This window comes from Bombina bombina, chromosome 6 (assembly GCF_027579735.1).
Source record: "Bombina bombina isolate aBomBom1 chromosome 6, aBomBom1.pri, whole genome shotgun sequence".
Lineage (NCBI taxonomy): Eukaryota > Metazoa > Chordata > Amphibia > Anura > Bombinatoridae > Bombina > Bombina bombina.
The window spans coordinates 845,513,488-845,585,576 of NC_069504.1; the positions used below are offsets into that span (position 1 = coordinate 845,513,488).

Below are 72,089 nucleotides of genomic sequence, written 5' to 3' on the forward strand. Positions count from 1 at the left end.
ATGGTAGGCTGAGCTGGAACTCAGGTGAAGCACATGCCTGGAGTATGGTAGGCTGAGCTGGAACTCAGGTGTAGCACATGCCTGGAGTATGGTAGGCTGAGCTGGAACTCAGGTGTAGCACATGCCTGGAGTATGGTAGGCTGAGCTGGAACTCAGGTGTAGCACATGCCTGGAGTATGGTAGGCTGAGCTGGAACTCAGGTTTAGCACATGCCTGGAGTATGGTAGGCTGAGCTGGAACTCAGGTGTAGCACATGCCTGGAGTATGGTAGGCTGAGCTGGAACTCAGGTGTAGCACATGCCTGGAGTATGGTAGGCTGAGCTGGAACTCAGGTGTAGCACATGCCTGGAGTATGGTAGGCTGAGCTGGAACTCAGGTGTAGCACATGCCTGGAGTATGGTAGGCTGAGCTGGAACTCAGGTGTAGCACATTCCTGGAGTATGTTAGGCTGAGCTGGAACTCAGGTGTAGCACATGCCTGGAGTATGGTAGGCTGAGCTGGAACTCAGGCGTAGCACATGCCTGGAGTATGGTAGGCTGAGCTGGAACTCAGGTGTAGCACATGCCTGGAGTATGGTAGGCTGAGCTGGAACTCAGGTGTAGCACATGCCTGGAGTATGGTAGGCTGAGCTGGAACTCATGTGTAGCACATGCCTGGAGTATGGTAGGCTGAGCTGGAACTCATGTGTAGCACATGCCTGGAGTATGGTAGGCTGAGCTGGAACTCAGGTGTAGCACATGCCTGGAGTATGGTAGGCTGAGCTGGAACTCAGGTGTAGCACATGCCTGGAGTATGGTAGGCTGAGCTGGAACTCAGGTGTAGCACATGCCTGGAGTATGGTAGGCTGAGCTGGAACTCATGTGTAGCACATGCCTGGAGTATGGTAGGCTGAGCTAGGATTCGGGTGTAGCACATGACTGGAGTATGGTAGGCTGAGCTGGAACTCAGGTGTAGCACATGCCTGGAGTATGGCAGGCTGAGCTGGAACTCAGGTGTAGCACATGCCTGGAGTATGGAAGGCTGAGCTGGAACTCATGTGTAGCACATGCCTGGAGTATGGTAGGCTGAGCTGGAACTCATGTGTAGCACATGCCTGGAGTATGGTAGGCTGAGCTGGAACTCAGGTGTAGCACATGCCTGGAGTATGGTAGGCTGAGCTGGAACTCAGGTGTAGCACATGCCTGGAGTATGGTAGGCTGAGCTGGAACTCAGGTGTAGCACATGCCTGGAGTATGGTAGGCTGAGCTGGAACTCATGTGTAGCACATGCCTGGAGTATGGTAGGCTGAGCTAGGATTCGGGTGTAGCACATGCCTGGAGTATGGTAGGCTGAGCTGGAACTCAGGTGTAGCACATGCCTGGAGTATGGTAGGCTGAGCTGGAACTCAGGTGTAGCACATGCCTGGAGTATGGTAGGCTGAGCTGGAACTCATGTGTATCACATGCCTGGAGTATGGTAGGCTGAGCTAGGATTCGGGTGTAGCACATGCCTGGAGTATGGCAGGCTGAGCTGGAACTCAGGTGTAGCACATGCCTGGAGTATGGCAGGCTGAGCTGGAACTCAGGTGTAGCACATGCCTGGAGTATGGCAGGCTGAGCTGGAACTCAGGTGTAGCACATGCCTGGAGTATGGTAGGCTGAGCTGGAACTCAGGTGTAGCACATGCCTGGAGTATAGGCTGAGCTGGAACTTATGTGTAGCACATGTGCTTATTATTTTGCATATAAGCAGGAAGAAATTTTGACTATTCACAGATTACACAAATTGATGTTGCTTCCCCATTAAATATGTACTACATCCCATCTGGCATAATGTATTTATAGCAGTTTTATTCTGTGCTGTACACTTATTTATTTTAATATATTGGTTCCTAAGGCCATCTGGAAGTTGTTGGTGGCGCTTGCGATGTTATCAACAAAGTACCTCTTTGGTGACCGTTATTTGCCTTTATATTAGCTACAGCATTTCATTTATAGATGAACTCCATTTTTCAAGTAGTTGTACCTTCTTTGTTCCCTGTTGCTGTAACAGATCAATCCTTTGGTTAGGGGAAGATTGTTAATTGCCCTTGAATATGTCTCAAGACGCACTTTGCCTCCTACCCCTATAGATTATGTTAAAGTTAAATGAAATTTGGTAAACAATATAGTAGTACAGAAAGTTAGGTCATGAGAATGCTTGGTCTCAAGGCTCTGCCTAAATTTACAGGGGCCATGTCCCACTTATAGGATCTCCCACCTGGAGGACTCATGTGAAGGAGTTCCTATAAAAACTGCCCCAGCCAATTACTCTGGGCTGATTTATTGCCCTCTTACCTTGATCACCCTGCTCCTGAAAACTAAAGCATACTTACCTGATACCTGTGTATGCTCACCTTCCTCCTGAGACCAAGCATACTTACTTTGCAACCACGTATGCTCACCTGAATGTTAGCAGTGTACCAGTGTATGCTCAACTTGTTCCCAAAGCCGTGCCTGCTGCACCTATCTGGTATCTGTAACAGTCTCACCAAATGTACCCACTGGGTATTCAGTGCCTGCTGAGAAACCAGTGTCTACCATACAAGTAATGGCCTTCCTTAAACCAACTGTGCCTGCTGCACCTATCTGGTATCTTGTGACAGTCTCACCAACAGTACCCGCTGGGTATTCAGTGCCTACCATACCAGTGACAGCTTTCTTCAAACCATTTGTGCCTGCTGTACCTATCAGCTATTCTGTGTCATCTCACCTTTTGCTGCTCAACTTAAACACCATTGTCTATTGGACTTTGTTACTGCTAACAGACTTTAGTGATTTGCATAAGGCATTATCTGTGATCTTCTTCAATCTGAACTACCAACTGTTCTTTTACTTATCAATCAGTAAAGCTTTCAAAAAGACTTTCATTTGTTCTGTGTATCTGTTCCTGCATTCAGAGTTCTATACACCCTAACTTCCTCACATCAATTGGGATCTATTCAATAGGCTACTAAAATGGTGCATGGTCTAAAACCTAAAAAAAACCAAGAAAGGCTCAATGACCTACATATGTATAACTTAGAGGACGTTTTAAGTATATTTGGGGGCTAAAGGGATATTTTCTTTCAGGATTTACTTTCAATTATCAAATTTTATTCATTTTCTTTGCATCCTTGTTGATAGAGCAGCGATGCAGTACAGGAAACTACCTGCACATATTGTGTGAGCCAATGGCAAGAGACATGTTAAAGTGAAGGTAAATTTTGATGAAGGAAAGCCCGTTTTTTAAAAATACTATTAAAAACAGGGGCACTTTATTCATCAAAGTTTACAAAGAAGCCGTTTTGATTAAAAACTTACCTTTGTTCTTTGCACAGCCAGAGCAGCTTCCCCCACCCGGGGATGCTCTCTTCACACGTCATCAATGACTAATCCAGCTTCCTCAAATCACGGCTTTCCCCCCAGGGTAGTCATGGCCTGAGGCCATGCCGTGATTGGAGGAAGCTGGATTAGTCATTGATGTGTGAAGAGAGGATCTCCGGGTGCGGGAAGCTGCTCTGACTGTGGAAAAAACAAAGGTAAGCTTTTAATCAAAATGGCTGCCTTCTAAACTTTGATGAATGAAAGTGCCCCTGTTTTTAATAGTATTTTAAAAAAACGGGCTTTCATTCATCAAAGTTTACCTTCACTTTAAATAATAGAGTTAAACTGGAAAAACAATTGTATGCTCAATCTGAATTTTGACACTTTAATTTTTATTTTATTGTCCCTTTAATAAAGATGAGGCTATGAGCATTTTTCCACAATAAGAGAAATTACAGAACAAGGGGTCATAATCTCAAGTTAAAGGGGTAGTAGATTCAGGAGTAATTTACAGGAGCACTTCACAGAAAAGGTGGTTGATTCATAGAATAAACTTCCATTAGAGGTGGTGAGGACAAACACTGTGGGTGACTTCATAGTGCCTGGAAAAGCATAAGGCTATCATTCAAACTAAATAGCTTTACACTATTAGGACATTTGAGCAGACTGTAAATGTTTGTTTGTAGAAGTAAAACAATCAAGATTTGTCAGGGCTTTTATTTCCTTGCCATGTGTGTCTGAGCTTTTTTAAAATCATGCAGACAGTAAACACTTTGTAATTACAAGACATTTCTGTTGTGTTTCCAAAGAATAACATATCAGTCAAGTCTAAATATTTTTAAAACAAATTATCACCCAAAGTCATAATGTCAGTATAAAGTACTTTGTTTTGCAGATGTTATCAGCTAAAGCCAATTAGGGGAAGATATGTAGCAGAGTTAGCTTTGAGAAGTCAGCAGGGTGCAGAGGTAGGGGAAGTTTAAAGAATTGAGAGTAATGAAAAAGTGGGGAAAATTCAAATAAGTAAATTAACTGACAACAGTCAAATGTAGATACAATTCTTTGTTTACTCATTGAATTCATGAATACGTAATTTTATCTCTTTGCAAAAAAAAAAGTATGAAATTGCTGCATCCTCATTTAGCTTGTGAATGCCCATATTGTGTCGTTATCTAACTAAAGTGGTTCAATATGTGTGAGACACACACTGTATATGTAAAGTCACACCTGCTTTTCATTTTTCTTCCTTTTAGGTCGGGGAGATTTTCTCTGCAGCTGGGGCTGCGTTTACAAAGCTGGGAGAACTGACTATGCAACTACATCCAGTTACAGACTCCTCCCCTGCGGGGTAATTAGTTCCCTGAGACCACTTTCTTACCTACCATATTTACTTTTCCTGCTCTATGTATTCTCTTTCTTTTTGTCTCTCTCACTGTGGGTGTGATTCTCTAAAGCTCCCCACTATGGGGATATTATCTAAGACAGGGTTTTTTAAACATTTTTTTCCCAAGACCCAGTGCCATGACACCACATACCTTCGTAACCCTATTTTTATGCTTGGTCTGAAAATTTTCGAAGTAATATACAAAAGATAGCTGCAATTTTGTAGTCAAACTTGAAAGTCTTGTAAAAGGCAATAACAAACACACACAAACACACACACTCATATACAACACACAACATACACACACTCTCCTACAACACACACACACAAGCTTTGACCCAGTAAACATGGTGATGTGATGTGTCCCAACCTGTGGTTTGAATCCTGATCTAAGACATCTTATCAGTATTGCCAGGTCCCTCGAACAATTTTAGAAGAACAAATTTTAGCTTGAGAGCTGTTTAACTGAGCAGGTTCTGTGTAGGAGAGACACATATATGATTTTTCTCCATATCTCTGAGTTTTTGATCATCGGAGACTGTGTGCATTTGTCTCTTTTTTCGCTTTGTTTTTGCTTATCTCTTGTTCCTTTTATGTTTTGTTTTTTCCAGCCCCTGATTTTGCACTTTCACTCACCCTAGTCCTTTCTCTCTTTTCTTCTTTGTCCACTCTACTTCTCCTCCTCCTCCTCCCCCTCCTCCTCTCAACACTTCTCCACTACTTCTACTCTTCTCAACACTTCTTCACTACTTCTCCTCCTCTCAAAACTTCTTTACTACTTCTCCTCCTCCTCTCAACACTTCTTCACTACTTCTCCTCCTCCTCTTCCTCCTCCTCCTCCTCTCAACACTTCTTTACTACTTCTCCTCCTCCTCCTCTCAACACTTCTTCACTACTTCTCCTCCTCCTCCCCCTCCTCTTCTCAACACTTCTTCACTACTTCTACTCTTCTCAACACTTCTTCACTACTACTCCTCCTCCTCCTCTCAACACTTCTTTACTACTTCTCCTCCTCCTCTCAACACTTCTTCACTACTTCTCCTCCTCCTCCTCTCAACACTTCACTACTTTTCTTCCTCCTCCTCTCAACACTTCTTCACTACTTCTCCTCAACACTACTTCACTACTTCTTCTCCTCAACACTTCTTCACTACTTCTCCTCAACACTACTTCACTACTTCTTCTCCTCAACACTTCTTCACTACTTCTCCTCCTCCTCCTCTCAACACTTCTTCACTACTTCTTCTCCTCCTCCTCCTCTCAACACTTCTTCACTACTTCTCCTCCTCCTCCTTCTCAACACTTCACTACTGATTCTCCTCCTCTTCTCAACACTTCTTCACTACTTCTCCTCCTTCTTTCTTCTACTCCTAACTACTCTTTCTACTCCTACCTCTCTATCTTCTTTTGTCATTAGAGAAGTGTTAGTAAATTAAAGGTATACACATCAGAGAGATAACACGTTCTGCAGGTATATTTGCAGACACGTTCCATTCATACATTTATGACATTTCATAATATGGCATTAGGTTTACTCACTACTTCACATACACCCATGGCCACTACTCCTCTCATTACATCTTTCCTGTTGTCTCTCCCCAGGGCCCGCTGGACAGACACAGAAATTCAGATGTTGCATGCGGCAGTCAAACGGTTCGGGGAGGATTTAAATCAGATCAGCTCAGTCATCAAGGAAAGGACAGTGTAAGGAGAGAGAGTATCAAAGAGGGACTGATAAGGGAGAGGGGATAAGTAATGATAGTTGTCACTATACAGATACATCTCTACTATCACCAATAAAGATTAATACAGGCTCAGTACCCATATCTATTCTATTTTTGTTTATTCCTATAATTATTTCCTTCATTATTTTTTTCTTATAGGGACACACAACCCAATTTTTTTTTCTTTCATAGTTCAGATAGAGCATGTGCTTTTAAATAACTTTCCAATTTACTTATATTTTAAAATCTGCTTTATTCTATTGGTATCCTTAGTTAAATGCACATCAGTGCTTTACTGGGAGTTAACTAAACATATCTGGTGAACCAGTGAATAGGCATTTATGAGCAGCCACCAATCAGCAGCTAGCTCTCAGTTATGCATTGCTGCTCCTCAACCTACCTAGGTATGCTTCTTCACAAAGGAAACTAACGGCTAGATTACGAGTTGTGCGTTAGGTTTAAAAAGCAGCGTTAAGAGGTCCTAACGCTGCTTTTTAACGCCCGCTGGTATTACGAGTCTTGTAGGTACAGGTGTACCGCTCACTTTTTTGGCCAGACTTGGAAATACCGTAAATCCACTTACGTAAATTGCGTATCCTCTTTTTTTCAATGGGACTTGCATAGCGCCAGTATTACGAGTCTGACTAAAAGTGAGCGGTAGACCCTCTCCTGTCAAGACTGGTACCGCATTTTAAAGTCAGTAGTTAAGAGTTTTACACTACAACGCCGTAGCATAAAACTCTTAACTAAAGTGCTAAAAAGTACACTAAAACCCATAAACTACCTATTAACCCCTAAACCGAGGCCCTCCCGCATCGCAAACACTAAAATAAAAATTTTAACCCCTAATCTGCCGAACCGGACATCGCCGCCACTATAATAAACATATTAACCCCTAAACCGCCGCACTCCCGCCTCGCAAACATTAGTTAAATATTAACCCCTAATCTGCCGTCCCTAACATCGCCGACACTATACTAAAGTTATTAACCCCTAAATCTAAGTCTAACCCTAACACCCCCTAACTTAAATATAATTAAAATAGATCTAAATACAAATTCCTATCATTAACTAAATAATTCCTATTTAAAACTAAATACTTACCTATAAAATAAACCCTAAAATAGCTACAATATAACTAATAGTTACATTGTAGCTAGCTTAGGATTTATTTTTATTTTACAGGCAAGTTTGTATTTATTTTAACTAGGTAGAATAGTTATTAAATAGTTATTAACTATTTAATAACTACCTAGCTAAAATAAATACAAAGTTACCTGTAAAATAAAACCTAACCTAAGTTACAATTACACCTGACACTAACACTATAATTTTATTTAATTGTATTTAATTTAGGGAAATAATTTAATTATAGTGTAACTATTCTACCTAGTTAAAATACATACAAACTTGCCTGTAAAATAAAAATAAACCCTAAGCTAGCTACAATGTAACTATTAGTTATATTGTAGCTATCTTAGGGTTTATTTTATAGGTAAGTATTTAGTTTTAAATAGGAATTATTTAGTTAATGATAGGAATTTTTATTTAGATTTCTTTTAATTATATTTAAGTTAGGGGGTGTTAGGGTTAGGGTAAGACTTAGGTTTAGGGGTTAATACATTTAGTATAGTGGCAGCGACGTTGGGGGCGGCAGATTAGGGGTTAATAAATGTAGGTAGGTGGCAGCGATGTTAGGGCTGGCAGATTAGGGGTTAATATTTAACTAATGTTTGCGAGGCGGGAGTGCGGCTTTTTAGGGGTTAATATGTTTATTATAGTGGCGGCGACGTTGGGAGGGCGACAGATTAGGGGTTAATAAGTGTAGGTAGGTGGCGGCGGCAGAGTAGGAGTTAATAAATATAATGTAGGGTTCGGCAATGTTGGGGGCAGCAGATTAGGGGTTCATAAGTATAATGTAGGTGGCGGCGGTGTCCGGAGCGGCAGATTAGGGGTTAATAATTATAATGTAAGTGTCTGCGATGTTGGGGGCGGCAGATTAGGGGTTAATAAGTGTAAGATTAGGGGTTTTTAGACTCAGGGTTCATGTTAGGGTGTTAGGTGTAGACATAAAATGTATTTCCCCATAGGAATCAATGGGGCTGCATTAAGGAGCTTTACACTGCTTTTTTGCAGGTGTTAGACTTTTTTTCAGCCGGCTCTCTCCGTTGATTCCTATGGGGAAATCGTGCACGAGCACGTTACACCAGCTCACTGCTAACGTAAGCAGCGCTGGTATTGGAGTGCGGTAAGGAGCAAAATTTGGCTCAACGCTCACTTCTTGTCTGGTTTGTAAAAACCCGTAATACCACCACTGTCTGTAAGTGAGCGGTGAGCATAAACTGCTCGTTAGCACCGCATAGCCTCTAACGCAAAACTCGTAATCTAGGTGTATGAGAATGAAGCGAATTAGATAATAGAAGTAAACTGGAAAGTTCTTTAAAATCACATGTTGTGCCTGAATCATGAAAGTAATTGTACTCTAAGTCTCTCCTTTTCTTCTATTTTTCATTGGTCTCTTGTACATCTTATATCTATCATTCCCTTTTTCCTATGTCTCATGCACTTGCCTCTCTTCCTTTTGCATCACTTACTCTTTACCCAACTTTCCTTCTCACCATCATCTTTTTCCCTTGCTAGGGCTCAGCTAAAGTTTGCAGTAAAACGCAAAATCTACGATGACAGCGGTGTTCCCCTCCCCTCTGATTCTCCCCGGAAAGCACTGAAGAAGGTTGTGCCTGTCTCGTCTTCGGTTCCTGCTGTCATTGCTGTGTCTGCACCTCAGGCTGTCAGTGGTGCAACTCTTCCTGAGGGATCACAAGGGGCAATGAAAAAGCGAAAATCATCAGGTGAGGTGGAGGCAAAAGGAATAAGTGGGAAGCAAATGGGATATCGGGGCTTTGCTCTAATTATTTAAATGTTTTTTTTTCTTCCTTTCCTTTTTTTTAAACCTTCCCCAACACTTGACATCTTCCCGCTTCAGCAGATGTAACCCTTAGTGCTCTTAATGATTCGGATGCGAACAGTGACCTTGTGGATATTGAGGGTTTGGGAGACAGAAGCACTGTGAAAAAACTCAATTTTGATCAGGGTAAGAAATTCGTCCAATTTACTTTTCTCTTGTACATCTAATTACTTTTTTTTTTTTTACCCTTTTTGTCTGCTCTCTCCCTTCTTTTATGTCTATTGTCTCATTTTTCTTTCTTTCCAGTTCTTTTTCCTACTTTTTTTTTTTTTATCTTTTTTTTTCCTTCTGCTTTTCCTTTTATTATTATGTTTTTATTTTTATACATATTTTCTCCTATTTTTTTTTCTTTCTTTACTTCACTCACACATCTCAGTTTTTAGTACCTCCCTCAATCTCACTTTCTTTTTTTTTTTTTTCCCCTTTCTCACCCTGTTTTTTTATTCTTATTTTTTCTCAATTTCAGACAGTTTAAACTTGGATTCCAGTTTCATTATGAGTTCTGGCGATCTCCCCCTGCTATCTCGCTGACTACAATGACCTGTTTTTTTGGATATAATCAACACATGTCAAAATCTACACAACCTTTCGGACCATCCATTGAGATTTATTCTTTGAGTCTCTCTGTATTTCAGGACTGTGACGTATTGTTACTTTGTGAACTTTGACTCAGCATAATAGTTCTATTCCAGGTTCCCCTCCTTTTTGTTTTTAATATAAATAATTAAATTTGAAAATAAAATCTAATTCTGTATCGTTCAGTTCTTTATATGACTCCATCTTTAATCTGTTGCATCCATATTTGTTTGTGGTTGTCTGTAATTCTGTCCATGGTTTTTTTCTGTAGTTCATTCTTTACTTTCTTGTGTCTCCGTCGATACTTTTCCCAACACCCTGAAGCAGCACAATCAGAACTGGCAGCTGTTACCAGACTGCTTCTGCCAATATCTGTGTGCTGCTACGGAGAGAGGGGAACTGCCAAATTATTCTGTGATCTGCTGTCAACATCCATTTTTTAAATTCTGTGGAGTAGATTGGATTGACACCATTTTGCTTGGAGATCGATAGAGAAGCTAAGTTTCATGTATCATTCATTGCGGTGCTCTAGAGAGATAAAAACTATTAGTATCAATTTAGTGTTATAGAAAGGTAGTCCTCAAATGCTATATTAGATGACCACTGTCAGTGTTAAAGATACATGGAGGTTAAAATGAAATGTTCATGATTCAGATAGAGCCTTTAATTTAAACCAAAAAAATATTCAGTTTCCCTCAAATTCCCAAATTGTCCTTTTTCTTTAGGTAGCTCCTATCCATAAGAGCATATCTAGTTAGGTTCAATGGTGTGCTTGCGACTTGTGCACTATGGGCCTTATATTCAAAAGCTCTCCACTCAGGTGAGATGATCTAAGACCTCTCGTCACTATGGAGAGGTCCTTAAATTGTTTTTAGAAACACAAATTTTAATTTGAAAGATATTTATCTTATGTGAGGAAGTGACACCTTTTACACTCTATGGTCTAAAAAAAATAATATCCCAAAGATTTTGTATGATTTCTGTCCATGCCGATGAGCTTTTGAATATTAGGCTTTGGATAGATTTACCAATGTCTGTCCGACATGATACGCTGTAGCGTATCATGTCCGAGAGACTTCGCGGAATGCCGACAGCATACACTGTTAGCATTTTACATTGCACAAGCAGTTCACCAGAACTAGAACACTAGCAGGGGGTGTCAATCAGCCCGATCGTATAGGATTGGGCAGATTGAAGACCGCAGCCTCAGAGGCAACGGACAAGTTATGGAGCAGCGGTCTTTAGACCACTGGTTCATAACTGCTGTTTCCGGCAAGCCTAAAGGCTCGCGCAGAAACAAGGGTAATTTGGCGCCCTTGTTAAATCTACCCCATAATGTCAGCAGTGCTTGCAGCAATATTTGTAACAATGTTATGCATACATTGCTCAAGACATGTGTATGCCTATCTCAATATGCTCCTATAGAAAGTAGCTAAGCTTTAAAGGGACACTAAACCCAACATTTTTCTATAATCTAATTTGCTTCATTCTTTAGATATTCTTTGTTGAAGAAATAGCAATGCACTTGGGTGAGCCAATCACACAATGCATCTATGTGCAGGCACCAACCAGCAGCTACTGATCCTATCTAGATATGCTTTTCAACAAATGATATCAAGAGAACGAAGCAAATTAGATAATAGAAGTAAATTAGAAAGTTTAAAATTGCATGATCTATCTGAATCGCAAAAGAAAAAATCGGGGTTTCATGTCCCTTTAACAAAGGAAGGTGAATTTGATATCATAAGTGATATCATAAGTGTTTCATTTTGATATTCATCTCCCTTTAATGTAGTGTTTAAGAAAAGCACTAAATATCAGTGGTGTTATATAGTGATATATCAATACCAGTGTTATATATAATTATGTGTTACTGTGAACTAGCTGCTGATTGGTAGCTACACTCTTATGTCTCTTTTCACTGGCTCACCAGATGTGTTCAGCTAGGTCCCAGAAGTGCATTACTGCTAAGCTAACATCCGGGACTGCAGCATTCACTACAAGGTTGGACGTAGGTACTACATAAACAGGGTACCCTGGCAAATTACTCTGTGATATCGCGCAAGGGGTTAAAGGGACAAAAAAAATCAAAATTAAACTTGCATGAGTCAGTGCATGTAGCTTTAAACAATTTTCTAATTTACTTCCATTGTCTTATTTGTTTCATTCTCTTGATATCCTTTGTTAAAGAGTATACATATGTTTGCTCAGAAGCAGCAATGCAATACTGGGAGCTAGCTAATCATTGGTGGCTACACTTATATGCATTTTGTCATTGGCTAACCTTAATGTGCTCAGCTAGATCCCAGTAGTGCATTGTTGCTCTAGATCTGCCTTTTTCACAAATGATACCAAAAGAACAAAGCACATTTGATAATAGAAGTATATTGGATGGATGTTTTAAATTGCATGATTTATCTGAACTGGGCAAGATTAGTTTTGACTCTACTTTCCCTTTCATGTCCCATTAATATGTTTGCTAGCTTAAAAAAGGTGAGACCTTTAAAAACCATAATACTCTAATAGCCTACAAACCTCACTAATTCCGGTGCTACTGTGTGATTTAGTTATATAGAATAAAATGTATTTGTGAGGCCAAAGAACCTACCTAAATACACACTGGATCCTGCAAGGGAGGAAGGAATGAGGCAAAAGCAAACAACTAGGCACAAACACTGTTCCTTATATAGGATGTCAAGTGTCTTTAGTGAGTGAAGTAAGTGTGCATTATGTATGTTGTAAAGTGGAGAGATCAGATTTAACTACTTTGCTATAGCATTCGGGTGTATGGATTCTTAATTGAAATACTACAACATATCCAATTTGTTCAGCCACAAACATATGATCAAGTGCTACATAATAAAAACTGGGGGTCCATAGGTTTGACAATCTTAATATAGCAATATATATTTTTGTGTTGTAACGTATAAAAATTGTTCTCGGCCCTCTGAGTAAAAACAAATTTCCAGAGCGGTCCTTCACTTTAAAGAAAAATGCTGTAAATTGTTCTCACCTTTAACGTTTTCTCAGTGATCTATTTTATTCACTGGAATATATTATTTATTTTGACAAAACGCTCCTTTATCTTTTGTTTTGTCATTTGAAAGAGCTGCATTTGCCTTTTGAAATTGCCACTTATACTGAAAATTAACTTCTACTGTATTCGCTGTAGAAAAGCTGTGTAAAAGACACATAGGGGTCAATTTATTAAATGTCGAGAGGACATGATTCGCTGTAGCGAATCATGTCTTCCCGACATCGCTAAATGCTGACAGCATATGCTTTTGGCATTTAACATTGCACAAGCATTTCTTGTGAAATACTTGTGCAATGCAACCCCTTCACATTCGCGGCCAATTGGCCGCTAGCATTGGGTGTCAATCATCCCGATCAGATTGGGATGATTGCAGTCCACCACCTCTTACAACCTCTGCTTCTTAACTTATGTTTCCGGCGAGCCCGAACGTCAGGCGGAGAAATCGCCCCCCCAAGAACTCATCCTCTCAATGGGGATAGAGAGCAAGCCCAGCTCACTTGAATGGATGATCCTGTAACAGCTTTTAATATAATGTACTCATATCAGCTGCTTGCCTGAGTAAATGGTCCCTTTTATGTAGAGAGATGGCATCTAGCAGCTTTGTTATTGGTAAGTGGGCACTATCAGGATATATGTACTGCACTGTTAGAGGTGGCCACTATCTGTATATATGTGCTGCACAGCTATAGAGAAGTGGGCATTGTTGTGATATGTGTTATACAAAGAGGTATGTGTAGGGTAGACATTTAGGGCATGCATGTGCTGTAATTAAGAGATATGCGCTGTTTGTATATATGTGCTTCACTGCTCTAGAGAGATGGACACTGTTTAGGGGTATATTTTAGCCTAGGCTTTCTGGCCCAGTGCTTTGGTGCATGATTTAGGTGGGACACAAACTGGTGGTTATGTCTATGCAATGATACCTTTTCATTCATATACCAAAAGTTTTATTTTTAAATTGTATCCAATATTAATAATACCTAATTGTCTAGTGAGGTGCATAATCCCTTCATGTGTCCCTGGCCTCCGCTGTGAGACATATATTAGGCACATATGAGCTACATTTATTTTGGAGTGGAAGGGGTTTGAGGGGCAGCATATATCCCAGTGCCTAGGGCAACACAAAAACAATATAAATCACTGGCACTGTTGGTATGTCTGTACTACTACAGAGTTAGGCTCTATTAGTGTGTGTAAGTGCTGTATTAAAGAGGAAGTCACTGTGTATATACAGTATGTGCTGTAATAAGCAGGTGGGCACTGTCACTATGAATGTGCTGCTATAAAGAAAAGCACATTATGTATGTTATAGACTGTAAACATTGTGGATACTGTATATGTTTGTTGCTGCAGAGAGATGGGTTCAGTGTTGCTACAGAGCAATAGGCACTGCCATTATGTGTTCTGCTATAGAGGGATGGTCACTGCCAGTATGTGACTGCAAGCTATTAGAATGTAGGCAGATTGTCACTGTCACTTAGAGTACTGTTATAAAATCAGTATTAGGAAATGTGAGCTAGATGCTACAGAGAAATGGGCCCTGTCATTAGTTAAGTGCAACTATAAATAGATGGCCAGTATATTTGTTCTCCTATAGAGACATTGCTACTGATAGTTTGCATTTCCTGCCTTACAGAGGTGGGTACTGCATTTGTTTCCTCTTTGTACCATTTCTCTCCTTTTCTTTGTCTGTCTCAGGAGCTCACTGCTATCCTTTAACCTGGGACTGAATCATTAAAATCCTCTGAGTCTGTATTTACATGATCAGCCTCTTATATTAGTTTAGATAGCGGTAATCTTCTGAGCTGGAAATGTTCCCTCACATGCACCACAATAAATAAAAAAAAACTATCTAGACCCTTTCTTTTTATTGGTCCTGTTCTTGGGCTGGAATCACAAACAGCCTCCCCAGCCTATGTCTATCTTTTCCTTGCAATGCCTAGCTCAGTATCTTCCTACCATTTACCATATCTTTCTACTTGATTTTCTAATTTTTTCCAAACCTGTCTCTTCCCAAATAGAACTGCCTGTCTCTCCGTTTGCCATACCTATCTCATCACACCAACCACTGACTGACTAGCTTTTTGTTTTTCTATACCCATCTCTCCCCACCTTGCACTGCATATCGTCTTTCATTACCTGTTTCTTACCACCTTAATTTTTATTCAGTTAACTGGGTATTACCAAGAAAACAATTATTGTTTCCCCAACATCTTTTTTCCATATATGACTTCCCACCTTGCACAATGCTGGTCTTTCTCCCTTTTTATGTTCTCATTTCTTTCCACCCATCTCTCTCTTTTTTCATATCTGTCTCCTACCTTGTCCTTTCTCTTTCTCCATATCTATCTCTCCAAACTTTGTGCTGCCTATTTCCATTTCCACACACATCTCTTTCTACCTTGCACTGCCTTTCTCTTCTTAATAATATTGTCCCATGTTTTCCTTCTCTTTCTCTCCCTCTCCTTTTCTTAAAAACTCTCCGGCATGAAGAGAAATGCACTGTCGGTTCAGGTCCGCAAGACCTTTGATAAATAGGGGCCATTGTCTCAGTTTATCTCTGTCACTCAATAATTCTGCATGTTTCACCTTTTCACACCGCAATCTCCCTTCATCCTTCACCCACCTTATTTTTCCTTTCCCACCTACTAACCTTTTTTACTATTTTGTCATTCTCCTCTTGCTCTGTTTGTCCCTTTTATCATGTTCCTTGTTCTGGCATTTTTGTTTTCTTGTTTTACAGTGTCTTCCTCTTAAAGGGACAGTCTATACCTTGATCATCTTAAAGTCTTACCTTAGATTCAGCTGCAAATATCCTCCTGCACCGTTTCTACACCATGCAGCAGGAACAGTAAAAAAGTTATTTTAAAATGAATATTGTTCCTTGCCACTTCGAAATGGCTGCCAAGCTCAGCCCACTGATGACATCATGATGTGGGCTGCATATGGCATCCAATCACAAAAGGCTCACTAGTTGGATTCAAAAGACTGTCAATGCTATTCAGCAGAGTGCCTAGATCCAGCCCAGATCGTGATGTCATCAGTGGGCGGAGCTTGGCAGCCATTTCAAACTGGCCAGAAGCAATATTCATTTTAAAATAACTTTTTTACTGTTCCTGTTGCATGATATAGAAAATGTGCAGGAGGATATTTGCAGCTTAATCTAAGGTAAGATGACTAAGGTGTAGACTGTCCCTTTAATACCCTGTTACATGATTCTCTTTGTGCTATTCCCCTTATTTATTTCTTTATTTCTTTATTTTGCACTACCTGAATGCCTTTCAGCATGTCCAACTCTCTCCACTTTTCTATGTCTCTCTCTCTCTCTCTCTCTCTCAAATAATGGTTAAAGTACATACTCATGCGAACCATGTAGAAAATTATATTTTCTAACGAGCAAATGGACAAAACATCCTGAAATGTAATGAGTTTGAAGTGTTTAAGTTAGGGCACGTGTTCATCTACATTACAACTTTAAAAATAAAAAATAATTAGGCTTTAATATAATTTCTTAAACTGCGAGTATCATGCACACCATTTTGTTGTGATGTGTGTGTGTATATTACCCCATTATGGAAAATTATATTACACATCTTGCACAACACTGCAGAACTTGTTTTTTTTACATAATTAAATATTAATTTATCCAAATCACACACATACACACTATTGAAAAATAACAGTTAAGTAGAAAATAGAAAATTTACACCCCTCTTAGAACTAGCTATATTTTGAAAACTTTTTTTTTGCCCCATTCTTTGTTCTTTAACGATAAAAGTCACTTACCTCAGTTTAAACAGTTTTATTTTCCCCATTTCAGTCTGTGCATCCTCGGTCTCAAATACATCTGTTGGCACCAAACCTCACATCCACCAACTGTTCATGTACCCAAATATTTCATGCGTTTAATGGGGCGTTTCCCCCTTTAACTATTTTATTTAATTTGTTTTTTTACAGGTTGTGTCCCTCTAAATCTTTCAGCAAGAAAAGGCTCCAATCGTTCCCTGTCCCCCAAAGAACATCCTATTCCTAAATATCTTTAAGATGGCAGAAAAGTGCCCCCCAAAAATATCACAGGTGTTCTGTAATGATCTGCATTTTCTGTATTCCTAAGACTAAGGGGAAAAAAAAACAAAGGGCAGATCTGAGGCCTAATTTGTATTTCTGTTTCTGACTCTCTCCCACTTTCTCTACCTGTCTCTATGCATTTTGCCACGTTTTTGTCTCTTTCCCTTTTTTTTCCATTGTATTTTTTTTTTACTTTTCTTTGTTCAAACTCATACAGGCCAACCACATAGTAATTTACATTATATGTTTAAAAGTTAAGCAACCACAATAATTAAAGATCTAGAGGTTTTTTTTTTTTAAATCGAGATAATGAGTCTATACTTTTAAATTAAATATTAAAAAATATTTTAGAGTAAAAATATTTTTAAGAGCCTTGTTTATCAAACAATGTAATTGTTTTCTTACATATGTGTATTCCCCTATTATGGAAATTAATATTTTTTTTATATTAGGGTGCAAAATGTGTTTGTAATATGAAAAAAAATAATAATACTAGTTTACACAAAAGTCTAATAAATAGGCGCTCACGTTAAAATAACATTTAGCAGAATTATAAAAGGCATAAAACAAGATAAAGGAGAAAATACAGACAAAGGAAAGGAGAAAGGAGTTTGCTACCATCTCTTAACTGCCTGCACTTTTTTTCTGTGACATTCTTTTTAAACTCTCTCGCCCCATTTTCACCTTCTTTGTTCTCTTAGCCCCTCAATCACTTACCTCTGTGTACCCTGAGGGTAAATGAAAAAAGTAAAAGTCACCCTCAGCTTTATTCTCCCTCCCTCTCTCCCTCTGCGCATCTTTTCTCTAAAATATATCAGAGGACAACCAACCTCACCTCTACCCACAGTTTTTGTACCCCAATATTTTGTGGTAACCCTGCGGGGTTAATAGGGCGTCTCCCCCCTTCACTTCATCTTCAGAAGAGGAGCTGCGTCTCTCTCGATCTCTCTCTCTTTCCCAGCAAGAAAACTCTCTTCTATACCCCCACAGAACTTTCTACACTTAAATCGAATATCTTTGGGGGGACAGAAAAATCTCAAAAAAATCAGGGGTGTTATGTAAGGATAGGGGAACAACATTACCAATTTTGGGGACTCTGCGTATAACTGGGGCTGAAAAAAAAATAAGGAAAGAAAGGGCAGCTTTCAGGCCTGAAGTTAACTAATGTGATTCGTGTTTTGACTTTGTGCCAAGTTGAGAGCGTGAGGAAAGAAAAGTGGAGGGTGAAATCAACAGATACAGAGAAAAGAGACGTGAAAACAAGAAAGGAGAGGGGACAAAAAGAGCAAGATTTTAAAGGAAAGAAAAAAAGCTTTGAGGAAGAAAGTTGTTGAGACAGAAATAAGAAAAGAGAAATAGTTAATATAGATCATATAACTCTCAGAAAGTGTGACAGGCTGGAGAGTTTAAAAATGCAGGTGGCGACTGGGGCAGAATAAATATCTAGGGTTTGGTGGATGACGGAGAATGTGACAGTTACAATAATGTCATTTTTCCTCTCATTTTTCTTTAATGTCACACTACAGTGAAGGTTTAACCCATGCATAGTTGTCCTGCCTATTTTGTAGCAAGCAAACAATGTATTTTGCAGGTCCAGCAGAGTGTATAATTTGTATATTTTCAGCATTAATAATGAACACTGTAAAAATATTATTTTTGTATGAAGAGTGTAGGTAGGACCAGGTTTATTATTATACAAAGTAGGCAGTTGCCTATAGGAATTTTTACTCAAAGGGGTTTTTGTCAGACCATTCAAATTATGTAATGGTACAACCCCCTACTGCTGTGCTATAAATTTGCTTGTCAAGTATAGCTAATTAAAGGGTCTGTTGGAGCATTTACAACCTCCTTTTAATTAAAAATGGGGGCTAGATACATTCACCCCCCCTGTGGGCATCAGCAATGGCATTCAGGCCCTGGGTTTAAGGGGATGTTGTTGGATGTGTAAGCATGTTATATTTGTGTGTAAACAGGGTGTAACAGTTTGCTATAATTTATTTTTCTGTATTATTTGCAGTACAGTGCATATTTGTATATCTTTTGTATGTACGCATAGATTGTATGCACAGTGATATTTTATTCTTATTTAATAGTATGTATGTCACTTTGTGCCTTCTATAAAATGACAGGGTATTTTTGTAAATATACATAATGATTTTACTTTTATATATTCAGTTACATCTGAATATTTAGTTCTCATTTTTTATGTTAAAAAATAAATGTGTGCACATAACTTAGTTTGTGACAGTGGGTACATTCTTAAAGGGACATAAAAAAAACACCTCTACCTTTGTGTCAAAATTGTGCTTTGTCTCACACTTCCTAGAAAGGCCAAAAAGCAAAATGTGCTGCCTAGGGCCTCTATTTAACAAAGTCTGGCGGACCTGATCCGACAGTGCGGATCAGGTCCGCCAGACCTCGCTGAATACGGAGAGCAATACGCTCTCCGTATTCAGCATGAGCTGCTGGTGCAACGCTGCCCCCTGCAGACTTGCGGCCAATGGGCCACCAGCAGGGAGGTGTCAATCAACCCGATCGTACTCGATCGGGTTGAATTCCGGCAATGTTTGTCCGCCTGCTCAGAGCAGGCAGACAGGGTTATGGAGCAGCGGTCTTTGTGACCACTGCTTCATAACTGCTTTTTCTGGCGAGCCTGCAGGCTCGCCAGAAACACAGGGCTTCAAGCTCCATTCGGAGCTTGATAGATAGGCCCTAGGTTTTCAAAATGCTGCAAATACTGGTTATTTGATTTGCAGCATTTAAAGGTTACAGAATTTGCTTTTTGGCATCTCAAGGGAGAGTGGGGCAAGCACAATTTGTACACAAAAGCAAGAGGTGACCTATGTGAACTGAAGCTATGTGTGTGTCTGTGTGTGTTTTACACACACATACAAACACTGGGCAAGATACAGTTGGAGCGCAATGCTCTGTGCGCTTGCGTTGGGGCAAAAATTAGCCTTTACGGGTGCACCCTTAATTCTACTTATATTACAAGTGGGATGTAAATGTGATCGTGCCTCTGAAAAGCAGCTGTTAACCACAGCGCAAACCTAAAAAGTGTCACAAAACACATTAAAAAATAGAAAATACAATACTCATTAAGACTGTCTAATAAAAATTATTTAATAATAATATTGCACCGAGAAGTTATAAGGGGTCACAATTTATGAGATGTCAGGTCAGGTGTTAGAAAGTGCTTTTACATATGGATCAATTGGAACAACTTTATTAACATATATATCTCCTTAAATATGTATACAAATATGTATACAAATGTATACATCCATATTTATGTATTTATATGTGCATTTATGTATATTCATACAAATATACACATACACATTCGTATACATCTATTTTGCTGTGTTTTTGCAAACAGGGCTACGTGAGCTGTGGCTGTGAGGATGTCGGCATGTAAACGAGGCTCCATTCAAATCTATAAGGGAAAATGTCATCCGAGATCATGCTCGCTGTTGAGCGTAAGGATTCGCTCGCGAGGTAGCGAAATTCGAAATCAAGTAGTATAGATATTAGAAATATTGGAAAATCTTTTTTTTCCTGTTTATGTGGTTTATGAGTGTGGTCTTTTTTTTTTAAATTCAAGGCTATTCAAATCAATCAGAAATGTTTTTTTGTTTGCTTGCTTTTCTGTTTGTTTGTTTGTTTTTTGTACTCAGCACTACAAAATCCATCAAATATCTTGCATATCCGGGGTAAGATTCCAAAGAAAGAAAAAACAAGTTTATGCATAGTTTATAGACTTATTTAGAGCCTTACCATCTTGAAAAAAAAACACTTTAATCTGATTCACACATCAATTCTTGACTTTTCACATAGCTTTTTTTTTTTATTAATATTTTTGTACATCCACAGTTCACATATTGTTTATTACGTCCATCATGGTAATTAACACGTTAAGTAGATATCAATATTGGATCAATTAGTGGCCATGTTTTCCTTTTGCCTTGACCACATATAGGGGCATATTTATCAAGCTCCGTATGGAGCTTGATGCCCCGTGTTTCCTGAAGGCTCGCCGGAAACAGAAGTTATGAAGCAGTGGTCTAAAGACCGCTGCTCCATAACCTGTCCGCCTGCTCTGAGACGGCGGACAGAAATCGACAGAAGTCAACCCGATCGAATATGATCGGGTTGATTGATACCTCCCCGCGAATCTGCAGGGGGCGGTATTGCACCAGCATTTCACAAGAACTGCTGGTTCAATGATAAATGCAGAGAGCGCTATATCGGATCATGTCTGCTCGCACCATCATAAATAGGCCCCATATTTTCTGTTCATTTAGGTGTGCAAAAGCCTTAGTTCATTAATTAACTTAGGATGGATTGGAATGCCATAGAAAAGGCCAATATATATATATATATATATATATATATATATATAACTTTATTGAAAACATGATTCATTATATTCTTACTGTACACGTACACTATAGATATCTTTGATATATTAAATATTAGATAAACAGTTATTTGCATAAGGTGTATATTTGTAATATATATATATGTTACACATTTATTACTTTGTGAGCATTTAAATATCTCCCTAGCTTTGCCACATATTGCATTTATGTATGTGTATACAGAAAAGATCTGTTCTTCCCCTGTTTCACATTCTATTTGGACGTTTGTGTGCCCATATATGTATTTATATAATGAAAGAAGCCTATCCTCCCCCCATCTGTCTCTGTGGCGAATCTGCTGTGTCAGTTTACAAAATGAATTTACACAGATACAGAAAAAAGGAAGGGGGAGGAGGGAGGAGGGAATCCCCACACCCACTCAACGCATACACAGAGCCAATCTTCTAACAAACACGTAGAGACATACGAATAAACACATACTGAGACACTCAAAAATGCACATACACAGTGATTGATACATAGATAGATTAGATAGATAGATACATAGATTAGATAGTAAATCAGCTAAATAGTTACACAGCATTTTATATTTCTAAAAATATAAAGTGTAGATTCTATGAGACATTACAAGCTCACATCAGATTAAAAAATTAAAACAGATATTAATGGCAGTAGCTATTAAAATAGAAATTAAAAACTTCTTGCTGAACAGAGTAAGAACGAACATATATTCTTGTATGTGTACTGGTACATGCGAGGAAGTGCATTGACATGAACAAAGATAGATAAATAGATAAAATATAATAGACAGACACAGATGGACAGAGAGACATGGTGAAACAGCAAATAGATGAATAGACAGACCATAGACCAAAGAGAATTTTCTTCTTCAAACCTAAAAAGCAGAATAACATAAGGAACACTGGCCTTACTGAAGAAAATCTATCTGCATGTTCTTACATATATACCGTCACATTTGTAATGTAGCAGTGGATGCAAATGTTACCTTCCAAATGTAGTGTCTATTGAGGTATCCAGTGCAGCTTACAAATATATACATAGTGGTAACATTGCAGAAAAACTTATATTATTATTACCTAAGACATTGTTAAAGGGACACAAAATGCAAAATATTTCTTTCATGATTCAGATATATCATCTTATCAATTTACCTCTATTCTCAAATCAGCTTCATTTTTGGTTATCCTTTGCTGAAAGAGCAGCAATGCACTACTAGGACCTAGCTGAATACATCAGGTGACCCAATTACAAGAGAAATATATGTACAGCCACCAATCAGTAGCTAGCTTCCAGAAATGCATTGCTGCTCCTGAGCCTACTTAAGTATGCTTTTCAGCAAAGGACAATAGGATAACAAATTAAATTACATAATAGAAGTAAATTGGAAAGTTGTTTAAACTTGCATGGTCTGTCTGACTTTACTATCCCTTTAAGAAAACAAATGTTTTATATAATATTATATTTAAGATAATATGGATTATGATAGCCTTGGTGACTCTATTCACAATTTTATTAAAGACAGGAGGCGAGTATTTTGCTTTACTTCCTTGACTGAAAACTCCAGCAGTAATACATTAGAATAAAAAATAATCAATGTAACACCCCTCTAACAAATAGGGGTACAGTGACTGAGATATAGAGAGTCTCTCCCACTTCCACTTCCTCTTTCTTTACCGGATCCTAGGCAGGAACTCCGAATCTGAAACAGTACTGGTGGTTGAACTCCAACTGAAGGCCAATAGGGCAGCAAACTTCAACAGAAACCATAGGGAATGAAGGAACATCTCCTGAATGCGGGTCTGAGCAGATCCCATGAAAAAATGTCTCACTGAAAAGAGAAAAAACTGCAGGCAAGGCAGAACAAAGCAGTGCAAGTAACAACATATAAACTAATATAACAATCCTATTTTTTTTGGGAGGGCTCTACCGGGTGGTCGAAATACTTGCCTCCTGTCTTTAATAAAATTGTGACTATAGAGTCACCAAGGCTATCATAATCCATATTTTATTGCAAGACAGGAGACTCCTATTTTGCTTTTTTTTTAAAGCTAAGCATCTAAGAGATTTAAAGCTGCCTAAGATATAGGTCTAAAATAGAATTTCTGAAATACCATGTTTGAGGACCAGTCAGCAGCTGCCAGAAGGTCTTGCAGAGAACAACCTTTCCTAAATGCACAAGAAGCTGATGCACCCCTTAAGGAATGAGGCCCAAACACGGAAGGTATGCGAGCTAGAGACATAACCCACTTAACCCAATGGGCAATTGTGGGAACCGAGATTGGACGAAAGGGGTGGACATAAGAGTTTAGCAAGGGACCTGAGGAGGAAGGCCGAATGGGAATCAGTAGGAGAACAATACTCCTTAAGACAAAGGGCGACCCAAATTGAAAGACTAGAGATATGAGGCCAGGATTTAAAGAGGGAGAGGACGAGAGTAACATCTCAAAGTGATTTGTATTTTTCTGCAGGAGCAACCATAGTCTAATACCATGCAGGGGCCGGCAAATAAGCGGGTCCTTACCAAGTGGCAAACTATTCACCGGGAAGTGAGCAGCCGAAATGGCAGAACTAAAGATATTGATGGTGCGATAGGCTTTACCTTGCTCATAAAGATGGACTAGAAAGTTAGCCACCTTCACAGGAGGAGCTAAATAGGGATCAGCATGTTCCGCCAGGTATCAGCGTACCCAGACAGACCAGACTGCAATGTAAGACTTGCGAATTCCTGGGGCCCAAGAGTCCCGCAGGACTCTGCAAGCCATGACCGAATGGCGGAGAGGTCCTAGGCATCCCCTCAATCATCCAGGCCCGGAGATGAAGGGTGTTGTCCAACACTAGGGGATAGGGTTCTATGTTGGTATTCTGGAGAAGCATGAGGAATGATAGAATCAGAAGAAGAGGCTGAATAGACATCACTAACAGGGCTGGAAACCAGATTTGCCCTGATCAGAACGGGGTGATTATCACTAGTCAGACTTGAAGCCCGTGTACTTGTACCAGGACCCTGGAGATCATGGAAAATTGAGGGAAAGCATAAGCCTCCGATATGGGCCAAGTTTGGAGAAAGGCATCTGTGGCTAGCACTCCCAGGTCTGAAAGCCAACTGAAATAGTTAGGTATTTGTCCTGGAGGTGAAAAGGTCCACCGAGAACGGGCCTCAGAGAGACTGGATTTGTAAGAAGGTCTGTTTGTGTAATTTCTAGTTGCTTGCATCTCTCCAGTATCTGGAAAACCAGTCCGCTACGACATTGGATTTTCCCAGTTGATATTCCGCCACCACTGTTATATTGTTGTTGAAGCAAAACCGATAGAACTGTCGAGTTAAATTCGACAGGGTCTGGGACCTGGTACCCTCTAGTCTGTGGACTGCTGAAATACTGTCCATATGTAGAAGGATGCAGCAGTTTATTAAGGAGTCCACGAAGGACCGGATAGCAAAGGAAACCACTATGAGTTCCAGACAGTTGATGTATAGGGATGATTCCTCTGGATTCCATCTGCCGCCTGTAAACTAGAATTCGCAAGATGCACCCTAGCCGAGGAGGCTGGCATCGGAAGCCGAAAACATAGTCTGGAAGAATCGCAAAAATTGCTCTACCATTCCAGGCTTCCATATTGTGAAGCCACCAAGAAATTTCCTGTCTGACCTCTGGGGGAAAGGATGATTGGTTGTGAAAAGGAGGGATTGCAATGCAGATGTGCATGTTTGAGCCTCTGCATGGCTCTGTAATAGAGAGAGGACCAGGGAAGATGGCCTGGGTCAACAAAGACAAGAGACTAATGATCCTGGCTAGCTGTCAAAAGTTTTATCTGAGGCTTTGTGAGTGCAGATCTCTCTAAATATGTAATGAGGCAAATTCCTCTGGCTCTGAGGAAAGCCATGATAGGTCTCATCAGTTTTGTAAAACACCAGGGTGTTGAGCTGAGGCCAAAAGGGAGAAAGGTGAACTGCCAGCATTCTCCGTTCCAGAGGAACTGAAGGTAGTGCCTGAAGGCCGGGTGCATTGATATTGTTACGTATGCGTCTTTGAGGTCTAGATGCGCCAACCAATCCTCTACTTGAAGGGTGACCCTGATGAGGTGAATTCCCTCCATTTGAAATGGCGATAAGCCAGGACATGATTGAATTCTCTGAAGTTTATAACCAGACAGGAGCCACCGTCTTTCTTTTTGACCAGGAACATATTGCTAAGTAAACCTTGATGCTGTAAGGTTTGTACTAAACCAGTGTGTAATGGAATGTAAGCATGTAGCCTAATGTCCCGCTCAGTCTAACACCAAACCTGTGACTCTATGTTATATTAGAGTCAAGTTCTTGCTCATTGAACTGAGGGGACTGTGAACAGTCAAAGAGAGGAAGTTACAGTGGGTAAGCAAAGGAAGGTCAATGTTAGGTATGTAGATATATGCTCATATATATATAGTGAGTATAGTGTGTAACTCAGATGCCTGAACAAGGTGAAACTATATAATGTATTGCTGTGGGGTATCTATTGTTTGACAAAGTCCCGCTGATCTGATATAATTCAGGCCCAAGATATAAGTGAATAAGTCCAAGAGAACTGGCCCTTTAAGGTGAAAAGAATGGAAAATAAACAAGGGGCGCCAACATAGTGTGAATCGTTCAAACAACAAATATAAAAGTGATGTGTAAAAAACTACTCACAAGGAAAGTGGCACCTTAAGTGAATAAGGTGTGATAAAGCAGGCTGACATTCAAATCCCAGCAGTCAGTACGCTGGAGGTCTCACCCAGAGGACCTGTGGAATCCAGATAGGCGTCTAGAATGTGGCACCCACATTTCTTTAGGGACAATGGCCGGACCAGGTGAGCTGCAAGCCGATAGATGTTTTCCTGCTGCACTCACACAGCCAAGACTTTTCTCCAAACCTGACAATGTCAGTGTATGGAAGGTTCCGTGGCAAATGTCCTGTTTCAAAAACAAGTGGATCGTAGAAAGAAGCAGAAATAGAAATACTGGGTTGTGGTATAAAACAAACAGTATTTATTTTTGCAATGCGTTTCTCAGTCTATTCCAGACCGTTTTTCCTCCTCAGGAATTCCTTTAAGGTGAAACAAGTTTCGTATCTTGAGCTGAGAAGGCTTACTTAGCGGAGGTCTTTAGTACCTACTCCGTAGCAGTCCAGTGTTTCACTGAGAGAAGAGGGCGTGAACACCTGTCCCTCACTGGAAGCGTTGATGAAGCCTTACACAGCCGGACTTGAAACTTGCCTATCAGTGAAGCGGAGATGCTGCCTTACACAGCCGTAGTTGGATTGCCTTGTCGGTATGTGACTGTGCGAAGGTATTAATCCATAGGTAGATGGTGAGGGCAGCAGGTTTACAGCAGTGCTGAGAGTAGGAGGCTGTAAGCAGAGCGGCGGCTCTGCAGTCTGTGTTCCACAGCCGGGTCCGATTGCAGCGAGACTGCGTGACGTATCACACTCCAGAATGCTGAAAGTGTAACAGAGTTGCTGTAGCGTGGTTGACAGAATGTTGCTATGAATTGCCCAGGAAGTTTAGAGGCTTGAATGAGGTTTTAGAACAAAGGTGTAGAGTTCAGACTAGACGTCCTTTTACAACTTGGCTAAGCTGATGGGTTTTCAGCAAGGTAGTGACCTGTGAATACAAAATACTTAGCCCCAAACAGGAACAAGAGGAGCCTTAAATAGACTTCCCTGAAAGTCTTAAAGGGGTAGCATAGATAGTAGCATAGAACGTGACAGAACACCCCCTCCAAGGAGCCACTCCGCGGATCATTGCCTAGGCCGGTCTGGGTGCCTACAGTGGAATTCTGAGACAAGACTGGGGGCTGAAAGATTAGATGCGGGCTCCCAGGAGTCCTCGGCGGTTCCAAACCCCTTCCATCTCACAAGATATTGGAGACACCTTCTGTGGTACCTTGAGTCGATGATGGTCTGAACCTCATATTCATCACTTGTGGAAATAGGAGGTAGGGTAAGGGAAGGAGTTGAGTCAGATCTGACGTGGCTGTAAGGCTTCAGTAGAGCGACATGGAAGGTTGGGTGGATTCTATATGTTGAAGGTAAAGTCAATGTGACAGCGTTCTGGTTCAGAACTTTCTTTATAGTAAATGGTCCGATGAACAGAGCAGCCAGTTTTTTAGAGGGAACAGCTAATTTTAGATGTTTGGTGGAAAGCCACACTTTGTCTCCTGGCTTATAAAGAGGGGCAATAGACTTCCTGGAGTCATAGTACCGTTTTTGAGTATTCTGGGCTTCCTCCAAAATGTGTTTGAGAGAAGCGAAGCCTTGAGCTAATGTGTTGCACAAATCGTTGACTACCGGAGATTCGGTCTCAGACCTGTTGTTAAGGTGGTAAGTGGGATGAAATCCATAATTTATGAAGAATGGGGTCTGTTTAGAGGAAGCGTTAATAGTATTGTTGAATGAGAATTCAGCAGAAGGTAGGAGATGTAGCCAGTCATCCTGTTGAGAGGAGCAGTAGCAGCATAGATACTGCTCTAGAGTTTGATTTGTTCTTTCGCATTGATCGTTGGTCTGCGGATGATAAGCAGTGGACATGCGTTTTTCAATGTTAAGGATACGGCAAAGCTGTGTCCAGAAATGGGAGGTAAACTGGGACCCCCTATCTGTTATGATCCTTTCAGGAAGACCATACAAACGGACAACATGGTTAAGGAAAAGATGTGCAGTCTCCTTGGCAGTGGGCAATCCTACAGCTGGCAAAAAATGTGCCATTTTTGAGAAGCGGTCAACCACCACCAAGATAGTATTGTGGTTGCCAGAAGGAGGTAGATCCACGATAAAATCCAACGCAATAGACCTCCAAGGCCTATCAGGTATGGGCAAAGAAAGGAGGCAACCATAGGGATGTTGTCTCATGTGTTTATTTTGTGAACAGATTCTGCAGGATCTGATGTACTGGGTGACATTGTCATTCATGTTTGGCCACCAGTACTCTCTCCGAAGAAGGTTTTGCATCTTGTTTATTCCTGGGTGTCCAGCAAGTAAGGAATCATGAGTTGAGTGTAGAAGCTCCTGCCTCAATGATTCAAGAACGTATAACTGCTTCCCGTGATAAAGAAGTCCACTGGCTGAAAGGTGGAGTGGAAGGTCAGCGGAGGTGTTATCTGAGGACTGATGAGTTCCAAATCGGGTCATGTCGATGGTGGTAAGACCAATAAGCCTGTCGGGGGGTATTATGCTGCTAGAGCCAGTATAGGAGTCAGGTTTTGGATCCCTCCGTGACAAGGCATCAGCTTTGGCATTTTTGTTTCCCGGTCTGTAAGTTATGACAAAGTTAAATCTGCTAAAAAAAAGACTCCATCATACTTGACGAGAGCTTAGAGTTTTGTTCGTCTTCAAGAACTGCAGGTTCCGGTGGTCTGTATAAATTACAATTGGAGAAGTTGCACCTAAGAGATGCCTCCAGAATTAAAGAGAAGCCTTGATAGCAAGGAGTTCCTTTTCTCCGATAGCATAGTTGAGTTCTGCGTCTGTCATGAGCCTGGAGTAATAAGACACCGGATGCAAGGGTTGAGTCGGAGATGATCTCTGAGATAGGACAGCACCTACGGCGTGGTCAGATACATCAACTTCAAGGACGTAAGGAAGAGTTGGATCCGGGAATTGAAGTACGGGGGCTGTCATGAACCTATGTTTGAGCGAATGGAAAGCTTTGTCAGCTTCAGTATTCCACCTGAATTTCTGATCCTTCTTGGTGAGGGTGGTCAAGGGCTTAATTATCTCTGAGAATCCCTGGATAAACTTTCTATAAAAATTTGAGAACCCAAGGAATCTCTGAATGTCCTTTTTGGAAGAGGGAGTGGGCCAGTTGGTAATAGCCTCAACCTTTTTGTTCTCCATCTTGATCCCAGAGGGGGATATCTGATAACCCAAGAAAGATATAGACGTTGAATTAAAAACAGATTAATATGTCATGACAGATTAATATGTCATCAAGGTAGATGACCATTACCACGTCCAACATATCACGAAACAGATCCTTCATAAAGTGCTGGAAAGTCACAGGGGCATTGCATAGCCCGAATGGCATGACCGTATTCGAACAAGCCATACCTTGTCCGAAATGCGGTCAGCCATTCGTCGCCCCGTCTGATCCTCACCAGGTTGTAGGCTCCCCTGAGGTCCAACTTGGTAAAGACCTTTGCCCCCTGCAATCGCTCTATCAATTCAGGTATTAGCGGCAAGGGGTACCTATTCTTCTTGGTTCGTGCATTCAGTTCTCGGTAATCTATAATCGGACGGAGACTGTTATCCTTGTTTTTAACAAAGAAAATACCCGCCCCCGCTGGTGAGGTAGATGATCTAATGAAACCCTTCTGAAGGTTTTCATCCAGGTATTCCTTCAAGAGTTTAAGCTCCGGTTCTGATAGTGGAAAGATTCGGCCGTATGGTATGGATGAGTTGGGGAGCAGCTCTATGGGGCAGTCGAAGGGTCTGTGTGGTGATAAAGCTTGAGCCTCCTTCTTATTAAAGATGTCAGCGAATTCTTTGTAACAGTGAGGTACAATGTTTTCTGTAATGTGCATGAGAGTTTGTGGCTTCACGGTTATACAATTGTTTTTACAAAAGTGAGAGTTGAATAAAAGCTTCCCTGCTCCCCAACAGATGGTAGGTTCATGAAGTTTCAGCCAGTTAAAGCCCAATATGATAGGGAACAGAGGTGTCTGTATTACCTCAAAGATTTTGTGTTCGGTATGCCCTGAAGGAAAGGAGATTTTTATGGGTGATGTTTGGTGTGTGATAGGACGAGATTTCATAGAGGAACCATCAACTAGTCGGATAAGTAGTGAATTAATCTTTTTTATTGGTGGTATATTAAGTGACCGAACATAATCATAATCTATGAAATCCCCCGTGCCTCCTGAGTCAATCACGGCCACCGTACGTGCTTGATGTTGATCCCACTGCAGGGAAACAGAGAAACAGAGGTGAGAGGAATGGTTAGCATCATTTACGTGGCAAACAGAGTCTGTGTTAGACTTACCCTTCCTTTGCCTTAGGAGAGAGGGGCAGTCCTTGACTGTATGGTCGGTACTAGCGCAGTACATACAAAGATTATGTAACTTGCGTCAAGCTTTCTCCTCTGGTTTCAGTGGTCCTTTCACAAATGCGATATCCATAGGTTCCTCAGTATGTCTGGGTAGAGGAGTGGGAGTAGAATATCTTTTTGTTGGATATTCTGTGCTTCCTTTCTCTGATTTTCTTTCCCTTAGGCGTCTATCTATGGAGATACAGAGAGAGATAAGGTTCTCTAGGTTAGTAGGCATGGGTGTTCGGGCCAGTTCATCCTTGATATTATCACAGAGTCCAAGACGGAACTGGTTCTTTAGAGCATGCTCGTTCCAAAGGGTGTCAGGGGCCCATCTCTTATATTCGTCTATGTAGTCCTCCACGGGACGCCGCCCTTGTCGAAGTGCTCATAAAGTTGTTTCCTCTGTAGACTGCTTGTCGTGATCCTGATAAAGGAGTGACATTGCTGAGAAGAAGGAATCCAAGGAGTTCAGGATTGGGTCGTTTGTTTCGTAGAAGGAATTTGCCTAAGTTCTTGCCTCTCCTGTGAGGTACGATATCATGGTTAGTACCCTAAGGCGGTCATTGGGGAAGGTTTTGGGCTTAAGCTGGAAGTATAGTGAACATGAGTTTTGGAAGTCACGGAATCGGGACCTATCTCCTGAGAATTTCTCAGGGGGGCATATCTGTGGGTCAGGGGTATCACTTGTAACAGTCTTTGATACCAATTGTTCATTAATGAACTTGCGTAGTTGCTCATTTTCGTTTTTTATCTCCCGTAGTCCCTGCAGCATGAGGTCCATATTCTGGGAGAATGATAACTCACTTAGATCCATATGGATAGGCTGGTATGCAGTTTTTTCTGGCTAAGTATGGAATGTAAGCATGCAGCCTAATGTCCCGCTCAGTCTCACACCAAACCTGTGACTCTAGGTTATATTAGAGTCAAGTTCTTGCTCATTGAACTGAGGGGACTGTGAACAGTCAAAGAGAGGAAGTTAGAGTGGGTAAGCAAAGGAAGGACAATGTTAGGTATGTAGATATATGTTCATATATATAGTGAGTATAGTGTGTAACTCAGATGCCTGAACAAGGTAAAACTATATAATGTATTGCTGTGGAGTATCTATTGTTTGGCAAAGTCCCACTGATCTGATATAATTCAGGCCCAAGATATAAGTGAGTAAGTCCAAGAGAACTGGCCCTTTAAGGTGAAACAAGTTTCGTATCTTGAGCTGAGAAGGCTTACTTAGCGGAGGTCTTTAGTACCTACTCCGTAGCAGTCCAGTGTTTCACTGAGGGAAGAGGGCATGAACACCTGTCCCTCACTGGAAGCGGTGACGCTGCCTTACACAGCCAGACTTGAAACTTGCCTGTCAGTGAAGCGGAGATGCTGCCTTACACAGCTGTAGTTGGATTGCCTTGTCGGTATGTGACCGTGTGAAGGTATTAATCCATAGGTAGATGGTGAGGGCAGCAGGTTTACAGCAGTGCTGAGAGTAGGAGGCTGTAAGCAGAGCGGCAGCTCTGCAGTCTATGTTCCACAGCCGGGTCCGATTGCAGCGAGACTGCGTGACGTATCACACTCCAGAATGCTGAAAGTGAAACAGGGTTGCTGTAGCGTGGTTGACAGAATGTTGCTATGAATTGCCCAGGAAGTTTAGAGGCTTGAATGAGGTTTTAGAACAAAGGTGTAGAGTTCAGACTAGACGTCCTTTTACAACTTGGCTAAGCTGATGGGTTTTCAGCAAGGTAGTGACCAGTGAATACAAAATACTTAGCCCCGAACAGGAACAGGAGGAGCCTTAAATAGACTTCCCTGAAAGTCTTAAAGGGGTAGCATAGATGGTAGCATAGAACGTGACAGATGCAGAGCTCTCGCTATGCTCCATTTGAGCATGAGTTGATAAGTTCTGCATCTAAGAGAGCCTGCATAGGAGGGGAAAAGGGAATGGGGTTAGGAAAGGGACAAATTCTATTTGAAATGCTTCTAAGTTTCTAAATAATTGGCAAGTCTGCCCGCTAACTTTGTAGGGGAAGCAACTCAGGGTAAAGGACTCACCTTGATCGAGCCTCGGTAGTTGGGATGGAGGTTTATGTTGAGCTCCTCTGGCTTTGTGAGCCCTTCCACAAGTGGGAAACAAGGGTCGGATATGCAGGGAGGCATTTGGCTGGCGGAGGGAGCCTCTGAAAGTTGTTCGGCTGAAAGGCCGGACCCTGAACCGACCAGCCCTGGCAAAAACTCCCGTTATTATACAGAACCCTGCTTACATTAGCCTGCGCTCTGTCCAAGGTTCTGAATGTGGACACATAGAGGTTGAGGTCCCTTATAAACAACACCCTGAAAAGGAGGCTTTTGGCCGAGGAACCCCCCTCTGCGCACACCATTTCGGGGTCAATTTGTGAGTTTCCATTAATTTCCTTTCAACTAACGTCATCTTCACTGGCTTATAGCTACCAGAGTGTCCTCAACCAAAGATGTCCGAAATAACTCCTGTCAACAAGATGTTGTATCCCCTATGGCCTATGCTATGAAATCACTTAGCAATTTATTTTGCAGTTTTTAATTTTCTACTGATAATATGTATTCTATTGGCTGATCGGAACAGCCAATAGAATGCGAGCTCAATCTGATTGGCTGATCGGATCAGCCAATCGGATTGAACTTGATTCTGATTGGCTGATTCCATCAGCCAATCAGAATATTCCTACCTTAATTCCGATTGGCTGATAGAATCCCCAGCCAATCGGAATTCGAGGGACGCCATCTTGGATGACGTCATTTAAAGGAACCGTCATTCGTCGTTCAGTCGTCGGCCAGGATGGATACTCCGCGGTGGAGGTCTTCAGGATGCTGCCGCTTCGCTCCGGATGGATGCCGCTTGGATGAAGACTTCAATCGGATGGAAGACCTCTTCTGCCCCACTTGGATGAAGACTTCAGCCGGATCATGGACCTCTTCAGCCCCCCGCTTGGGCTTGGATCAGGACATCGGAGGAGCTCTTCTGGACGGATCGGTGTGATACCCGGTGAGGTGAAGACAAGGTAGGATGATCTTCAGGGGCTTAGTGTTAGGTTTATTTAAGGGGGGTTTGGGTTAGATTAGGGGTATGTGAGTGGTGGGTTGTAATGTTGGGGGGCTTGCGTATTGTATGTTTTTTTTACAGGCAAAAGAGCTGTATTTCTTGGGGCATGCCCCGCAAAGGGCCCTGTTCAGGGCTGGTAAGGTAAAAGAGCTTTGAACTTTAGTAATTTAGAATAGGGTAGGGCATTTTTTTATTTTGGGGGGCTTTGTTATTTAATTAGGGGGCTTAGAGTAGGTGTAATTAGTTTAAAATTGTTGTAATATTTTTCTTATGTTTGTAAATATTTTTTTATTTTTTGTAACTTAGTTCTTTTTTATTTTTTGTACTTTAGTTAGTTTATTTAATTGTATTTATTTGTAGCAATTGTATTTAATTAATTTATTGATAGTGTAGTGTTAGGTTAATTGTAGGTAATTGTAGGTAGTTTATTTAATTAATTTATTGATAGTCTAGTGTTAGGTTTAATTGTAACTTAGGTTAGGATTTCTTTTACAGGTAAATTTGTAATTATTTTAACTATTTTAGCTATTAAATAGTTCTTAACTATTTAATAGCTATTGTACCTGGTTAAAATAAATACAAAGTTACCTGTAAAATAAATATAAATCCTAAAATAGCTATAATATAATTATAATTTATATTGTAGCTATATTAGGATTTATTTTACAGGTAAGTATTTAGCTTTAAATAGGAATAATTTATTTAATAAGAGTTAATTAATTTCGTTAGATTTAAATTATATTTAATTTAGGGGGGTGTTAGTGTTAGGGTTAGACTTAGCTTTAGGGGTTAATACATTTATTAGAATAGCGGTGAGCTCCGGTCGGCAGATTAGGGGTTAATAATTGAAGTTAGGTGTCGGCGATGTTAGGGAGGGCAGATTAGGGGTTAATACTATTTATTCTAGGGTTAGTGAGGTGGATTAGGGGTTAATAACTTTATTATAGTAGCGCTCAGGTCCGGTCGGCAGATTAGGGGTTAATAAGTGTAGGCAGGTGGAGGCGACGTTGAGGGGGGGCAGATTAGGGGTTAATAAATATAATATAGGGGTCGGCGGTGTTAGGGGCAGCAGATTAGGGGTACATAAGGATAACGTAGGTGGCGGCGCTTTGTGGTCGGCAGATTAGGGGTTAATAAGTGTAGGTAGGTGGAGGCAACGTTGTGGGGGGCAGATTAGGGGTTAATAAATATAATACAGGGGTCGGCGGTGTTAGGGGCAGCAGATTAGGGGTACATAAGGATAACGTAGGTGGCGGTCGGCAGATTAGGGGTTAAAAAAAATTATTTGAGTGTCGGCGATGTGGGGGGACCTCGGTTTAGGGGTACATAGGTAGTTTATGGGTGTTAGTGTACTTTAGAGTACAGTAGTTAAGAGCTTTATAAACCGGCGTTAGCCCAGAAAGCTCTTAACTACTGACTTTTTTCCTGCGGCTGGAGTTTTGTCGTTAGATGTCTAACGCTCACTTCAGAAACTACTCTAAATACCGGAGTTAGAAAGATCCCATTGAAAAGATAGGATACGCAATTGACGTAAGGGGATCTGCGGTATGGAAAAGTCGCGGATGAAAAGTGAGCGTTAGACCCTATTTTGAGTGACTCCAAATACCGGCGGTAGCCTAAAACCAGCGTTAGGAGCCTCTAACGCTGGTTTTCACGGCTAACGCCAAACTCCAAATCTAGGTCTTAATTAGCTCACTTAGGCATTTTGGCCTTGGACCATAACTAATACACTGCATATACCAGCTATATATTAACCCATCTACAAAGAGTAAATGGCAAACTCTCTGATAGTTTTAATATTTTAAACAGCAGTTGTCAGAGCTGTGCACTGTAGCTACGTTTATTTTCTTTTTAACAATGGACATTTGAGGTACATTGCTTAGAATGAACAACCTTATCCAGGCAATTTAGGTGGGTCCAAACAACTACAAAATTGTGTTAAACCAACAATGTGAAATTAATACCCCCAACCGTATCTCTACCAAAAGTAATTGAAGAATTTAACACTTTTGGTAAGTCAAATTTAAATAAAAAATGCCTTTAAGTAAGAATATTTTATTTATCTTTGAGAGAAAAGTTTATTAGACTAAGGGTGATATGCTCATGAAAACTCCATCACCATAATACACTCTTAATTGAATTCTATTGCACATTTGAGAAATATCCAATAAGATCTTATTCAATGGAAAGAAAAGCCTCTCTCTCTTGATGGGGAAGAATACAGATGAGCGCCAGATTATGCGTCATGCTAAATTTTATTTCGCTCGCATGCAAACACTCCTTAAACTATATATATATATATATATATACTGTGTATAGGTGGAAAACCCTCTATCCAAACTGCCTGGGACGGGAAAAAGGTTGGATTTCAAAATAGTTTAGATTTTGGAATATTTGCATCTTTAAAATGGAAGTGTTTGTAGAGGGGATGGAACCAAATGTAACAACAATATTTTATGTCATTTAGGCAATATTTACATTTTATAATACATGCAACCTAAAGGTAGTTTTATACTTTTGTAAACATAGCACTCTTAGAAATATAGATACAGTACTGAAATCAGAAAGGTAATATTTGTAGTTTTAACTAAATATGGACTATTATTTGCATTTTAGAACACAAAAATCAAACCAAAGACACAGGCGGAGAAGATTGCGACTCACAGACTGGTAAAAACAAGTAATTTTTTTTATCATTTTATTTTTTAAAAAGTTATTAATTAAAATGTTTGGATTTTGGAATTCTGGATTTGGGGATATAGCCCTTTCCATTCATACACCTTGTCATATACCATATACCTTTACCCTACTTATAATTAGCAGATAGTGTATATATATATATGAGTGTAACACTTTATTTAAGCTTATTTATTTTGTGTTTGGTGCAAATTGTTTTTAACCCTTACACTTTCTCAATACATTCTTGGGGAAGGCTCAAGGTAGCACCAATGCCTTTATCTAGTGGAAAAATAAAACTTTTAAACTACAATGTATCAAAATACTGATAAGGTAGACTTGGTGTTCTAAATATCATGGAATATTATGAACTGGTATAATGATTTTAGTATGGACTCAAAAATGGGTTTCAATAGATTCATACTTAAGAAATATCCCAGCTTCGCCTTTGTGTTGGCTGCCTAGCTCTGGTAGATCATCACAGATTTATAAGTACATGTTTGTTAAAAATACTTTATAACCTGGAATGTTATAATAGCTAAAGCTTCAAGTATCTGAACACTTCCTCTATCATGAATACCCCTATAGAGACCCAGGTAATACTTGACAGGAGTGACAATTAGGGAAATTATTACTTGGCTAAAAGTGTTTTTGTAAGAGAAATGCCTTTTTCTATATGGTCCTTCTGATAGGTAAACCGTCCAGAGAGGCACAATACGCCCCTTTCTACTATTTAGGGGATCTAATGGGTGGCCCAGCAGTTGAATGTTAGTTATCATTAGAAAAATTTCCCCAAGTGCTGTCTACCATATAACCCAAAATAGATCATCTCTGATTGGTAGTTCATAGGGCACGTAAATTGCCATCAGTGCATTAGTGCTCTATTCCACTCAGCTACAACAGGTTTTTTTTTTTACTATCAATGAGCACCTTCTGTAAAGTTTCATCCCCTTATTCGTACCCATTTTTTGTAGCTTAGTAAAGCAAATGAACGTATGTCACAGTATTGCCCTGAACTCACAGACATCACAGATTATGGGGCCTATTTATCAAAGGTCTTGCGGACCTGATCCGACAGTGTGGATCAGGTCCGCAAGACCTCGCTGAATGAGGAGAGCAATACGCTCTCCATATTCAGCATTGCACCAGCAGCTCACAAGAGCTGCTGGTGCAACGCCACCCCCTGCAGACTCGCAGCCAATGGGCCGCCAGCAGGGGGGGTGTCAATCAACCCGATCGTACTCGATCGGGTTGATTTCCGACGATTCCTGTCCGCCTCATCAGAGCTGCTTCATAACTGGTGTTTCTGGCAAGTCTGAAGACTCGCCAGAAACACGGGCCCACAAGCTCCGTTCGGAGATTGATAAATGGGCCCCATAGTGTACAATTGTTTTCAGATGGGGTTCATTATTGGGTTCAATAAATATTATTTTTAACTCCCTCTTCTTTCCGAGGTAACAGCTATACGCTATGAACCGTAGAACTGCATTGAGCTATGATTTAGCATACAGGGTGTCATGATTTGGAGTCTGTACAGTCATAGGTTCTTATGCATACATATTAGCTTCTGTCCATTGGGCAATTAACACTCCACAGCTCAGGGTACAAACAAGTTTGCCCATAACGGCAAAATATTCTTAATCATCCTTAACAAACACCGCTAATCACTCTGTGCTAACTGAGTTTGGTATAGTTTATAAGTGGTATGGTTAAAACCCTTAACATTTAATGTGTGGCTAGAGGGAGGAGTTGATAACGATGCATACACATTTTTTGGAGCTCATACGTAAGGGGGGAAGAGTCCATACTCATAGGTTAACTGATAGGTCTCAATTTGTGAAGGTGTGTTCACCTTGTCCTTTCAGTAGTCCTGGAATTGTGTTTAATGCAGTCTGTGTTCAATGTTTTTACACAAGGCTTAGAGTACGGTGTTCTTGCCGAAACATGTCAGCCTTTGCTTATGTTCCATGTACCCTCCTATGCCAGTTTTACTAGGTTTGCTTATAACCTGCACATTTTAAACGTTTTTTGCTAATAAAAGTATTTAGTTTTAACCTATTCGCTTGTTTCGGTGCTCCTCAATTTCCTTTTGTTTTTTCCTTCTGATAGGTACCATCATCATCTGTTATGGAACGTCAATCTGCTGAATTTTAATCTTTGAGACTTCTGACCAGGGGCAGAACTACCGTAGGTGCAGCAGGAGCAGTGGCACCAGGGCCCAGAGCACCTAATATTTACATAGCTATGTGAAGAATCTATCTGTCTACTCAGAATCACAGAGCAGCATGTTGGGGAATTTCATTTAATTCTTGGGGCAAAGCAGCCCAATGTTTTTAGCCAGCACTGCCTATACCACACAATGCTGAACTGGCAGTTGGGTTTGAGGCAAAGCTTACCCCAAAAAGACACCAGTGATTTGATTCCTATAACACATTTTATTTTAAAATATGGCAGATTACAATATAGATCATTCACCAAACTATACAATCTATTTATTAGCTCTACATAGCGGGCAAAGTCCTAACCGGCTTTGAACAGATCTGCCTCTCTGAGGTTCCATTTATGACTAACTTTTTGGTTTGATCACAAACTACTTGTTACTACTCAGTTTTCCCACCTGGATATTTATGTGGCTAAGTGAAAGATAGAATCAGGATATGCATTAGACATTAAAACTTGGGAAACACATATAACAACTATGGGCCAGATTACAAGAGGAGTAGTATTTAAAGCTCCCATTCAAACGCTAACTCCGCTAGAAGTAAGCTTTTTGCGCGTTTCAGGTAGCACTTGTATTACAAGATGAAAGTAAACTGTTTTCACACGAGCACTAACCCGATGCACGTAAAAAGCCGAACTTAGAATATAGTATATATACTTAGTATAGACTTCTGACAGGGACCTAAGGTAGAAGGAAAGCAGTTTAAGCTTAACACTGGTTGCCTTATGGGGGTGTTAGCAAAGATTTCTGGAAGAGGCTGAAGTTCCCTGCGACATACAGCAGCTACCAATACTCTTACTAAGAGGTTTACATGGACGCAGCATAACCTCAGTTCTATCTTGAAGAGAAAATACCCATTAAAGGACTATATCTTCTTCAGAGTACCAGCTTCACATCCTCCTAGTTACAGAGGCAAAGAATAACTGGGGAGTATTGGTAGTGGGAGGAGACTTAAGCTCTGGCTGGGGTGTCTTTGCCCCCTCCTGGTGGCCAGGTGGTGAGATTCCCAGCAGTAGCGAATGGAATCGTGGACTCTCCATGCCATTGGAAATAAAATGTTTTCCCCCTTAGAAGTCAAAGAAGTAAAAAAAAAAAAAAACCCCAACCTAGTCACACGCAAACCTGATTGCATATTCTCTGATGACATAAAAATGTGAATATTTCCCATTCCAATTTTCTTCACATAACAGAGTCTGTTCTATTTATTCTTAAATACATGTTTCTACATATATCTGATGGTATTTTGGTACAATATTTATTTATACCTATATATACATATATAGGTATACTTGATCATATAGAGCAGGGGTGTCAAACTCATTTGAGTCTTGTGCCATTTTCCATACAAGTGCAACTCACGAGGGCCGCAAACTACCTACATATCTTGCCATTGCTATGTTAGTTGTTTATGAATTGTTTCAAGTGTCTTTTATTGTTATATTATTTGGCAATACTAATCGATTCTTTGCAAATAATGCCAATTTGACACCCATAATATAGAGGTATATATATATATATATATATATATATATATATATATATATATATATATAGAGAGAGAGAGAGAGAGAGAGAGAGAGAGAGAGAGAGAGTTATATATAGGAATCTCTATTTGGAAATGCATAGAACATATTTACAGTAAATACATAGTTAAACCCTTTATTAAAAATGAATATGACATAAATATGCTTTTACATGTTTTAATTTACTTGACTGCATTTGGCTCCAATGTACTTATATATATGTGTGTACATATGTATTTATGTGTATATTTGTCTGTAAATACAGTACATATATACATATATAAATACATATATATATATATATTTACACATATATAGACATATATTTATATATACATACATAAACATCTTTAGACATGTATGTATCTCTATGTTAAACTCCTTTGCCTGCCTTTTTTGTTTCTGACACCTGAGATCTCATATCTTCAATTCCTTATAACTTATTTGTGCAATTAAGGGCTCCATGTACTAAGAGGCGGGCGGACAGCTTCTTAACTCGCGAAGCTGTCCGCCCGCCTCCGCTACACACGGGCAGCGGATCTATTGATCCGCTTGCCCGTATGTACCATTACACACTCAGCGGAGTGTGTAATGCCCGCCCCTTCAGTCGCGCGACCAATCACGCGACTGAAGGGGCTGTCAATCACCGAGAGCGAGCGAGCTCTCAGTGATTTTGCTTCGCCACCTAAGAGGTGGCGTAGGGTGTAGGAAGCAGCGGTCTAATGACCGCTGCTTCTTACATTGCGGGAAGCAGGCTCGCATATGCGAACCTGCCACGCAAAGGCTCCGGAGCAGCTTTCGCTGCTTCGTACATGGAGCCCTTAGTTTTGTTAATAATTTTATTAGATGGTGTTATCATGTGTGTGACTGTGCTTTGTAATGTATTTTTGATGTGTTTTGTAACACTTTTTTATTTCACAAAACAGTTAACCAGAGCTCTGAGGATGCGGTAATGATTCTAGAGTAAATCGAAATTGCGCTCATGAGTTCGTGTTTACTCTATTTCTTAAAGGTGGTAAGAGTCCAGGATCCATTACTCCTGGGAATTACCTTCCTTACCACTAGGAGTAGGCAAAGATTCTTAAACTCTTAAGAGCTCTATATAACCCCTCCCACCTCTATGGTAGTCAGCCTTATCTTTGCCTCCGGCTGGAAGAAGGTGAAGAATGGTGATGTGCAGATGATTTCTTCATTGAGAGGGGTTCTCTGTTTTGAGGCCTATTTCCCCTCAGAGTGAAGTGTTTGTCAAGAAGGAAGTTTAAGGAGTTTGGTGCGTGTCTTATTTTTTTCTTTTCCCATGAAAATTTAAGTTACTATCTTCCCAAGGGTGTCGCAGGAACTTGTCTTCTGTCTCCTCATTTTGGGTCTACAGTTAACTACTATAATATATCCTCTGCTGATATGTTTTCAGTGCATGGTTGGGGTTTCCTACTCTTATGCATAGTAGGAGTGTTTAAGGTAAGTGTTTTTTAAATTTTAACACTCATTTTAAGACCTATACATGGCACTATTATATAGTAACTATATATAGCCTGGGATCAGATTAATTTTAACCCACCTGGGAATTAGCTATTTTCTAATCTAAGACATTTTTAAGTTAAAATAATTTTAGTACCTTTTTTTGTTTCCTGACGTTATTTTGCAGATGTATGCATTGAGGCCCATTTATCAAGCTCTGAATGGAGCTTGAGTGCCCGTGTTTCTGGCGAGCCTGCAGGCTCGCCAGAAATAGCAGTTATGAAGCAGCGGTCTAAAGACGGCTGCTCCATAACCCTGTCCTCCTGCTCTGAGCAGGCGGACAGACATCGCCGGAATTCAACCCGATTGAGTACGATCGTTTTGATTGACACCCCCTGCTGGCGACCGATTGGTCGCGAGTCTGCAGAGGGCGGCGTTGCACCAGCAGCTCACAAGAGCTGCTGGTGCAATGCTGAATATGGAGAGCGTATTGCTCTCCGCATTCAGCGAGGTCTTTGCCTTTGCCTGTTGGTTTTTCTATATACCAGACATCCAAACTCTCCCGGAAGTTCCGGGATTCTGCCGCATTGAAATAGTGGCTCCCTGACGCCCACATCCCGGAAACTCGGCTGTGCCGGTGTTAGAAAGTGAATCCCATTCTCCCCCTCTATTACACACATGGTATATCCCAGATGACGCGCCCACTCTGTGCACCTCCCTTTAACCTCTTAAGGACATATGACGGAATTTTTCCGTCATAAAACAATTGAGCAAACTGAAAGCTGTGTCCTTAAAGGGTTAATATATGGTCAGTGAGCTTGGCCCATCTGGGGGGTGGGACAAGCTTTACACATTGGGCGACTATTGGCTGAGCGGCTGCAGGATCTCACCCACTCCTTTACAATGGGATGTGGCTACTGAGAAACTTTTGAGGTAAAATATCTTTCTTTTTTACATAGAGATGTTCAGGTGATATTTTCTTATCAGCTTTTTACAGCTATGCTGCATCACTTTCAGGTGTTTAAACATTTGGGTATTATGGCCCTTTAATTTGTTTCTTGTCCTTATTGCAGTTTCTAAGATTATATCCAGAAATTGGACTAAGCCAGCTATAGCTTTTATTCCTTCTGCAAGGTTTAAGAATTTGTATCTTTTTCTGGTTTCTATTATTGAGCTTTGGGAAGTTTTTCCCAAAGTGGTTGGGGCCATTTTTACACTGGTTAAGGGCTAGATTACAAGTGGAGCGGTAAATTATTGTGCTCCCGCAAATGATCAGATCTCTGGTTCAATTTGTAAAAGTGCCCCAAATGCCCTCAAAATAGAGGGCATTCAAGTTTTTTTTATAAACAATTTTATTGAAAAGTAAGTTGGATAGCAAAAAACATAGGTGTTGTGTTACATAACGTGTTATATCCTTTAGACAGAGTCCATGTCAAGTACTAAGCATGAAATCTAGCAGAGTACAATGCTTAAAACAGCAAAAAACAATTAGCAAATAAAACAGGTGGCTGGTCAGCCATACAGTGCATTCACCATAATAGTGAGTTTGGTAGGTAAGGAGTGTATCTTCTATACAGGTCATAAACAGATGCTCAGAGACAGTGATACTGGTTGAAAACCAAGGAAAGGGGGAGTAATATTGGTGTCAGAGGGCTAAGCGGAGAAAAGGGCAAGGAGGTAAGAATAAAAGAGGGCAAAAACTAGAATGGGGAGGTGGAGAGGAGAGGAGAGGTGAGGACATCTCCCGAAAAGGCATTATAGTTTTTATATTAAAAAAAAAATCATTCTGGCTAACCTATATTTTTTCCATCTCTGGTTTATTTTTCTCAGTGTGATTGCCACGATCTGGCAGAAAAAACTTCGGTGATTCTGATTGGTCTAGCTTGTTCCTGCAGATTTTGGTATGCAGATCTGGTTCTAATGTCCAGTTTCTCTACTTGGCTATTTCCTGTGCATCCAGACCTTCTATTTTAAGGTCCTTTTTTCTATCCGGTTTCCAGATCTCTCTGCTTGATGGCATGGAGATAAAATCAGAGACTCTGTCTTTGAACTATTTGTTCAGTTACTAAGTTTCTTATACAGGCTTGTAAGTCTGTGACTAGGGGAATTATTATTTTATAGTCTGGAAGGCCTTTATTTATTGGTGTTCAAATCAGGGTTTTTTCTTGGGATACTTTTAGAATTCCTACAATTCTTGCTGTTCTTACAGGAGGGTTTGGTCAAGGGTTTATCTGCCAGTTCTTTGAGAAGTCATATTTTTCTGCCTTTTTTTCTAATGTTCCATAAGAAGATTGCTATTATTCTTGTAATTCATGGTTTAGTTCAAGCCTGGCCTAGAATTAAGCCTGTTATTATCCAATTTTTCCTCCTTGGAACCTTGATTTGGTTTTGATGATTTTTACAGGTTCCTCCATTTGAGCCTATACATCAGGTGGATATTAAACTTCTTTCTGGAAATTTTTTTTTATAGCTATTTCATCTGCTAGAAGAGTTTTCTAGTCTTTCTTGTGTTTCTCCTTATCTCATTTTTCATTTTTCTTCTGGATAAGGTTGTGTTTTCTGATAATATAAGTTAGGATATTGTTGTTCTTTCTTTATGTCTTAATCCTTAGAATTATTCAGAGTGATTTCTTCATGTTTTGGATTCTGTTAGAGCTCTGTAGTGTTATGTAGACACTACTAAGGATTTTAAACAAACTTTTAGGTTGTTTGTTCCTTTTTCTGGTTCTATGAGAGGGCAGGTAATTTCTGCTGTTTAATACAAGAAACAAAATATATAATGTGCGCTTACCCAGCTACTTGCAAAGGCGGTGTCTGTGGTATGTCTTCAGTATCACACTATGTTTAACACTGACCTGAAGTGAATCCCTGGCGCAGTGCCGGACGTAGTGTCCTCCGTGACGACACCAAAAGCACTATAGTAAAAAGGTAAAACTTCCACACTCGTAACGGAGATCCATATGTTGAATAAAGTTCCAAAAACAGGCAGGCTTATCCATATGTATAGCCTTTAATTTTTATATATTTATTACTATATCATGGTGTGTATACACTTATAAATCATTATCACTTCTTTTAAAGTAGATAAGAATTAGAGTATATAGAAGCGGTATACGGAACTTCTCTTGCAGTGTTCAAGTATGGTTGGTTCGCACGAAACACGTATGCAGAGAAGTTTCATTCCTCCGTTATGATCATTCCTGTATGGTCTGTTTGGATGTGTTTTTACGTGATTTGAATAAATCATCTTGCTTTCAAACCTGCCTGTTTTTGGAACTTTATTTAACATATGGGTCTCTGTTACGAGTGCAGAAGTTTTACCTTTTCACTCATTTCTGCTGTTTCTTTGGCTTCTTGGTTGAAGCTTTCATGTAGCTTTCTTGGAGGCTGATTAACATCCACCTAGATAGATTTCTGCTTATTCTATCAGACTAGCTGCCATTTTGATGTTTTTGCTTCTTCTGAGGCAGCCAGTGGTAGGAAGTCCAGCAGGCAGTTGTCTCAGGTTGTTTTTGCCTGTTGGTTATTTTTAATTGCCTTTTTTAGACTCTATTGGGATTCAGGATTTAGTTTCTCAGTGAAAAAAAGATGTCTTTTAGATCCCACCCTTTATGTTATTACTTGTGGACTCCACAACTTGGGTATAAGTTCCCAGAAATAATAGATCATGGACTCTCACCACATGTATGAAAGAAAACATAATTTATTCTTACTGGATAAATTAATTTCTTTCATGGTGTCCATGCGATCCTACCCTGTATTTTTCTGGGTTGTTTTTTTCCTTTTTTTGAACACATCTTTTTACCTTTCTTCTATTTTGTTTGCTCTTATTACTTTCTTTCCTCTTTGTTCTCAGCTATACGTTAGACTGAGGTACTGGTTAGGTGGGAGGGGTTTTATAGTTCTTGGGTTTTGGGAATCTTTGCCTCCTCCTAATGGTAGGGAAGAGTAATTAAAAGAGTAATGGATCTAGGACTCTCAGAACCATGAAATAAATTAATTTATTAGGTAAGCTTAAATTCTGTTTTTTTTATGCAATACTGACTTCCTTTTCTCTCCATTTCTCTTAGAATTAATATTAAGAGCATCTCCATCTAGTGGCTTTAGTGTTTCAGTGTCGGCAGTGCTGGAAGGCATTAAAGGGACACTGGACCCAAATATTTTCTTATGTGATTCAGATAGAGCATGCAATTTTAAGCAACTTTCTAATTTACTCCTATTATCAATTTTTCTTTGTTCTCTTGCTTTTTTATTTCTTAAAAAGAAGGCATCTAAGCTAATGAGTCAGCCAATTTTTGGTTCAGACCCTGGACAGCACTTGTTTATTAGTGGCTGAAATGTATCCACTAATCAGCAAGAACAACCCAGTTTGTTCACCAAAAATGGGCCGGCATCTAAACTTTCATTCTTGCTTTTCAAATAAAGATACCAAGAGAATGAAGAAAAATTGATAATAGGAGTAAATTAGAAAGTTGCTTAAAATTGCATGCTCGATCTTAATCACGAAAGAAAAAAATTTGGGTTCAGTGTCCCTTTAAGCCCAACCAGTGTCTTATACAGATTATTGTAAAACAAATGACTGTGCTAAAGCTAAGATTATTATGCTTGGTGGGGCTTCTCTAACTATAGCCCGTGTTCTGGGAAAACAGCGAACTTGTGAAAACACTTCTGGTGACGTGGCATCAGCTGTTTCACAAATGTTGTCCATAATGCGCATGCGTGCTTGTGTCATTACATACCTGGCCGCATACGTCACTGCTACAATTATGAGCCATGAAATTCCTGGACCCTTTTAATAGCGCATGCGTGGGATTTTGAACTCTGTCAATACTGCCGCACACATCACAACAATTTCGAGACCTGTGTAATTCCTGGACCCTTTGTACAGTACATGCTCGGGAATTTGAGCTCAGTCTCCATACCGCGCCCCGCTTTGCTTACCACACAATTATACACCTCCCCTTTACAGCGTCATTAAACCAACTAAACAGAAACACTTATATAATAACTATTTTATTGTTCAATTTTTTTTTCCTTGGTCATACATAATTGTTTTACTATAACAAGTGGTCAGGAGCTCCCTTTTTATTTTTATTCTCAGAAAACATTTTGGTGTAATTGGGTATAACGGTCCTGACATTTGCGGCGGTATTGACAGAGTTCAAAATCCCACGCATGCGCTATTCAAAGGATCCAGGAATTTCACGGCTCTCAAAATTTTAGCAGTGACATATGCGGCCAGATATGTAATGACGCTAGCACGCATGCGCGTTACGGACAAAATTTGTGAATCAGCTGATGACGTGGTTCGCTGTTTTCCCAAGTTCAACGTTTTCACAGAATACCCTCCCACATCCTGCAGTGTTCACTTTCCTGAAGCTTATTTATGTCACTTCCTGTTTCAGCTAGGGTGGGAAATTAAGCAACAGTGAGAATTTTTTTCCAGATCCTAGCAGTGCATTTTAATCATGCTGAATATGTGAGTACTTACAAGTGTAATAACAGGTGTTATAAGGCTTACCTGGATACATCTGGCATTGTATCTCTGTATTTATTTCAGCCTCAGCTCAACATTTTAAAATACTTTAGGAAATTCCACTTTGCTGGGGTTTGCTGAGAATTGTAGTGTTTCTAACACAGGATTTTTTTTTATCTATCTATATCTCTTAAGATACAAAGTGTATGCACCTCCAGAGCTCTGTTATAGAGCCTGCAGAGTACATGCAAGAATATAACCATCTACAACAAGACACAGTGCTTTTTGACATAGGGTTGCCACCCAGCCGGTATTTTACCGGCACAGCCAGTAATCAGAGATTAGGTGTTGGAATGAGTAAAATACTGGCAATGCAAAAGCCGTTTTTTTTTTTAAATGTTAACTCCGCTAGCAAACTTTGACAGTGCAGGGCATTCATAAATATGAAATATGAGTTAGGAATGTATGTAACATACTTGCAAATGGAGGATCTGACTGCTGTTTCACAATGTTTAGCTTATATCAACAGTAACTTATGGCATACTTAAACCAAAGGCTAGTAAACTTTTACCTCTTCTTAAAGGGATACTGAACCCAAATGTTTTCTTTCGTGATTCAGATAGAGCATGCAATTTTAAGCAAATTTCTAATTTACTCCTATTATAATTTTTTCTTCGTTCTCTTGCTATCTTTAGAAGAAGGCATCCAAGCTTTTTTTTTTGGTTCAGGACTCTGGACAGCCCTTTTCTATTGGTGGATGAATTTATCCACCAATCAGCAAGAACAACCCATGTTGTTTACCAAAAATGGGCCGGCATCTAAACTTACATTCTTCCATTTCAAATAAAGATACCAAGAGAATGAAGAACATTTGATAATAGGAGTAAATTAGAAAGTTGCTTAAAATTTTATGCTCTATCTGAATCACAAAAGAAAAAATTTGGGTTCAGTGTCCCTTTAAGGATTTTTTTGTGCTTCACAAGCTGCTAGATTTTGATCAATGCCCAACCAAATGCAGGGCCGGATTGGGCCACCGGGATACAGGGAAAAATCCTGGTAGGCCGGCTGCTGGCAGCTGCTTAGAGAGAGCTCAGCACGTATGAGCAGCTGGTGAGGAAGCGGTCGACCTGCATTTTGAGCACACAGACAAAACAGAGGCTCAAGCAGCTCAGCTGCAGATGCGGGCCGCCGCAGCTCCGCCTCCACTCCAATAGGCAATAGCATTAGGCAAGGTAGTGTGAGAGCAGGTGAGGGAGTGGTCAGGGGAGGCTATTGCCTTTTGGGATTAGCTTCAGGCAGGTGTCTTTACATTGCTATGGAGAACGGAACTCAGCTACAGCTGCACCTCACAGACTCAACTGCAGTTTGATAGGATGTGGCCGCTCCAGTCTGCTCCAATAGGCATTAGGCACTTAGCACTGTGGGGAGGGAATATGGAGGGGTGCCGGTGGGGACATCATGTGAACACACACAGTCAGTCACACGCGATAAGGAGGGAGCTGAGCTGGAGGCCATGTGGGCACACAGGGAGCAGCAGCAGGCCACATCACAGAGCACTAGGCGGAGCACAGCACTGGTAAGTAAGTACTAAGTAGGCTCCGAGTGCTAATAATATTGCTTGGAGTTTATGCACATGCAGTCTTTCCATACTGTTGGATATCGTACCTATAACCAGGTCTATAAACTGTCAAATTGTGTATTGATCATGCTTTAGCATGGAGAAAGAAAATGTTAGCTAGGGTAAAGGTTCAAGGAATGGCTGGTAAAGTTTGAAGCTGTGCAGAAGAAACTTGATGTTTTGAGTATAGGCCTTAAGATCTAACAAAGGAGTGCTGCAGTGTGCTGTGAGGTCTGAAGAAAAATGATGAAGGATGGAATACTCAGGAACAGAGAATATGTTAGCTGAAGTAGCCCACTTCCCTATCCCTCAGTCCTACTATGTGGATCACTAAAAGGGCTACAATGATCCTGTCCAAATGAGGATTTTGGCCTGTTTTCTGGAGTCTGATATATGTATGTATATGTGTATATATGGAATATAGGGCTGGTCTTTAATTTTTTCCAGGGCTGCTTTTTATTCCCAGTCCGGCCCTGACCAAATGCCCTTTTCAGGGCAAACTTTGGGCAGCAAAATAACTAAATGCCCTTCTAAGGACAATCCTAAACCAAATGCCCTTTTCAGTGCAAACTTTGGGCAGCAAAAGAGCTAAATGCCCTTCTAAGGGAAATGCCCAACTAAATGCCCTTTTCAGGGCAATCCTTAGAGTAGATTTTTTTTAGATAGCCTTTTATTTGGAAGGTTACTCGTATTGTAGTTTGGTTTGTGTTTTTTCAAGGAAAAAGAGCTGATTCACTTTAGAGCAATACCCTACAAAAAGCCCTTCCAAGGACTATAGTTTAGTTTAGTGTTAGTATAGGTTTTTTTTTTATTAAGGGGGTCTTTAGTTTTAGAATAGGCATAACTATGGGTTTACTTATTTGGTAGTGTTGTTTTTTTATTTTCTGTAATGTTAGTGTTTGTTATTTTTTGTTTTAGCTTAGATGTGGGGGGTTAGGCGTAAGGTAGTTAAAGGGACATAACTAGATTAAGATCTGTGCATATCCTAAAATGACTAATTAATTAAAAATAGTTTGCATAAAGAAAATGTTTAAAAATTGCTGGCAAGTATTTTTAAATCATTTTCAAAAATAAGCAAAATGAATTACATAGCTAAGCTGCCTGGAGCAGCCAACTCCACCCCTCTCATCAGTGTTTAGACACAGGCAATGTATTTCAACTAAATTCACAGCTTCTAGGCATGCTCCAGCAGATAATCCCTATTCACTTTTGTATTCTACAAAAAGAACAATAGATATAGATACAGCCATAGAAGGAAATGTGTGGGGGGAGTTAGAGCTTTCCAATTTAGGAACTAAAAAGAAATGGTTAATGGTGAGGCACTGCAGTATAAATTTGCAGGTAAAGTAATTAAAGTACATCTTATTATATTTTGTCTCTATCCCAACTTGTTTTATGTCCCTTTAAGTAGTGTGGGGGTAGTTTGTGTTGGTGGGTTGTGGCAGTGTAGGGGTTAATAGGTTAGGGGGCTTATTGCGTTGGTGGGTTGTGGTGGTGTAGGGGTTAATAGGTTAGGGGGCTTATTGTGTTGGTGGGTTGTTGCGGTTAATAGATTAGTTGGTGGTTAGGTCTTTCAGATTAGGGCTGAATAGTATAGTTTGTGCTGGGGGTGAAGGATATATATACAATGTTAAAATGATATGCATTTTCATGTATAATGCATATTATTTTAAGTATTGTATATAATTTAATAAGTTGTTATTTTATCTTCTTCATTGTATTATGTTAAACATAAATATATATTTTAAATTCTATATTTAAGTTTAAAATAATAAAATGAACAAGCCAGAATAACTACATATTAAAGTGAAGATAAACTTTGATGGATGAAAGCCCGTTTTTTTTAAATACTTTTAAAAACAGAGGCACTTTCATTCATCAAAGTTTAGAAATCAGCCGTTTTGATTAAAAACTTACCTTTGTCTCTTCACATGTCATCAACGACTAATACAGCTTCCTCCAATCATGGCATGGCCTCAGGCAATGACTACCCTTGGGGGAAAGCCGAGATTGGAGGAAGCTGGATTAGTCATTGATGACGTGTGAAGAGAGGATCTCCGGGTGAGTGAAAGTGCCCCTGCTATTAATAGTATTTTTAAAAAGCGGGCTTTCATTCATCAAAGTTTACCTTCACTTTAAATAATATACAATATTTAAAATAATATGCATCATACATGACAATGCATATCATTTTGTCAGTATATTTATGAAAATCTTAGCAGTGCTATCCAAATAATATATATAAGTTTATGGCAGGGTTATAAACACAATACAAAGAAATAGAAACCCTAATTAACCATGCATCTACTAGACCATACAATTAATATAAATACCTGAATTCTTTTATTTAGTTAATATCCATGAACATATTGAACTATATTTGCAATAAAAGGAAACTAAATAAAAGTTTATATGCGTTAGAACCAACTCTTAAGATATGCTATTCTTCTTACAAAACCCAGAACAATATACCTTCACAATTCAGCCTTATTTATTTAACACAATGGGACTAAAAACCTTTAACATCCAAGCAATACAATTCTAAACAGTGTTTATAAAACAATAGGATAAAATATATATTCTGTTATTTAACTGCAATTTATCCTAATACAAAATTAACCGACAATATCAGAACTTGTATAGATGAGTTACTTAGCCAATTCAGACACAGATTTGAACAATACCTAGGCTTATAACTACCAATTTAAAATACAATATACTTCACCAATTTTGAACCAATTCGTAGCGGTCTTTAGGTCATCTCATTTGAAAGAAGGTTTTTGCACAAATCAAGGATAAGTTTTAAGCTCCTTGCTGAAGTGAACTTTTTTTTTTTTTTTTCAGGTATATCGCAGCCAAAATCAGATCACCAATTTTCAACAAGTTACAGACAACTCTCCCTTGTGCATTCAACACTCCCATTATATAATCATTGATGACATCATGTGGGTGGCACTACGGGAGCTGACCTTCCCATTGGTTATCTGGGAAGTCTAAATCGGATTGGCCCTTGGAAATTTCATTTTTAACAGCCAGAAAGAACCTTCTGGCTGTAGTTCTCGCAACATAACACCAGGTGGCAGCATACAGTACAACATAGCAATACAATACAGCATTTCTGACATTTTTAAGCAAGTTAATTTTTTTTTTATAAAATGGTTATTTAATCAGATCACACTCTCTGCATTAATCATATATAACCCCAATTACAGATGGTTAATATTAGGTTATTTTTTTCTGATTATTCTGATACCAAATATGTTATATTATTAACATTTTATTTTATTTAGGTAATTTAATACTGCTAATTATTAGTTTAAAATGCATTACAATGTTATCGGTATCCTGGCATTTATATGTGAATAATAGCTTATTTTTAATTCAGTATTGTACTGTATTCCAAGTGAATCCTGTCTATGTAGATCTGAAATAAAAATAAATGTTAATAATCACTTCTCTTCAGGTCCATAAACATCTATTCATGTTCTTAAACACACAGAGGCTAAGATATTCATGCTTTCAAAACATACACATATATATATATCATATATATATATATATATATATATATATATATATATACACATACACACACACATCTCATGTCCATTAAAACATATACTGTTGCTTTGAAATCATAATGTAAGTCATTTGTCTTCACTGTATTATCCTAACATTCTAACTTTTCAGTAACTTCAGTTGCCAGACTTTTTGTCTCATACTCACCACATGGGGTCAATCCATGAGGAGTTGTAAGAGTCTTTAAAACAGCATATTTCCTGTTTAGCCAGCAGTGCAGATGTGTATTTGATTTTATTTGTGTCACCTTCCCCCAAGAGGGGTTTTTGCAGTAAGTCTTCAAATAGAGATTCAGTGAGATAGAACTGTTGTATCACACGTGTCAAATTCCAAAGGGGTCCTTGAACACATTCTTTTCTCACCTCACCAAATGTTCTGAGGTTATAAAAATCTGCATATATAGTCAAATGAATAGGGTCACTGAGCTATTTCCTTTAGAAAAGAAATGTTTGTGTTTCAAAAAGGCTCTACTGATCGTCAATCCTGATAGACGTGTATTAGAAGCTGTGTTCAACAAACTCATGTTTAATTAATCCTGAGTTCTCATCTAACATATACAGTGTATAAAATATACATATATATATATATATATATATGTACACATATGTAATATTCATCATAATATTCATATACTCTGACATAAATCCCCCTTCCAACTTCAAATAGATGTAGGACACATGTATTTGAATTGGCTTAAAGTCAGTGGTATTTGATGAGGATCAACCGTATACCTCATAGACAGTCTCTTATGAAGAAAGTTTGTTATTTTGAGCTTTCATGTTTATCAGTTAGGCATCTTTAAATTACAGTATGTCTTTAGTGCATTTGGGGATATGACACTTCATTCTCCCTCTATGACTTGTAGTTGGGACCTGGGATGACATGCCCGCAGTTGATTTATATGTACCCATTTATCTATGAAACCTTCATTTTTGGGGATCCGTATTTTATAGGCCACTGGAGATATTTTGTCAGTAATGACAAAAGGACCTTTCCATGAGGGAAGAAATTTCTTCTCCCTAACCTGATCTCTTCCAAAGTTATAAAGATAAACTTTATCATTTATTTCATATTCCTTTTTGGATGTTTTGAGATCATAATAGGTTTTAGTGGCAGTTGCGGCTCTTTCTAAATTCCTTTGAGCAAATGCAAAGGCATGTTGCAGGTGTCTCCTTAGGTTTTCCACATATTGATGTGTATTGGCAGCGTTTATCAAATTTTGGTCTGATGTACGGTACAGCAGATGCTGAGGTAGAACCATTCTTCTACCAGTCATCAGCTCAAAAGGTGACATCTTGGTAGCACTACTTGGAGTTGCTCTTAATGCCATTAAGACTAGAGGTAGTTTTATATCCCAGTCTTTACCTGTTTCACTCACAAACTTTTTGAGGATTTTAACAATGGATTGGTTGTAACGCTCTACACCACCACTTGAGGCAGCTCTATAAGCAATATGGAGCTTTCTTTTAACCCCTAGTATTTTCCACATTTTTGTCATCACTTCGCTAGTGAAGTGGGTCCCCCGATCTGATTCGATTCTTTGGGGCAAACCAAATCTGGAAAATACATGGTTGATGAGCAATGCTGCACATGTTTCAGCACTATTGTTAGGTGCACTAATGCACTCTACCCATTTAGTGAACAGGCATGTCACTGTTAACATGTACTTGTTACCTCTTGATGACCTTGTTACCGGACCAATAAAATCAATTTGTATATCTGACCATGGCATTACCATCCCCCTTTTCTGCAATGGCGCTCTATGCGTTGGGGCAGTGGGTTGGAACTGTGGACAGATTAAACACCCTTGACAGTAGGTTTGAACATCTTTCAACATGTGTGGCCAAAAAGCGTAGTCACGCAATATTTCGTACGTGAGTTTGGCACCGCGATGACCAGATGTGGGAGCATCATGGGCATGTTGAAGCATTAGACCTCTGAACTTGGTGGGTACTACCCACTGTTGGATGCCAGTTTTGGAGGTTCTAATTAACAAACCATCCTGTAATTTGAATTGTGATTTAGATTTTATTAAGATTCTCAGATCTTCTTTGCCAATACAATCATCTTTTGAGATGGGGTTGCTTTCAGGATCTTCTATGTGTTTATAGAAGATGCCTACAATGGGGTCTTCTTTTTGACTAGTGATCAGGTCCTCACTAGGAGAATCCTGACTCCATTGTACCAAGTTAGGCTCACTCTGTTGTTTTGCCTGGTTTCTGGTAATGGCTTCTACCTGAATTGCACCCATTAAGTGTTCAATATTAAGGAGTTCTCCAGTTATGGCTCCTTGTTTGGCTAATGAGTCCGCAAGGTCATTGCCTTCCTTATCAGGACCTAAAACTCTGGAATGACCCTTGGTCTTTTTCCAGTGTATGGTTAAATCATTGGATACTACCAGATTATCAATCTCGCAGAACAATTTGCCATGCTTGACTGGTTTGTTATTGCTTTTCTGCATGCCATTTCTTTTCCAAGTTGGCAGGTATTCAACAAAACTGTCACGCACATAATTTGAGTCAGTTATGATCACAAATTCATGAATACCATGTTCAATAGCCATTTCAATGGTTTTGAAAACAGCAGTTAGTTCTGCAACTTGACTGGATCTTGGTCCAATGTTGAAACCTACAGATATATTTGAGAATCCATTTGCCCCAGTTATACCAATGCCAGCGACTAGTCTGCGCTCATTATCAATAGTGGCATGGTAAGAACAACCATCAACATATACCCAAGGTAATGTTTGACAATGGTCTTCATTGTACATTTTATATGGGGAAAGCAATTGTTCTTCCAGAAAATCATCTTCTGATAATTTTTCCCCAGGATCTCTAGCAGTACAGTCGTGGAGCTCAGCAAGCCCTTGTGCGACTGGATTCTTTTTATTCTGCTTGTAGCGAATTTCTAAGGGCCAGCCTTGTAAGGAAAGAGTCCACGCTGTTATGCGGCTATTAGACAAATTCCCATCTCTTATTCTCTCACTTTGCAAATATAGCAAAGGCTGGTGGGCCGTTTCTACAATAATTTTCTCGCCCTGTATATAGCTGCGGAAATTTTGTAGAGCCCATACAGTAGATAAGAGGGCTTTTTCGCAATCGTTAAACTTTATTTCTACTGGGGATAGATTTTTGCTCGCATAAGCAATGGCTTTGTTCAAATTATCATGCTTTTGGTATAGTACAGCACTCATGCTTATATCTGTGTAACCTGTCTCTAAGAAGAAAGGTTTACCACCTTCAGGGTACGCTAAGCAAGGTGCTTGAGTGAGTTTTCTCTTCAGCTCTCTGATGGCTGTCTCTTGAGACTCACTCCAGTGCCATTTCACATCTTTCTTTAGAAGAAGTAGTAGTGGTTTAGCTAATTCCGCATAATTATCAATGAATTTGCGAGAATAATTCGTCATACCCAGGAATGATCTCAATTCCTTTAAGTTAGTTGGGTTTTTAGAATTCACTATCGCTTCCACCTTTTTCTTCTGGGGATTTAATCCGTCAGAGGTAACTTCATGTCCCAAGAAGTTTACACGAGTGCGGCACCATTGAGCTTTTTGCAGGGATAATTTGACACCTGCCCTTTTAAGTTGGCTGAGGACGTGTTTAAGCTCTGCGATGTGTTTTTCAAAGTCTGTGCTTTTGATTAAAACATCATCAACATAAGATAAGGTCCCCCTTTCCAGTGCGTCAGGCATAGCCTTATGCATGAATACAGCAAATTCATGTCCAGAATTTATGTATCCAAATGGAAGTCTCTGGAATGCATACTGAACCTTTTGGAAGGAGAATGCTAGCTTATATTGGTCCTCTTCATGTACCTTTATGGTCCAATATCCCTGTGCACAATCAATGGCAGTGAATATTTTGGATCCCTGCATTTGTGCTAGGCACTGGTCAATGTATGGTACAGGCCAGCCAGACATGTATACTCGTTTGTTTAGCTGTCTTAAGTCAGCACACAAACGCCATTGTCCATTGGGCTTAAGGACACCTAGAATAGGATTATTATAAGAGCTGTGCACCTGTCTGATAATACCTCTTTCTTCCAAATTCCTTATGATCTCTGCAAGAGAATCATATGAGGCTAAGGGAAGTCTGTATTGTTTGACAAATACAGGTGGTGCATCGGGATCTGTTTGTATTCTTGCAATGTGCAAGTCTGTAGTACCACAGTCATAAGAATCCTTAGCAAAAATATCCTTGTACTCCATCAGGAGTTCTCGCAGCTGTTGGCGTTCATCATCGCTGGAACAGCCATTAGCTAAGGATATTTGCTCTTCGACTATTTGCTGAAATCCTGGAAAGATTTCAGGCTGTCCTATTTCATAGGCTTCTTCCAGTCTAGAGGTGAGATCCCCTTGATTATAGTTTACATTGCTCCCATGACTCTGGGTATTGGGGTAATCTTGCTGTTTGATTGGCTGATCAAACACTAGAGAGGCTTCTTCAATTTTACAGATGCCTTCCTCTGAGCTGAAGGGATAAATAGATTGAACATTAAATAGACCCTCTGGCATAGATGCAAAGGATTGTTCTATTAATTGTTCTTCAGTTAGGTATCCTTCAGGTATTAGCCCAATTACATTATTCTGGAATCCAAAAGTGTAATAACTTGATTCCAGTGCATATCCTATGGTAGTTCCCTTGGATAATGTTATATCCTGTGGGGTCATGTTATGCACAATAATATGTATTGGAACAGTTCCAATATTCACCATAGGAGTGTAGGTTACTGTGACACCCAGATTTTGTATTCTATGGGAGAGGCAAATCAGTGTTTCAGAAGTTTTTAATTTCTGACCTCTCTTTACCTGTAAGGGTAACAGAAATTTATCAGCCCCAGCAGGAATTATAACATCGCTAGATACCTGCATATTCACAGCATATGGCAATTGCTGGTTTGATTTCAGGGCTGCATTTTCATCCTGAAATACTTCAGGGTCCCCCTTTAACCTGCTCCAGAGGCAAGAATTAATCAAATCTATTTGTATGGCATATCTATGTAAGATATCATTGCCAATGTATATTTGATTATGGGGAGTATTTAAAACTAAAAACAGGTGCTTCACTGACTTATTACCGATAGAGATAGATAATAAGCACTTAGCTGTGATGTTATAGCTTTCAGACCTGTCATCCAGGCCGTTGACACTGTGGTCTTGGGGAGAAAGATATTTAATCACTTTAGGTTCAGCTATTTGCGTTAATAAACCTTCGCTTATATAGCTAGCTTCCTGTTTTAAGTTTATTTTAGCATACTTTGTTTTACCAAGGTCATGCACTTGTATAGGGATAAATAGATCCTCTTTAACTCTCTCAATCCCTGTGAGGTATTGAGCGTGGCCTCCCCCCTTAGGGATTTTATGATCCCCCTTGTGGAGTGATATGGTTAATACATCGCCATCTAGGGAAATATTCGCTATCTTTCCAGGCGAAATTTCAAAAGTATTACCATCAGAGCCACTAAAAGGAGTCTGATCATCTATTTGTAGAATAGTGATTTCAGGTATAGGGTTATTCCTGAAATGAATCTCCACAGCATCTGGTTTCTCTTCCACCACGTGACAGCTATGTCGGGCGCGAGATGTACCAGATTTTTCATAATTGATAGGCCGTTTAACTTGCGACCAAATTACATTATTTATGCAATCAATTATGGTGCTTAATCGTTTCAGGAGATCACTACCAATAATTAAACGATCAGTTGGCAGATCCACTATAATGACAGGGTGTCTTATGACCCTGTTCCCCAATTTAAATTTTAACCAGGCAGTACCGTAGACTTTTAGGGAGTCACCCCCAACACCTATTAGAGAACCGTCAAATTCTTTTATTTTAGGTTTGTGGGGTGTTAGCTCATTTAGCTGTGTGTAGTACCTGTGGGATAAGATAGTTGCCTGTGACCCAGTGTCAATTAATCCCCTGATAGGGTTGGAGACTGAATCTTGCAGCTCAACTAGTACATAATATCTTCCTGCAGTTTCTATCATTTCACACATAAAATTTGCATTCTTGTACATCTGTGGGCTTCGCCACGTTTTACCTGAATTCGCTGTGTCATTCGATGCAGAGGAACCTTCATACCTACCTGTTTCCTCTATGACAGGGTTGGTTGGATTCTTTTGTACTGCATCTGTGGAGATAAGGTTAGGAGAGAGCTGCAAGGGAAGAGATTTGTTAACTTTTCCCGGATGAGGTTGCTTGTCATCACGGCCAAATCGTCCGTTTACGGTCTGTGGGGAGATAACATGATTAGTATCATTGATATTTATTATTACAGTTTGTATATCTCTACCCTCCCCTTCAGGTGATACTGCAGTATTTATGACTGTGCCTGTGGTCCACTGCTGACCACTGGCTGTACCCCTAAAAAAGTTGCTGTTCGGTTGCTGAGATGTAGATTTTTGACTCATATTAGCGATTTGTTCGCTCAACCGATTTAATTGGGTAAACAGCATATCTACCTGATTGTACAAGTTACCTCTACCCTTGGGCCTATCTCTTGGTGCCCCATTGTACTGATTCCTGGACCATTGGGTTCCCTCAGAATCAGGGCCACTATTTCTATTCTGGCGTGGTTGCCCCTGGGGTTCAGCTTGTTCAGCATTAGTACTTTGGGGAGCATTATATAGCTGGGGTGTCTGGTTACCCTGAGAATATCTTCGCCGTCTATTGTATCTACCCTTGCGCGGATACCAATTATTTGGTGAGTATTCTCTTTGTGAGTAATTATTCACCTGATTATGTCCCCCACTTTGGTTATAGTCTCCCTGCGCCTCAACCTGTGTAGGGGGAGGGGCAGAATTAAACCTCTGTGGAGATGGCCTGTTTTGACTGGCCACCTCTGCATAAGTCCTCTTGTTAGACTCCAAATTGAGGGGGCTAGGTGACACCCTAGTTTCTGCCACAATTTTGGGTTTTGACTCCTTTTTAACCCCCTGCTCACTGGACTGCTGAATAGAGTATAACTTTGTACTCTCTTTGATCAGCCATTCCAATGAGCAGTCCTCATCAAAATCTCTAGCTAAGTTGATTTTGATGGGTGTAGGCAATGCTTCAAAAAATAAATTTACAAATTCTGAGCCATCAAATCTGGGATTATCTTCAGCCATACTGTACGCATTTTTCAATACAGAAAGGAATTCGACTGGACTCTGATTTGCACGACACTTTAAACCATATACCGCTATTTTCGCGGCAATTTTAGTGCGATATTGCCCAAATTCTTTTCTGCATTGTTGTTTTACCCCATTCCAGGAATGAATATTCATATCCTTTAGTGAAACAAAGAATTTGTGATGCTTACTGTCAAATACCCAAGGCAGAAATTCAATTTTCAATTTCTCACTTGTAACATTCATTATAGCTAACGCATTTTCAAAAGCCTGTAAATGATCAATTACAGATGTTGTTCCCTTATTGGAGAATATGGGTACTGCGCGTTGTACGAAGGTGATTATTTTATGGGAATCATAGACTTTATCAGACTTATTTTGGGATTCTCTGTTAGAGTTTCCCTCCCCCGCATCAGCTGCGCTACAGCTGTCCTCTGGATTTACATCCTGAGGGGATTGTCTATTTGGGAAATCTACTTCTGACCCGTTAGGGGTCATTTGTCTATGTTGTTCTATATATTTTCGTACCTCGTCCCTGACGCGTTCGCTAAAGGAGTTAGCATTATCTGTATTATTCTCACTGCTAATATAGGGGTTTTCATTATGGCGATATGACCTTTTTAAATCGCTTAATTCTCTCTGGCTTTGCGCAAGCTGTTTATTTAAATCTTGTATCTGCGCGATTAAGTCCATATTGTGCTTATCTAAGGTGGCTAGGTTTTGGGCAAATTCATCCATTTTATTTTTGGCTATTTTTAAACCCTCTTCGCGTCTGCGCGAGGAACGAATACTATTTTCTAGCTCCTGTATTTGCAATCGTTTGTCTGTGACACAAAACGACATTTCGTCAATTATGCATATTAAAAGGGGCCAAGATTTTAGTATTAGTTCTTCTCGCTTTTTGGGATCTTTGCATTGATTAATCATTAATAATTCCTGGAAGAATTCATTCTCTTCATTCCACATATTATTATTAACGGTAATATTTTTAGCCCTAGTTTCAAGCGTATCCATAAAATCATTTAATTCACCCGCAATATTAAACTTCCCTTTAAGGTAACTTAAGATATCTTTCTTAAGGACCTGACCTTTAGTAATAGGTATGGTTATGGGACCATTTTCATTGCTATGTATAGAATTAAATGAGTCACTTCTGGCTACGGACATTATTATATTGGTTTAGTACTTAGTTAAACTAAAACGCTAATACAATTTTTGCCAATAAAAAGAGAGAAGGAAAATTTTTATATTTCAAAAAAAAAAAAAAATATTATTAATTTTGAAATATGAAAAATTAATATTCCAAAATATGAGAAATTAATATTTTTGATTAACTTTGAAAATATGAAAAATCAATATTTTTGATTAATTTTGAAATATGAAAAATTAATATTTTTATTAATTTTTTAAAATTAATCTTTAATAATATTTCAAGATATTAATGTCAATCTCGAAATATGAAAATTAATATTTCAACTTTTCAAAAAAAAATTATATCTTCAAAATATTAATATCGAAATATGATTTTTTTTTTTTTTCTCTTTTATAATAATTTCTATTTACTTACAAATATATTATATCAATTATGATGGAATATTAATAAATCTCAGAAAAAGTGCCTCCAATTATTATGTCAGTATATTTATGAAAATCTTAGCAGTGCTATCCAAATAATATATATAAGTTTATGGCAGGGTTATAAACACAATACAAAGAAATAGAAACCCTAATTAACCATGCATCTACTAGACCATACAATTAATATAAATACCTGAATTCTTTTATTTAGTTAATATCCATGAACATATTGAACTATATTTGCAATAAAAGGAAACTAAATAAAAGTTTATATGCGTTAGAACCAACTCTTAAGATATGCTATTCTTCTTACAAAACCCAGAACAATATACCTTCACAATTCAGCCTTATTTATTTAACACAATGGGACTAAAAACCTTTAACATCCAAGCAATACAATTCTAAACAGTGTTTATAAAACAATAGGATAAAATATATATTCTGTTATTTAACTGCAATTTATCCTAATACAAAATTAACCGACAATATCAGAACTTGTATAGATGAGTTACTTAGCCAATTCAGACACAGATTTGAACAATACCTAGGCTTATAACTACCAATTTAAAATACAATATACTTCACCAATTTTGAACCAATTCGTAGCGGTCTTTAGGTCATCTCATTTGAAAGAAGGTTTTTGCACAAATCAAGGATAAGTTTTAAGCTCCTTGCTGAAGTGAACTTTTTTTTTTTTTTTTCAGGTATATCGCAGCCAAAATCAGATCACCAATTTTCAACAAGTTACAGACAACTCTCCCTTGTGCATTCAACACTCCCATTATATAATCATTGATGACATCATGTGGGTGGCACTACGGGAGCTGACCTTCCCATTGGTTATCTGGGAAGTCTAAATCGGATTGGCCCTTGGAAATTTCATTTTTAACAGCCAGAAAGAACCTTCTGGCTGTAGTTCTCGCAACATAACACCAGGTGGCAGCATACAGTACAACATAGCAATACAATACAGCATTTCTGACATTTTTAAGCAAGTTAATTTTTTTTTTATAAAATGGTTATTTAATCAGATCACACTCTCTGCATTAATCATATATAACCCCAATTACAGATGGTTAATATTAGGTTATTTTTTTCTGATTATTCTGATACCAAATATGTTATATTATTAACATTTTATTTTATTTAGGTAATTTAATACTGCTAATTATTAGTTTAAAATGCATTACAATGTTATCGGTATCCTGGCATTTATATGTGAATAATAGCTTATTTTTAATTCAGTATTGTACTGTATTCCAAGTGAATCCTGTCTATGTAGATCTGAAATAAAAATAAATGTTAATAATCACTTCTCTTCAGGTCCATAAACATCTATTCATGTTCTTAAACACACAGAGGCTAAGATATTCATGCTTTCAAAACATACACATATATATATATCATATATATATATATATATATATATATATATATATATATATATATACACATACACACACACATCTCATGTCCATTAAAACATATACTGTTGCTTTGAAATCATAATGTAAGTCATTTGTCTTCACTGTATTATCCTAACATTCTAACTTTTCAGTAACTTCAGTTGCCAGACTTTTTGTCTCATACTCACCACATGGGGTCAATCCATGAGGAGTTGTAAGAGTCTTTAAAACAGCATATTTCCTGTTTAGCCAGCAGTGCAGATGTGTATTTGATTTTATTTGTGTCACCTTCCCCCAAGAGGGGTTTTTGCAGTAAGTCTTCAAATAGAGATTCAGTGAGATAGAACTGTTGTATCACACGTGTCAAATTCCAAAGGGGTCCTTGAACACATTCTTTTCTCACCTCACCAAATGTTCTGAGGTTATAAAAATCTGCATATATAGTCAAATGAATAGGGTCACTGAGCTATTTCCTTTAGAAAAGAAATGTTTGTGTTTCAAAAAGGCTCTACTGATCGTCAATCCTGATAGACGTGTATTAGAAGCTGTGTTCAACAAACTCATGTTTAATTAATCCTGAGTTCTCATCTAACATATACAGTGTATAAAATATACATATATATATATATATATATATGTACACATATGTAATATTCATCATAATATTCATATACTCTGACAATTTTGACATTGGATATAAATGTAGCGACATAGCTCCTATAGTTATCATAGGGAGTTTTTTTTTTGTATACTATATTAGTCAGGTAGATTGCAGACATTACATAGATGTAGGCATTCTGTGGGAGTTAGCTGGGCGTGCCAGGTGGAGTATAGGGAAGACATGACATAGTTGTAAGCATTGTGAGGGAGTTAGTTGGGCGTATTTTAAGGGGAGGGTAGCTAACATATTACGTAGGTGTAGGCGATATTAGGGAGTTAGCTGGGTGTTCCAGGGGGTATAACTAGACTATGACGTAGGTGTAGGTGTTCTGAGGGAGTTATCCGGGTTTTCAAGGGATACATCACCAGCAGTGCAATATATTAATCTCTGAAGTACAGGTTGTGAATAGGATGTCAGCCATGTTTGTCTCACTGCCTTTTCAATGGCGAGACTTTCCAGTGTGAGGCATTTAGTGTAGGTTTAGGGAATGTAAGGTCACACAGGCATTATTTAAAGGGTTTCCACACAGAAACTGTGTTTGGTTTCAGTGAGTGCACTGTCTGCTCTGTGTAGGAACACTTAAAATACGCCCCCCCCCCCCCGCCTGCTGAAAGTGCTGACAAGTGGCAATGTTGGCGATTTTTAGCTGACATAGCGTTCATTTTAAACAAGACATTACTAATGTTTTAACTTAGCAAGAGTTCAGAAATATACAGCTATATACAGTGTGTTTTATATATATATATATATATATATATATAGTCTGAATAGGAATAAGCACTCTCTGGATTTCAAATCAACAAATATTTATTCGGCAGTGACGTTTCGGGGCATTCACCCCTTCCTCAGACCAGACGTCTGAGGAAGGGGTGAATGCCCCGAAACGTCACTGCCGAATAAATATTTGTTGATTTGAAATCCAGAGAGTGCTTATTCCTATTCAGACTGTACATTCCGTTAGGCACCCTGGTCTGTGTCTGGGTTGGCAAGTGAGAGTGCACTACTTTGAAGCCTATATATATATATATATATATATAGTCCCAGGATCAGCTGGGATGGATAAAATTCATGCAAAATGATGTGTTTTTTAGCATTATATTACAATATCAGTGTCTATCCTTGAAAATCAGAATCTTGCATAGTGAGATAAACACTTCTCGAGTTGCCTTTCTAAAATTATCTGAGGGACCTCTCAGTGCTGACAAACCTTCTTAGATAATCTCGCTAGAGAGAGTTAGGCAATTGGGCCCTCATCGGAAAATAAACAAGTGTAAAAGCCATGGCTTGTTTATTTTCATACAATTTGCAGCAATAGTATTTAAATATAAACAAAACAAAGCCTTGCTCAACAATGCTTACACTAATATATATATATTATAGTTAATAGTATGTAATCCTAACTCAAGTTGGTTGGCTGATCACTAACTACTAAACTTCAAAACAATATAGCAAAACTTACAGGCCTAGAACCGTTAGACAACTCAGCAGTAGTAAGTTTCTCTGTCTCTAATAGCCCCAGCACATGATTCGCTGTAGATGAGCAAAGTTTATATTGTGGAGAAAAACCTGGACTGGAACCTCACCTGCAATTGTCTGCCATCCAACTCTGGGGTGAATATCTGACCTTTAATACACAATTAAATAGTACATTTTCAATCCAACCAATAACCTCCCATCATTTTTGGAGAAACATATTCCAAACACACTGACAAACCACAAGAGTGCATAGTCCTGGGTACTCACCAGCACTCACAGGCAGTTGTAATCAGTGACTCAGGTGGTTAATCCCAGACTAGCTTGGTTGTAAAGCCCCATAGGAGAAATCACATATAATTAACAAACAACACACAGAATGCTTTCAGGTTTTGTATCTGTTTAGGAAAAGTAACAATAGTTGTGCCACCCTTGGGAGTTCTCATTGTCTTTGGTTTGAAGCCAGTACGTGTTGGCTGTAGTTCGGGACCCAGGTAAGAAGAAACTGTGGATATATCACCATTTGTCAAAATGCTATAACAAAGTCTGCCCTTTTATACTTTTAGCTTAAAGGGACAGTCTAGTATAAATTAAACTTTCATTATTCAGATAGGAATTTTAATTTTAATCAACTTTCCAATTTACTTTTATCATCAAATTTGCTTTTTTCTCTTGGTATTCTTAGTTTAAACTAAACCTAGGTAGGGTCATATGCTAATTTCTAAGCCTTTGAGGGCTGCCTCTTATCACATGCTTTTTAAATCTCTTTTCAACACAAAGAGACAGAAAGTACATGTGGGCCATATAGATAACACTGTTTTCAGGCACAGGGGGTTATTTAAGATTTAGCACAAAACAATGCTAAATTTAAGACAATAGATAATAAACAGTCACAGTCATGTGATCAGGGGGCTGGAAGAAGGTTCCTGGATACAAGGTAATCACAGAGGTAAAAATTATCTTAATATAACTGTGTTGGTTATGCAAAACTGGGGAATGGGTAATAAAGGGATTATCTTTTAAAACAATAACAATTCTATGATAGACTGTCCCTTTAACTGTGTTCATCCAAGTGACTGCGGACTATTCTGTGTGCTGTCATTTTTATGCAATTTCTCCCAGTGGGCCTTGCACCAAAGCTGGTCTTTGGATTGGTTAACTGCGTGAGTCACTGATGTGTACCCAATCTGGTTTAAGATTGCAATCCACTTCTTTTTTTGTGTGAGTGTGAATTGAATATAAAGTGCAAGTTTAGGATATAATACATCAAAGTCAAACATTATTGACGTTTTAAAGGAATGTTCTGTTCCTGTCTACAGACTCTCTGAAGAAGGCATACCTCCTAACATTTCCTGTAGGCTTTCTGCTATGTGGGAGGCTAAAGACCTTGTGAACAAGAACTTGTCAGGAGGGGAGGCATCAGAGGTGGCTGTGAGCAGGATTGCAGGTTGACAATGGGCATATCCAGGTAGCTCAGACAGTCCCTTAAATTTGGGACCATCAAGAGGCTGCGGCTGGGGACCATGTAACAACTCTCAGCCAATGACAATCCCACAGGATGCATGACTGTTAAGAGCTATAAAGGTAAAAAAACTTACCCTAAAATGTCAAATACATTTCTGACTATAAAGTACATGTTAGACCTAGGTAGTTGACCATTTTTAAAAAAAAACTATACACCACTAATGGAACTGTAATTATGTATATGTATGTACTGTATGTGTGTGAATATATGTATATACATATACATATATATATATATACATATATGCATACATATATATCATTTATCCCCATAATTTTTATTCCTCTAAGCTTTCTTTCCTGTGCGTTTAATGGCTCCCAGGTGTGATGCAGCTCTCTAGAAGCTTTATACTGGCAGAGTTTTAAGAGAAGCAGGAGTGTGTGAATATCAAACAGAATGGGATTTTAATATAAAAGATTTATTATGTGTAGATAAAAAAACATTGAATATACTTATCTATACTATCATTATTTATTGTGTCCCCTTTTCCTGTAATTTAACTCTAAACATTATTGTTTTTTTCCACTGAATTTTTATAATGTAATGGGTGCTGCCATGTTTTAACTTAAAATACCCTTTATGGGGCGGAGCCAGCTGTCGAGGTGAATGGCTGCACTTTGAGTGAGCTCCTGAGGCAGCCCCAGATTAAATGCTTAAAATAGCGTGAAAAGCACAAGCAACACACCCTAACCATGGATGCACATACCTGAAGGCTAATCCTCACCCTTAAAACTGCTTTAATTTGGTCAAAAAAGCCGTGATCGCACTTCCGGTTCATATCCAGCCCTGGTCACCTACTACAGCCCCCGGCTTCATTTTGGGCCTAACACGAACTTGCTGCAAATTGGAGGAAAAAGGCTAGCTTCGGCTTCCCCATGTCACTCGAGGTCACTACGGATCCTCAAGACGCCGGAGACTGCTTTTCCCTGACCGGATTGTCAGAATTATTTTCAATCGATTTCAGGCTCCATCTAGGCCTATACTGGCCCATCCCGGCCTCCCTAGGATCAGCTCCCACTATGAGGCATTATTAGAGGATGTAATCAATTCTGCTAAGCAGGACTACACTGACATTGAACCTGTATTAATTTACATAATCTTAGGAAGCTAACCAGCATGACATTTGCATTTTAAATCGTTACACTTCCCATCCATCTGAGGCATACATAAGATTATCACCTCTATGAGGACTAATTGGAGCTGTACACTACCATGATTAAGGTACTGTTATATATATATCTTATAACCACAGAACCCATAACATGCTGCTCTTTAATATACCTCTCATCTGAGAGCAATACGCAGAGACTATCTACTTTCATATGGAGTAATTTAATCTCTCCTGAGCCTACATATCACATCAATCCTTGCTATTGGCTATTTTTCCTGGCAGTTCTCTACCATTATTTGCAGGATTGATCAAATCTCGAACATTGCTTCATCTGCACTTTTCCTTGCTTAAAATTACCTTGCCACGTACTGATGCAAAAGAGCTTCAGTTACACAGACGAATCAACTCTCTATAGCATAGAAATGTCTCCAAGGAGACAGGCAAAGCAAGATAAAGTGACTAAGAGCCATCATAGTATAACAGCTTCTATGAATAAATTATTTATACCACTTGAAAACTCAGATTCGCTGCCATGGATTCTGCAGATGAGGTGCCACAACTCCAGGCCGCAATGGCCACCCGAGCCCCCGAGTCCATGCAAGTCACGCAAGCCTTTCTTGAGACCCTTCCATCTAAACTAGACTTTACAAATCTAATCTCGCAGGTGAAATCCTATATTAAGGAAGAAATCTCAGAACTACATAATGAGATGCATGAGAATGGAGACAGGGTGGAATTTCTCGAAGAGGAATCCAAGTCACAACAGTCAGATATTGCAGGCCTTATTCAGAATGTACAGGCTCAGAATACTGTAATTGCTCAAATCCAGGATAAACTGGAAGATATTTCGAAAACAGAAGCAGACGAAAAAACATCAGAATTAAAGGCATTCCAGAGACCATCACTGCAGAGAATCTTCATACTTACCTACAAGATTTGTTCAAGGAACTTAAAGGTTCATCGTTCTCAACTCCACTTGCTCTGGACAGATACCACAAAGCATTGAGACCCAGGCCCAAGGAGGGTTTATTACCTAGAGACGTAATCATAAAATTCAAAGATTACCAGCAAAAGGAAGACATTATGAAGCAGGCCAGGATTTCTTCGCCTTTGCGCTTCCAAGGATCCGCACTCTCGATATACACTGACCTTTCTATAAGAACATTGCAAAGAAGAAGGGAATTTGCCCCGCTTACCACTGTGTTAAGAAATCACAACATCTCATACAGATGGGGCTTCCCTTGCCATATACAACTGTTGTCGGAAGGCCAAAAGAAAACATGCATGAATCCAGGAGACATTGAAGACTTCTGCAAAGAACTGAATCTTGCACCTCCAGCCTACAACCAAACACCTGCATCTACTACCAAACAGCTGAATAATCTTCCTCCCACAACTCCTAAAACTCAAAGAGTGCCTTGGCAAACAGCAGCCTCCAAGAGACAGAAAAAAACTGCAGCATCCACGACAGAAAATGGGTGAGATCAATCCAATGTTCTTGTGATCCTTAGCTTTTACCTGACTTTCAGGGGATTCCAATCCCAATCTAATAATGATACTAGTTCTATGTTTGATAAAGTTGTTGCGGTATGCCTTCTACTTTTTAGATAAATTACCCATGTGCCTTCGCGGACTCCTGACCTTCTAAAATCTGGGGTGCCATTAGCCCCTTGTAGGAACTTTACGCTAACAGTATGAGCCGTAACACTAGGTTACAAATTTTTTATCTAATTACCACCCTTGCTATTACAAGCAGGGGCTACCTGTTAGTTCACCATTTGTTTAAAAATGTTTCATTTGTTGTTATTATGTTTATTGTTATACTGTTTTACCATGCATTGTTATTCCATGTAATATTTCTTCACGAAGCATACAAACTGTGCCACATCTTTGATCATGACTTCTCACTGGGCATCTTTTATACTTATCCTATAATAAACTGACACAATGACTCAAAAGAATTCCGACCAGTTATTCACCTTACTCACAATTAAAATGCCCTTTATCTGTTTCCCCTGACAAAGACAATTAGGGGCAAATATAAAACAGGGAATAAAAAAAGACTGTCCAAACAAGGCTGTGTGGGACATAGGATAATATAAAAAAGGTTACCCGTAGCTTTGTTTGCACAAACAGAGATAAATAGTAAACTAGTTCAAACATGGTGTCACCTATTACTTCATAGAAACTAAAGTACTTTATAGAAACTAAACTTACATTTTCAATATTTAAGCAACTAACATAGTTGTAAAAAATACATCTACATTTTATTCTAAGGCTAATCTTTGCTTTGAATACATCATTATGTCTAGCTTGTATTACTGTTTAAAGGTCCAATAAATATAGTAGATTTGCATAATCAACAAGTGCGTGATAAAAAAAAAAATGCAATAGCACTTAGAGGCTGATTTAACAATTTCTGGCGGACATATCCGCCAGCCATCGCTGAATGGTAAACTACTTGTGCAATGCCGTCCGCTGCAGATTTGCGGCCAATCGGCCACTAGCATGGGGTGTCAATCAACCCGATCGTATAGGATCGGGTGGATTGATATCCGCCGCCTCAGAGGCGGCGGACCAGTTAAGGAGCAGCGGTCTTAAGACTGCTGCTTCATAACTTCTGTTTCTGCCGAGCCTGAAGGGACCTATTTTTTAAAGGTCTGTCGGACCTGATGCGATAGTGCGGATCAGGTCAGACAGACCGCGCTGAATGAGGAGCGCAATACAATCTCCGTATTCAGCATTGCACCAGCAGCTCTTGTGAGCTGCTGGTGCAACGCTGCCCCCTGCAGATTTGCGGCCAATCGGCCGCCAGCAGGGGGTGTCAATCAACCCGATCGTACTCGATCGTGTTGAATTGTGGCAATCTCTGTCCGCCTGCTCAGAACAGGCGGACAGGGTTATGGAGCAGCGGTCTTTAGACTGCTGCTTCATAACTGCTGTTTCTAGCGAGCCTGCACGCTCGCCAGAAACACGAGCCCTCAAGCTCCATTCGGAGCTTGATAAATGGGCCTCTATGTCTGAACTTCAAATGAGTAGTAGACTTGTTTCTGACAAATTTTAAAGTTACGTCTATTTCCACTCCCCCCGTATCATGTAACAGCCATCAGCCAATCACAAATGTATACAGTATATGTATATTCTATGAATTCTTGCACATGCTCAGTAGGAGCTGGTGACTCAAACCATGTAAATAAAAAAAGACTGTGCACATTTTGTTAATGGAAGTACGCTGGAAAGTTGTTTAAAACTGCATGCTCTATCTGAATCATGAAAATAATTTTGAGCTGTGTCCCTTTAAAATCATTTTAACCAATAATCAACAGGGCAGGGAGTCCTAGTGAAGGTGTAAACTTCTTCCCCATTGCATATCTGTGACTAAACATCACACAGTGTTTAATAGGCACATGTGTTTAGTATTAGTGACTGAAGCAAACGTTTGGATGAAGCTGCAGGTTTTATTGCACAATTCTTATTGGGTGATAGAATCACTAAATTACACAGATCCATATGAAGATCAGCTGGGAACATTTTACATAACTTCATAGGGAACAACAGCCCTGTTGATCTTTGTTTCAGAACTTTCATCCCATTAGGACCAGTACTTTGAACTGTTGTCACATTCTTACTTACTGCTCACATTCTTCTTTACTGGCATCTGCTATACTATAACTAACTGATATTTACACAACTGTACATGTGTACAGCACTGTACATAGTGCGTCAGAACAGAGAAATGTAAGTTTTATTAACCCAAACAACCTAAATTATGGACAAGTACAATGTATAGAAGAAATTAAAGTAACATAACGGGCCATAATTTACAGGGGCTGACAACCCCACTTTACTACTGTGCAGCAGCTGCCATTAAAGGGATATGAAAATGTGCTTCTTTAGTAAAAACTAAAAGTTAAAAACATAAAAAAACAGATTGTGTTAAAAAAGCAGCGACCTACTTGTTTTCTTGCAAAATGAGCACTTAGAAATTCACATTGTAGCCACTGCCCTCAGGGAGACAAGGAAACTGACATGTTGACAACTTAAGTTATTCACTTCAGTTTAATTCTGTCCTCTACTGAGCATGGGCAATAATCTGACTTCATTTTACTGTTCAGTGAATGCTAGATAAAGCCAGCTCAATTTGCTCTAGAAGATTTATGACATCAAGCTACTACTACATGCTTTTGTAATTACAACAATGAAAGATTAAAGGGACAGTACACAACTTGTAATTACAAGATTTTTCTGTTGTGATGCTATAGAATAACATCTGCCAAGTCTTTTTTTTAATAAACAGTAATATCCTTTTTACTGCAATGATTTATCAATAGTCAAACTTTACCCACGATTTGCCTAATTGTGAGGTGCCGGTTTGAGCTTTAGAGAGTCAGGCCTAAAGGACCATCATGGAGAGTGAGATTATCAGAATACTGAAAGAGCGGGAGATCTGGCCTGCTAATGTGTATCAGAGCGTAAACTAATGCTGACCCAATCAGTAACGCCAATAATACAGCTGGATCATGTGACTACTTCTGCTGATTGGATCAGCGGGGCCTTCTATATGGGTTAAACACATAGAGTTGCAAGGTCACTAGTGCTAAAATGAATTAGAGCATATCTTTTTTCTACTGTAATAGCCTTTTAGACAGCAACTCTTTGAAAGGATATAATTGGCTTTGAAAAGGAAGCTAAAAATACAGAAGCTGACATATGATTGGAATAAATTGGAATAAATTTGAGTGGTGAATGCTGATTGTGTCATTGGTTTTTATCAGTCTCAGAAGATGAATAGGAAAACATTATGGATTGTTACCAAAAGAATGGCTTTTGATGATCCAAAAACTTTTTAAAGGGACAATGTGCTCAGGCAAATAATTGAAACAAGTTTATTGTATTAAAATTTGCTGCAGGCACACCCTTTCAAATGGACTGGCCTCTCTCTACCACCACCCCCTGTGAGGTTTTATTCATGCTAATGCCTTCTCTTTACATAAATGTTCTATAGATAATACAGCAGTATTTAAATTTCAGTATAGGTGGTGGTTTTAACAGACAAAGACAGCTATTTCTTGCACGATTCTGAAGAGC

General features: G+C 39.3%; 1 protein-coding gene and 1 long non-coding RNA gene across 6 annotated transcripts in view; both read left to right on the top strand.

The window, feature by feature from the left end:
* The window catches only part of C6H17orf49 (chromosome 6 C17orf49 homolog), a 118,281-nt gene extending 108,139 nt beyond the window's left edge, over window positions 1–10,142 (top strand). For 2 of the 5 annotated variants that reach the window (XM_053718252.1, XM_053718250.1), the window contains exons 2-6: window positions 4,576–4,670; window positions 6,309–6,410; window positions 9,071–9,279; window positions 9,414–9,521; window positions 9,862–10,142. In XM_053718252.1, the coding sequence (XP_053574227.1) occupies window positions 4,633–4,670; window positions 6,309–6,410; window positions 9,071–9,279; window positions 9,414–9,521; window positions 9,862–9,926 (522 nt within the window). In that variant the 5' untranslated portion in view covers window positions 4,576–4,632 and the 3' untranslated portion in view covers window positions 9,927–10,142. The remainder of the gene's footprint in view (window positions 1–4,575; window positions 4,671–6,308; window positions 6,411–9,070; window positions 9,280–9,413; window positions 9,522–9,861) is intronic. The other 3 variants (XM_053718251.1, XM_053718253.1, XM_053718254.1) reach the window with 3 other exon arrangements.
* A 7,943-nt stretch (window positions 10,143–18,085) lies between these two features.
* LOC128662301 (uncharacterized) lies at window positions 18,086–51,835 on the top strand. Its single transcript, XR_008402744.1, has 5 exons — window positions 18,086–18,134; window positions 20,456–20,574; window positions 36,202–36,255; window positions 38,371–38,448; window positions 51,402–51,835. It is a non-coding gene; the product is annotated as an uncharacterized LOC128662301 (long non-coding RNA).
* Window positions 51,836–72,089: the final 20,254 nt, after the last annotated feature.